We start from the raw sequence: 72,089 nt of genomic DNA on the forward strand, positions 1-72,089 counted from the left end.
GTAGGACTGAAAAGACTGCAGGGCTGGGAGAGATAGTTTGGAAATGCCAGCCTGGAAGGGTACTGAGGAGGTGTGAAAACTAACCCCATCTTCCATTCATCCAAGCAGAGCACCAGGATGAAGATGCAGGGTAAAACCCACCTTTCTGCTTGGTATTTATTTGGCTGCACTCAATACTTTGGAATGCAAAGCATCCTTTAAGGGAGAGAGTGGTTCCCTCATCTGTGAAGGAGGCTGTGGTATACCTTTTCTTCAAGAACACATTGCTGGACCCAATGGTCCCAGACAATTATTGTCCAGTCTCCAACCTTCCCTTTTTAGGGAAGGTGATAGAGAGGCTGGTCAGGCTTCGATTCCAGAGGACCCCAGAGGAAGTGAATTATTTGGACCCATTTCAGTCAGGTTTCAAGCTAGGGTTTAATATGGAGATGACATTGGTTGTGCTTGTTGGTGACCTGTGGCAGAATTGAGATTGGGTGGCATCTCAATACTTGTGCTTCTTGATCTCTCAGTGGGTTTCAATGCCATTGATTATAATACCTTTTTGGACTGACTTCAGGGGTTGGAGTGGAGCACCATTTTATGGTGGTTTTCCTCCTTTCTTGGGGCTGGATTCAACTTGTGTTGAAAAATGGGAGGAAATCATGCCCAAAGCCCACCTTATATCTCAGTTTGTTGCACCAAGAAGCCAAGTGGTTTCTGCCTTAAGCACACTGTCTGCTTCACTGGCCTTGTCTCTAGTCTCTTTGTCTGGTTAGAATTGGCTTGTCCAGGCAGAGCAGCAAAGAAAGCAGAAGCAGGTTTTGACAGAGCTTCAGCTAAAGGTTACTAAGCCTACTGGCATTCATGCCCAAAGATGGACCACAACCAAAATTGGTTTCTATTCTGGCTGGACAAGCTGGCAGCAAAGCTATAATTTTCTACAGTTGCTGCAATAAAGAGAAAATATTGATCCAAAACAAATGTGAAATGAGTAATGAAAGTGGCTTTATCAAAAATAAAACTCAAATTTCAGAAATTATGCAGAATTAAAAAAGCTCATCCTTCTCATAAAAAAAAAGGTTTGAAATGAAACATTTTCTTTATTAAAATTGTTTATTTTATAAAGTTGCATAGTTTAATATTATGTTATTTGATGTATAGTTTAAAATTTAATTATGAAGTATATATTTATTTCTTGCTGTCCCTGGGGAAAAGAGTTACCAAAGTCTATATTTTACTACTATATTTTATAAGGTCACCAAACTGTAAAGTTCGAGAACCCCTGTATTATGGATCAGCAATGTCACATCTCAGTAGGTTTTTCTGGAGACATGAAATGTGTCCTTGAGATTGACAAGATGAAAAAAATCCACAGGAACCTGACAAGTGCTTGCTGAAAGTACCTCCCTATGATGTAGAATCCGAACTGAGCTGAATCAAATCCGATTTGTCTGCAAAAGTAAGAGCTGCTGAACGCTATCCTTTCTTTACAGCCTACTCTGGGTGGCTATGCCATTTAGTGATGAAACAGATCTGAACATGATGAAAATGTTTCTTACATTTGAGCCAAGAGGTATGTGTGTCAATTTTTTATCTTTCTTCATAATCTGTATTTTGGAGTAGCTGTTGTAATGATCTGCAATTTTTATTTTTTAACTCAGGTTTCAAACACTAGTTTCAGACATGCTTGACGACATTTTAGGAGGACATAGAGAAAATCATTTTAAAGGTTCAGGACATAAAGTACCTAACTGGTTTACTTTAATCAGAAGGTATGATCTAGGTATACTGAGAGCCAGTTTGCTTTAGTGGTTAAGGCACCAGGCTAGAAAGCAGGAGACTGACTTCCTATCTTGCCTTAGGCATGAAAGCTGGCTGGGTGACTTTGGGCCAGTCACTCTCTCTCAGCCCAAGACATCAGAGTCAGGCAACAAGCCAGTCGGTTAATTCCTGTCACAGCCAATGGATCAACTATATGTTGATCCTATAAAAAGTGGACCCTGTGCACGTGGGAAAATGCTAGGAAGGAAAAAAAAAAAGTATGACCCAGGTATAAGCCATATTTATTCTCTGAAGCACTCTTTGTATTCTTTGTATTTATTTTGCTTCTGTCATCTCCTGAAATGTATGTATTTGTTAGTTTATAGCGTAGAAATTTTACTATCAAACAAAATACACAGCATCTCTCTCCCTTCCCACGCACAGCTATCTAAATTAAATCTCATTCCTTGCTTTTCCCTTTACCTCTCTCCATGCCCCTCCTACAACAAGGTTAGAGTTCTTCCATAATGCTGATTGTGCAGCAAGCTCCTAATGTCAAGTCAGATTTTTTTTTTTTTTTTTTTTTGCACAGGTTAAGACATAAGAATCCAGTATTTCAAGAGAAAAAAAGAATGGTAAAATAAGAACTTGGTATTAATGTCGGGGGGGGGGGGACTTCCACTTATTTCAAAAGTACTGTATAATGCATGCTACCTTATGTATATAATATCATGCCTCCATAATGGTATTATATACAGAGGCGGAATGACTTATGAAGTTATAGTAGACAAGTTGTTCTCCAGCACCGCTGTACCAGATTCAGTTGGAACATGTTACTTCTTCCAGATAAGTCTTATTGTGGTGGTTGTTGTTGTTGCTATTATCACTTTAATGAATTGCTTTGAGCCCAACCAAATTGATTATCCATGTCCAGCAGATGCTTCTGCAGATCCATTTTTGTTTTATTTTCTGCCTTGAAGTGTTTTCTGATTGTCTCTCATTCTTATGGTGCCTTTATATGTTAAGTGGGATGTGAAACAGCGGCACAGACTTCCAGTCTATCTGAGTGCTTCCTTGATCTGATTATAAACATGGCAGCTGAAATTCCCGTCAGGAGGCTAGACTATGTGCAGGAAAGAAAAGCAGAAGGATAAATGCTGAAGAAATCAATTGATCTTTAGGACTAGCCAATATATTAGTTTGTTTACCTGATCATTATCTGTAAAAATGTTTTCATTTGCTTTACTTTTTGGCCTCAAAGTGTCCTTCTAGGATAGCTTACAAGAGTCCCTAAAATCACATATACATACATTGATGTTTTGAAGCTTCAGAATGGTGGGGAGGCTCTTAAAATAAAATAAACAAATTGCTACATTTTAATAACCTTCACCAAGCTCTCCAGAAAAGGAAAATGTACTGTCTTCTAACCAGGGAATGAGTAGGTTGGAGTGCTTTTTTAATTTGCAATTAATTTGCAATTTTTTTTTTTTTTTGAGCTGAAGATGACTTTAAACTTTAAAGACTTTAAAGTGTTGCCACTGTTGCTGCAGCTGGTAACTGCTAGACATGGGGCAACATAAAAATATTGTTAATAAGTACATAATCCTGATAAACCTGGGATATGTTCATGTTTCTAACTCTATAAATAAATATGGTGACCAGTTTCTGATTCTTCACTACAGGATATTCTTTGTTCTGCCTGTCTAGCAGGATCTGGATTGATTTTAAAGTAATCAGGGACTTCTGGAAATTATGCAGTCAAGGTGAGATATAGGTGAGATATAGGATTATAAATTAGATACAAGTTTGACAGTAGCTTTGATATGAAAATATTGGACTTCTCAAGTCATTCGTGCTAACATTGTAAGGTTAGGCTTTCATTACATCCTTCTTCCCAATTCAGTATGATCAGGAGCCTCTTTTCCATTCCACAATTAGGTCAAACAACTAGCTGATGGATATAGTTGTTAAAATATGGAAATTGTGATTTCTTATCTTTCTTCTCAGCTGCATGAAGAAAATAACAAGCAGTATGTGCCAAGATTTGGAGGGCACGTGAATATATATGGTTGTTGTGTGTATTAAGGCTGTATGAATAATTGCTTTGGAGAACCATTTTATAAGTGATTTCATCAAATCTCCAAATTAAGCCTATTTCTGAATCACACTGCTGATTTATATCCAGTTATTGAATTAGATCAATTGCTTCCTATTTGATCTGCCAATTCAATGCCTCTTGCAAATGTTCACAATTATTTTTCTCAGAACTAATTCAATTTTCTGATCTGATTGAGATATCCAAATTAAATTGATTTGGAGTTCTGAATTAAACTATGCACACACAAACAAACATACTTTCCATGCTGTTCTGTTAAAGGAAAAAAACCCACATGCATTGAGAATCTACAAGTGTTACCCACTATGCGTGTCAACCAAGCAACAGCATCCATAGGAACATGATAGTTTCTTCAGAATAACTCAAGGGATATTGCATCTTGATGAAATAAGCTGTGCCCTTTTGGGGCATGTGAGTGATAAAATGCAAGTAGAAAAGGACAGGAAGGCTGAGACACTGCTGACCTCAGTCTAACCTCACTGCTCCCCCCCTCCATCTCCTCAGCCACCACTACAATCACTACAGGAAGATGAGATATAGCATTATTGTACCTTGTACCTAAATGTTTTGGTCTCTATTTCCAGTTTTGGTTCCTCACATCTTTAGGCTGCACAGGAAAGTGACAACCTCCCTTTGAGATGGATGAATCTGGCAGTTTTGTTTTCTCCCTTTTGTCCTTTTTTCAGTCTCTTTTTTCTGTCCTGTTTATGAAAAACTAGTTGTAAATGGTTAAGCTTGCTTGTTCCATTTGAGTAGATGTGTGCAGAGTCTACTGCAATGTTGCAATCCTACATGTACTATGATGAGAATAAGTTCCATAACTATATGCAAGTAGACTGACATCAGATATTTAAATCAAGCTGGCATCTTGATATCTCCAAGACTGCAGGCTTCAGCTGGAATCAGCCCAATTGACCCAGTCACTCTGGGATAGGTTCTTGGGATTACCCAGTCCTGTGAACGGAGGGGAACTGAGGCACAAAGGGGCTTTTCTGTGGCAGTACCTGCTCTTTGGAACAGACTCCTATTTGAGATCAGGGTGACCCCTCTGGGTTCATTTCAGAAGATGCTGAAGATGGAGCTCTTCTGAACAGCCTCTGAGGACTGAGTGGCTGCCGACTTTTTTTTTTGTATTGTGAATGGTTTTTGGGGTTGGGTTGAGGGATTGTTACTGATTGATACATTTATATTTATCATGAATATGCTAGGAATAGTGCCAGAAGACCTAGCAGATTAAATAAATAAACTGTAAACTAAATTTTGGGCATATATATAGGGTACTTTAATGTATATTACTCAGGATACCTCCATTCTTAATAGCAGTTTTCCACCTAAGGCTGTAACCCTGGGCATACTTTGGTGGGAGTAAACTCCTCTGAACTGACTGGGACTTATTGCAGATGGGAAATAGATAAGATTTACTATAAGAACTTTTATTTTTAGTCCAGTTTACTTCTTACAGGATAATGGGTCTGCTACACCCTGCACAGATTAATATTTTCCTTGTTTTATTTTAAAACTATCTTCAAAGTACATTTTTGGAAGACAAATAAATTATTGGCTGTGAAGCACAGGAGCCACAGGAGATACAACATCGTTTTCATGTAATCTCCAAAGCTTGAGTTAATAGGAAAAGGATGGGGGAAAAAAAAGGGGGGGGGAGAAACCATACCAGCATTTGGGATTATCCTGAAACAGTTTTGATTTAGTCTGATCACTATGAAAGCATGCTATAGAAGCCATGATCAAAACCAAAATTCAGATGGAACTCTGCTTTATCCTAATCTCACTTTTTAATTATCTTGCTTTTCTGGAAGCTGATAACAGACTGTTTTAGCAATCATTTTTCACTGTGATATACAATTATGTAAAATATATTGCCCAAAGAAATGTACAACTCGCTGTCTTGTTGTCTGATGGGAAGATATCTCTTTCATTTCTAAGAACCACTTAGAATTGAGAATTTTGACTGAATCTTTGTTTTCTGATATGTTTTTAAAATGTGCAGCTAGGAAAATAAATCCTTTGGAAGGTTCTACATGAAAGCCCTTTTCAGTCATGATAAAAGTAAGAAAACTGCAAGCAGTAGCTGAACACATTAGGGCTGTGCAGATTTTCAAGGGGATACTTTGCTTTGATGAAAGTTCAGACAAGGAACCTCAAAGCTCCTTCACAAATCAACACAGACTCTTGCTTCTAAGAGCAGAACGAAGTGGCCATGTTGCTTCACTTTGCTGCCTTATGCAGCCTCTCTACAACCACCTCTGGCACTTGAAATAGTTGGAAGAGGCTAATCATATTTTGCCTTTTCACCTCTAAGAGGCAAACTGCATCACCTTCATGGAACAAAGTACCTGATCAAGACAAATCAAAGCATCTTTCTACAGCAAAGAAAATATTTTGGAAGGGTGGATGAAACTCCTTAACACTCCCTACCCACCCCAAATAAACTATTTTTTTTTCTCCTCTGCCCATTCTGGAATTTCTGGACATGCTATGAAAAATCATATTTGGCCCTTGGAGCACAGGTTACATACACCTGCCTTAGAATGAAAATGCTTAGTTTTATTTCATATATATATAAAGGTAGCTTGTGTACCATCCTCAAATATTTCCAAAGCCTTGAGCAAGATTTGTTATTGCTACAGTGGAAATTAGAAGGGAGGAAGGAAGACAAGTCAGATTAATTCTCATTATCTATATAGATTTCAGCTGTTGTAGGACCCAATGGCAAGACAACTGGAGTTAGTGTTTGTTACCATGATTCACTTATTCTTAGTGGATTAATTAGGCAAAGCTGTGGATGGAAAATTACAGGGGAAATAATGCCCATCCATTTGAAGGATGTGCAGTGCTCATACCCATTCAAATGAAGATGTTGTTCTTGCATGACATTATCCTCGGTGCAATCCTTATATCTTCATCTTCATGAATAAGAAAACATAATTTCAGCTGGATTAGGATGGAGGTACTGTTCTCCAATGACAATGGGCAATGAAGCTACTAATAAAGTATAGCAAGATAGGCACTGGCCTAGGCAACAAAATGTATTACCTCTCTTTCTCCCATACAACAGATCAGGGATCAATAACTTTAAAAAATCACAGCATTCAACTGCATCCTCAGGAAAATAGGAAAGTTACCCAATAACTGTTTTCATTTGTTAGCTCTTAGAGATACAGAAAAAGGCCTTCTACCACTGTTTGTGTATAGATTCATCTCCCTTGTACCTTGTATGTCTTTCTATCAATATACAAATATATGTGTTTTCTGCTCTATGTGATGGGTAATGTATTAAGCCACAATATTTTGGCAATTTGTAGTGCAAGCCTTCTAATAGCTTCCTACTGGATAAAAAATGATCCAGTCAAATATATTCTACATTACTCAGTAGCTGACACATTCTCCTACAAAGTGATCCATTTATTATAAACTATATTCCATTTTCTTTACCCTTTGTTCATCTGTGTCCAAGTCTTACGTTTTCATGTCAGAATTATTGCTGCATGTCAATATGAAAGTCATCTATTAGAAACCGGCCTCTGTTAATGGAAGAGTGATATTAGTATCATAAAGTATTTATTTGTGTTCTGCCATTTAGTTAATCAAGAGATCACAAAGCTAAATTTCATCACATAGAACTATAATGTAATATTTTAGAAGTTTTATTAGTACTAGTATAATCCCTCTCTTCAGTGGAGAAAGACACCATTTTTGGAATATGTTAAATAAGACTTAGTCGAAAGGTAAAATGCCACAAAGCATACAAAATCCAGGACCAGACTGCATAACACTACTATTTTGGAAGAAAAAAATGGTGGAAAAAATTGTAAGCTAATCACAATTTAAACATAGGTTATAGGAAATGGAAAATAGGCAAAATTACAGTTTTTGTTCTACAGCAACGTACATACCAGGAACTTCCTCCTCGGTTTTTTGAAGGAGGAAAAAAGGCTCCAAAAGTCACAAAGATGAGTGATGATACATGTCCCCCAAATGAGCAGAACCACTTTTTTGGTGTTAACTTATGGAGATAGATGATAGCTAGATAGCTAGATAGAGATAGCTAGATAACTAGCTTTTGGAAGGCTCCAGACCCCTAAAACCATTCCAGCAGCCAGATCCCAGACTTAAAATATGGCCACTGCCCCTTTGCTGAACTTTCGATAACCTGAAGTTCACTAAACGTATGCTGTGGGGTATGGTCATGCTGTGCACCTTTGTTTAACATACTAAAGTTACCCTGAAAATTCAAGGATTAAATGAAGAGTTCCTCCCCTTCCCCAGAATGCTTATTGAGCTGCAGAGGGCCCAACTGAAGATGACTTTCAGAAGATAAACCAACAGAATATTTGAACAGAAAGCAGTTGCCTTTTGTCAGATTCAGCCAGCGCGGCACGGCTAGGGACTTGCCCAGCCGCGCTGAGTCAGTTTCACTGCCTAAGCGCAGCAAAGCAAAATGCGGAAGTGAAAACTGCAGACTGATTAATGGGCCAGCTGGGACTGCTTAACTGAAACCGTGGAGCGGATGTTTTGAATTGGCGCCCATTAGCCTCGAGCGCCGTGGACAAAGGGTTGAGCAGCGGCGAGCAGCAAAACGATCAGTGTGTGATTAGGAAAACCCCAGCTTTGCACGCAACAGAAAGAACTAACGAAGGCGCGGTCCCGGCAGCGGGGGAAAAAGCAATCAAGGACAAAAGAACTGAACTGAATCTGCCATTTCGGCGAAGGGGGGAATTACCACAGGTGATTTGTAACATAGCAACGGGGCAAAGCGCGGGAACAGGGGAACTATAAATTGTATTGTAAAATATGCCAAGCCAGTTCTGGCTTTGTCTGTAATTACGTACGTTACACTTGAGTAAACTTCTTTGTTGAACACACGTGTCACGAGAGTTTCTCTAGACGAACGGGGTAAACCTTACACCTTTTATGTACATTAATGTGACTTAAACTACATGGTTGTTTTTCTGAAAGAGCTAAATTCCATATTCTCATCAGATTGTGGCAGATGATGGAGTAGTTGATTTTAGTAAAGTTACAAGGGTTGATATATATCTCCTGGTCCTGTTTTCCTGCCCATTCATAATCCCAAACTTCAATTTGCGATTCTGGAAAAACAAGGAAGTAATCTTTTTTTTTTTAATAAGTAAATAAAATATTGAAATGTTGGGAGAGCTATAGCCAGGAAGAACTGTGAGGCTGGCTCATGGTTGTAGCAGACAAGGATAGTCCAAAACTGAAGCTGTGAGGTGTTCATCTCTCCCTTTTAGGAAAAGTGGGAGACCTTGCAGCAAAAGGAAACTAGCACTCCTTTGCCTCTCCAGAATTTCATACAATGGTATTTCCTGCATTGGCATATCAAGTCCATGTTTAAGAAGCTAATATCTACTTAATGGGGATTTTAATTCAGTTGTTGTGGGCTCATTACACTACTTAGGTTTAGGTTTGCAGTTAATAATCCACATGGAAGCATCTGACACTTCAGGGTTTTCACAATCTCATGTGTGAGAGTTTTTAGTTCCACAGAGGTGTTTGGGCCTGGTTGTTTTGTCTTTTGACATTACTGCTGTCTAAGCTTCAGTGTCTCCTGCATATACTAAATTTATAGCATGATTATTTTATCCTTATCCATGAAGTTCAGTGAAACCAATACATAAATGTAATAGTAACAATCAAAATGAGACCTGAAGCTCTTTAAAGACTAGTGATCTACTGTCATAGTAGACATAGAATACAAACTATTTGAGCTCAAACTCAATATCAAAATTCCTACAAGGAAACATATATGCAAATATTTTAATTGGAATTCCTGAAATCCAAATCTGATTTATCAGATTGATTTATGGTCAAGTTTTAATTATTAAATTTAATTCATACATCTTCTTCTTTCTTGAGCTTCATATGTAGCTACAAAAGGTGGGGAGAAGCAAAACCCTTCAACTGTTAGGAAGACGTCATGCCTGAAATATATACTTCAGAGCCAAAGCTGTGAATTACATTCTCTTGAAAGTCCAACACTTAGAAGTAGCAATGTTTCCCAAGATATAGGAGACAAATCCATTTCACTTTTAAGTTCATTTGTCTCCAGAGTGGTTTTAGAATTGATTCTATTCCTTCTCAAGGCTTTTCACAACTGATTTTTTTTTTAGTTTTTTTATTCCACTTTTGTTATTTTTATAAATAATTCAAGGTGGTAGACATGCCTAATACTCCTTCTTTCTCCTATTTTCCCCAAAACAACAACCCTGTGAAGTGAGCTGGGCTGAGAGAGAGTGACTGGCCCAAAGTTACCCAGTTGACTTTCATGCCTAAGGCAGGACTAGAACTCACAATCTCCTGCTTTCTAGCTTGGTGCCTTAACCACTAGACCAAACTGGCTCTCTTTTTCTCCATAACCTCTTAATTTGCAGTGACCCCTTACCTCCACTTGGCTGTCATTTCCCTTTCAGTGAATGTGATATGCCTGGCTCTTTTCCTTAAGTTAATTACCCTAGAAGGCATCTAGGAGCAACAAAATAATTTGAAAAACATCCCAGAAAATTCAAGGAACAGCTGCCATCTATAGCTCCCTCATTGTAAAGAAATTTAAATTTTACAGTTTAACAGTCAAGGCCAATAACAGTAAGTAGTATGGCCTTGATGCACATCTCCTGAGCATAAAATTATGTTTGACTGGTAGGAGGATGCTTGCAACTGGAGACAGCAACCAGATGGGTTCTGTCATAGTTGGATTTTGTAATCTGTAATTCACTTATGTACTCCTCCAGTAAAGCCCATGATGTCAAAATTATGTAAAGAAAACACTGATGTTTTGTGGGGGTAGATAGGTAGGTAGGTAGAACTATTATTTCCACATAGATTGCCACTTACCTCTTCCCTTCTATGGCTATTTGACAATCTATCTGTGAAAAGACACTTAAGGGAAGAATAGAGGCATTAGCATCCCCTTCCTCAAAAAGTGATCTCTTTATTTCTTACAGCTAATTGGCTAAATACAAACAGCATGACTAACTATTGACTGAAGAGCCCTCAGACTCTTTTTTTTTTTTTTTGCCTTTGTACAGCCTTCAGGCTCATTTGGCTTCTGACTCTCAACTCTCTCAAATTCTCTGCTTTCTGGGTGTCACATAAAGGGATGCAAAAAGAACAGAATTGGCACAAAAGGCCTCTCTCAAATGAATGCCATTCCACTGAATAGACTGAAAAATGCTAACTTGGAGAGCTTCATGGGAGCTTCCAAGGACTCCTACAGTCATTGAGAAGGTATGTTGAGAAGTCTATGGTTATTAGTGGAGAAAACACTTTTCATTATTACTATCTGGTTTAACCATTGACTTCTTTTGCCCCCAAGGCAAATCCTTTTTAAAGTCTTAAACCATATTGAATAAAATACCTGTTGCCATAAGCCTAAGAGGCTTGGATAAATGAAGAATAGAATTTAGAGCTCTGGGAGAGAATAGCATTAAGGTTTAAAAGAAATGTTGATGCCTGGGGCTTTCAGATGACAATTGGAGGGAGGAAGCAACCACCTTAAAATCATAAAATATTAGATGCTTCTTTCAAACCAAAAGAAGGCCTGTGTAAGTGAGGGTCAGTTAGTTATTCCTCATTGCTCATGCCCAAAGCTAGTTCAGTGTTTAAGTATAGATATAAAAATGTCTACTCTGGCTGGGAGAATTACAAAGTATATATTTAGTGTAGACATAATAAGATTTTTAAAAAAAAAATGTAGCTGTATAAGCAAAACCAGCTATGCACATTACAGTATCTCTAAAGTAAAATGAAATATTCACTAGATATAACCCATCCCTAGAAAACAGACGGAATGAGTTGACTTATGTCACACTTTTATTAAAACACAACATAGAAGTTCAGCATATTTAATAATTTATTTATCAGATTTATATAGCTGCCCATCTCACAGACATAACTCTGGGCAGTCAGTTAAAACAATTAAAGCAACAGTTAAAAACAATTAGACACAATTACAAATAAAAATAGAATAAAAATAAAAATAAAAGCATGGGAGAATGGACCAGCATCCTACCATACAATATAGCCATCTCATGGGCTCCCCAGTTATGGAACTGGGAAGAAATTGTTGAAAGCAGAAATCACTTTCACACTTTCTACTGCTTGTTTAATTAAGTGTATGTCTATTCTGTTGTCAGCCAAAATAGTCTACTTGTCTGCTTAAGGTGAACCAGACAAATTGAAGTTTTTCCTCTGATCATAGTTCTTAAAACTATAAGGACAAGCCTAAAATATTACTGTCCTTTGTCTCTGAATATTCATAAATGAATTCTGACTGAAACTGTATACTGTTATTACAAATTCAGTGAGTTTCATAGGTGTTATGCTAATTAATTCATCCTTTACTCTAGTGCAAAATTGGTGAAAAATGTGCAACTTTTGAGCTAAGCTCATCTTTATGATAACTAAATAGAGATGGAGACTTGGGGGGAAAAAAACCCCTTAAAAACTCATTATCTCCACAACATGATTAATGTAATGTGTTTTAAAATAAATATTGAAAAAGACATTCTATATCAATTTTTGATATAGAACTTTTAGATACCACCCATCTCACAAACTTTTTCATGAGATGGGCTGTATCTAAATTTGAAATATAAATAAATAAATAAAAATAAATTTTATGGATTATAAATCATGGATCTAAACTCTGGATCAAACATATTTACATGTAGTATTTTTGGAGATAGAACTTTCTCATCAAAATAAGAGACCCATATCCACTATTAGTTTGTGCTAGCCTTCTTGATCATTTCTGATTAATCAGATCAAATGAGTGATGAAATCCACAGAGGTTACAAATTACTTATTTCATTTAGAGATGAAATGCACAAGAACAAAGGAATTTTTCATAATAGATCTTGGAGTAATTATCATATTACAACTGAAATATGTTTCATTCTTCTTATGATTCATTCTAGTTGGTTTAGTAGCAAATAGGACTTTAAAAATATCATATACATCTTTAATCTTACCTCCCTTTTATGAACTGCGCAACTCGAGTAGAACTCTCCATGGTCCTGTTTTTTTTGTTTTTGTCTGAACATTGTTTTTCAATTCTTCTCATGGATTCTGCCTGCAGTACGAAAGGACTTGCGCTCAAGAGTTGTTGTTTTTTTTTAATCATTATAAACCCTTATAAACAATTGTTTCAGAATGGGAACAAATCAATCTATAATTTGTTTAAACATTTCTGCAGATATGAACATTAGCCCTATTTTTTTCTTTTAAATTTGGAATTCCATGCAACAGAAGTCTTGTTCAAACAATATTTTCACAAGTACATCTCAACAACTGAGGTGTGATGTGCAGGTCTTCTTTCTCTAAAATTTACACTGTAACATCAGTGATATTCATAAGTACAGACTATTAAGTACAGTAGTAAACCTTGATATACATACAAATGTAGCTACATGAGTTTTTTCCTCTAGGAATTTAATTGTTTTTCCACTGTACTATTGTCACCTTTGCTTCAGGAGTGTCAAAGATATTGTCATTTTTCAATGTTTTCTGATCTTAAATATAAATATCATTGCTAAAAATCTCAGTCAATGGTTACAACATTCATTGGTATACATAAATTCCTACTTTTTGTGCAATATTTAATCTCCTGACATTTTAGAGCATTTATGTATCTCTAACCTGGGTTTAAGCACATCACACCTAAGTTGTTGAGATGTACTTGTGAAAATATTGTCTGAACAAGACTTCTGTTGCATGGAATTCCAAATTTAAAAGGAAAAAAAAATAGGGCTAATGTTCATACTGAAACCTGAGATGGTAATATTAGAGAACCATTTTAGTTATCAAACCACCATGTGAAAATCACCAAATATATTAATTTCTGATTAAACACATAAAAGCTCTCTCTCTTGGTTTCTAACAATCAGCAGAAAATTGATATAGGATTCAGACAGATTGACAGTTTTAACTCATTTGTCTTAAACTTGGTTGATTGAATATAACACTATCAAAGAAATAATATTTTCCAACTCACAATGGCTAGGTGAATGTAACTAGCTAAGCTTTCCATCACATACACACACACACATGACATATAATGGTTTAGCATATTGTGTAAACCTTCATTCAAAGAAATATTTGGTTTACCCCTCCTCCCTTTCACCTTCAGATGCATTACCTAAGTCAAAAAGTTCCTATTTAGTCCTTCAGAAAAGTCCCTCCCCCACTCCCCAAGTTTAGTGACTTCATTGAAGGATTTGGGACACTAAGTGCTGAGTTACCACTGGCTTTTTTCAAGTGTGCTAAATAGATTAAATCTCTTTTAGAGGCAATTGTACAGTGAATTCTTCTTTATGATTGATGTTCCTAATAACAATAATAACCATTACATATAATAATGAAAATAATCAATACAGAAGATTGACATAATTATGGCTTAAGATAAATTACATTATTTCTAATAAACAGCAGTTTTAAGTGGTATTGTATTTGCTATTTTTATAGCCATTCCAGGGGTAAAAGAGGAGAAATTATAGTTTTGTCAATTATTTTAGTTTTACAATTAAATGTGTTATTCATCCATGTTACTTTTTAGAATTATCTGTACATTTGATTGTGTTTATTTTTAATACCACTGATTTTTTAATACCATTTTAAATAACTGATTAGTCAAGTTAAAGAGGAAAGACATCAATTAAGTGTGAGAATACGTATCCTAACTTATCTTTTGTGCATTTAAGGTTCTTGAATTATCTTTACAACAGCTGAGGCTTCATGCCACCCTGCTAAATCCCATACAAAGAAGGCACTACCAATTTCTAATTTTTAACTTGAAGGAAAATAGTAATTGGATTTAACATTAAGATTAACTGAATATAATGTTTTTTATTTAATCAAATTTTGTTCTGGCTCATTAGTGTACATTTCTCTGCATATCCAGTTTTGGTGTTCACTCTTCTGAATTGGCTAAGTGTGGCCCATAGCCTTAAAAAATTGTATTATGCTGTTTCTAAAATTTTCCAGTTACAGATATTTAATCAGTACAGATCTGCTGCAGCTTTTCTAGAGATAGAATGATGTAGTTGACCCTGAAAATGAAGGGCAAAATCTCTTTGCAGGATATAAGGACAGCTCACATCTTCACAATTTGCTGGATCTTGAAGGATTCTGCACCAGATTTTATGCTTTTCTGTGTTCAGATTACAGGGTATAAAAGACAAAATCAGTCATATAAATAAACAATTTTGAGTCATGTTAGATACAGGCAATGTAGGTTATTATGAAAAGAAATAGATGCTTTCCAAAGCAACTTAAAAGAACAACCCTGTGCTTCTCTGATCTTATGTAATGAGTGCATTTTAGGTCTCTTAAATTCATTTATATGGTGAATGAACAGTTACCAAGTTTTGTTTTGTGAGTATACGTGGTATTTTAACAAAATAAATCCTATGGATTTTTGGATCAGTACTATTACAAAAGTAAGATATCCAGGGCAGAAAAACAACTTCCTCTGATAAACAGTGATAAACTATATTAGCAAGCCAAGAACATCTTCATTGACTTTCTCTATCTCCCAGAACAAAAATCACTGCATATGTTAGCAAGCACACAGACACTTTTTTTAAAGTAAGAAATTGAATTGTAATTGTAATGCCACATTTTCCAGGGTGATTCTGTAAATTATAGAAAATGATAGTATGTGATGACAGCAGATGAAATTAATGAGCTTAAATTCTTAAGCAATAAACTTAAATAAAGACAAGACAGCATTTACATTCAATATCTCCACTTTAGATACTATGGCTGTCAGGTTGGCCTTGTTTTTAAAAATAATATGACTTCTTTTCCTTTAAGATTTCTCAGACAGATGGTAGCTCCAGAGATGTAGTATCAAACTGATTTTGGGTAGTAATTTTAAAGAAAGCTGTGCCCTCATACAATTCTATGTTATTGAAAGATAAATCAATTCTGGGGATGAATGAGGGCTGAAATGGAACAGAAGTAACAACTCCATCTCTCACACAAATAAAATCTATGCCCTACATGCTACTGTGACATTGCAGTTGAAGTAGTCAAGAACAAAGAACAAAGTTGGAGACTGCAAGTAAATGAAGGCTCAAAAAGAAAAAAAAATGTCTCTAGGAGATCATTTGTGAAACCATTCCAATGATGCCAATGAAATATGTTTTAGAAACTTCAACAAAACAGACTAGCCAGAGGTCAGTAAGATGTGAGGGACATCGCCCTTCCTTCCTTCCTTCCTTCCTTCCTTCCTTCTTGTGACACACAATGAAAACCTGTTTTTACTCTAAGCATAATCATGCTAGATCTCTGATCTGGAGACTACTTTTGGAAGCCAATACAATATGTCCACACTCCACCAGTTAGGAGCCATATGCTCTGTGTTGACAGATTCCTGTCTTCTTTTCCTTTCCTGTTGCTTTATTATGATCCACGAACAGGATATTTAGGGAGAGTGGGAATCGGGGGTAAACTGCAAGCTGCTTTAATCTTGAATTCACTAATCTGTCTTTACTGAAGTTATATACCTCCTCAGTGTCAATCTTCTCCAGATGTTAAGACCAGGAACTTGTTCACTTACTCATTTATTCAGTTCACTTCTAACTCCTAGACTGACACAATAAACTCTGAGATTTATTTAGTATGAAGTATTTGTAATGGATACAAAAGAAAAGGAGAAGAAGATTCCCAGTTTATGATACTCAGTTATCAGTTACTAGGCTGAATTTGCTATTGAAGGATTTAACAGAAACAACCTAGATCTCACTCCTGGGCCCAAGGCTTGGAACATTGGACATGTGGTCAGTCTGGTCATCCAACCTTATTATAATCAATTGCTTGTCTCTTGACTGATAATTCCTGCAGTCTCAACTACTTGACTGATAATACCTGCAGTCTCAAGTACTTGAATACCTCCTTTGGCTCACCAGCTCCTCTTTTATGGCAATGTAGCAGACTGACAGCAAAGAAACTCAGCATACGTTTAACCACACTTTACTGTAACAGCAGGCAAGCAATTTTGCATTAATACATTGCATTCATTCATAAAGCAAATACCAAAAATATGTATGGGTTGCAGGCTCATGTGAGTTGGCCAAACTGACTTGAGCCTGATAAAACAAGCCAAAAGGAGGCAAGATGCAGAAAAAATAGGGTACAGATAGGGTGATCAGATCCTTCTAGGGCAGTGCTTCTCAAACTTGGCAGCTTTAAGATGTGTGGTCTTCAGCTGGCTAGGCATCTTAAAGTTGCCAAGTTTGAGAAACTCTGCTCTAGACTCTTATGCAACAGCATAGTTCTTTTATCCTCTGAATATTCAAGCTGCTGGCCTCACCTCCCTGACTGAGGCTCTCTATTGGCTCTTTACTTTGTCTGGTTTTTGTATCTTCTCCCAGATTGGTTACCTTGCAGCTCTAGCCAATAATCTTATCTCAGGCTTGGTTGATGTACAGTATATTCTCTTACAAGTGTCTACCCCAGCAGTGGACCAATTTCCCAACACAAAAGTAACATTCGGAGGTCACCTCCTTCTGTGCAGTAACTTGCTATCTGTTCCCTTATATTCACCTTCTTTTGCAGATTTTATTGAATCTCCACTCCTTCTGGTTTAAGCTACATTCTATTATTTACTCTATTATTTACTTAGCTTTTGCAGTTTTAAGTTGACCTACTTTTGCTCTGAAATGTGTTCATAAATGCTATCAAGAAAAAGAATGGGAAAAATATACTTTTTCTAAAAATGGAATGGATGCATTTTTTAAACAACAGCAGAAGCAATAATAACAATAATAATCACAGTCATTGAGACAACAAAAATGTATGAGATTTTAAAATTCTGACTGATTGACACCTGGAACATAATACAACAGATATTACTATCATTAATATAGCCATTCCAAGAGACAGTAATGTTGAAGATACACTATTGGAAAAGGTCACAAAATACAAATAGAGATTGCAAATATTTGGAAGAAGTTGACAATAATACCAATTGTTATTGGGGCACTAAGTGCAATTTCATGAAGGCTTAGAAAGAATTTGGTTTATTGTAAGTTTTTGTCTCTTATAACATGTCTCTGAAATCATTTGTTATACACCTTCCTGGGATCTTTTTTTTCTTGGGTTTGGCTTCTTTTCTCTACTAGACAATTCCCACTGTATGTTCTGACATCCAGTTGGATTTCTTTGGTTACTTAGTCTTTGGCAGTCTCTTTTCACATTCATCCTTAACAACTTCTTTGATTTTATTCCACAGTACTAGTTCCCTATCAACTTCAAAAGGATTCATATTCTCTTTGAAAATAGTGGATATATGCTCAAAATCATATAATGAAACTACTTACTTGGCTTTGTTCTTCTGCTTTAGCTTGATTTGGAAACTGCACATGAGCAGTTTTTGATCTGTTCCACAGTTAGCTCCTGGCCATATCTTTGGTGTTATAATTAAGCTCTTCTATTTCCTTATACCAATAATATAATAAATTTGATTTCTGTGCACTCCGTCTGGCGATGTCCATATATATAGACATTGTTTTGACTGTTGGAAGAGTTTGTTAGCAATGAAGAATTGGTAGAAACTGATGAATCATTTTCCTGCTTCATTTCAGTTTCCTAGGCCATGCAGTCTAATTACATTTTCTTCCTTAATATCTCCAACTATGGCATTCCGGTCTCCAACTACAAGCAGCACATCTTGCTTGCAAGTTCTGTCAATTTCAGATTGAACTTGGCCATAAAAACTTGTCAACCTCCTTTTCTTCTACATCACTGGTTAGAACATAAACTTGGATAACTGTCATACAAAAGGATTGTCCATGACATCTAATTGATATTATGGTTATTGATTACATTGTACCCAGATGCTGTCTTTGCTATATCCTTCTTGACTATGAAATCAACTCCATTCCTTCTTAGGTCTTCCTCAGTAGCGTGCTGAGTGCCCTTTAACCTGACCCTTCACCCATATCAACAATCACTTTATATTGGCTGTACATGTGATTTTCTTTGTAAAATACAGGAGTGGTTTACCATTGCCTTTTTTTGCATGTGTGCAGTATGAAATGATGCCTTTGCTATTGTCACTAAAGTGATAAACTATCTCCTGCTTCTTCCTATATTCCTGTTGCCCAATATATTGTAGGTGCCTGCTTGCTTTAGCTAGGCACCTGGAATGATCTTCATAGCTGGGTGACCCTGGTGGCAATATATAACATACTGATTTCATATATGCCTGGTGTTTTTTGCTCATTCCTTTCACAAACACTCCCACCCCCAGCATAATGTAATGACATAGCAGGACTTAAGGGATGGGGGATACCAAAGTTTACGTAAGTGATATAGTCCATCTACCACAATCTTTCCTACTTCAGAATTATACCCCACATTCATGAAGAATTTTCCATTGACAAATTTAGTCTGAAACTAATGGTAATTGGTCATTGCTATATTTCCATATTTCTGGGCTATGTTACATTACAATATTACATCCATCTTTGTTTTCTAGGGATAATTTCAAAATGCACAGAGTGGGAGATTTTTTGACAATAGGTATCACAATCAGGCAGACAAAATGCAATGAAAACATAGATGTTTACTTTTCTTATTTGAACCCTGTTCTTATAGAACAAAGCATTTAAAAAGTTTCTCATTACTTTTATCACTTGCTTTCTTTTTCACATTTTACATCTGCATCCCAGGGCAAACGTATTTTGTAATCTCTGGATAACAGTCTTCTTTTCAGACAGTGACCTTAAATTCTATTAGAATATGTCATGTCAGCAGGAATTTCCCCTTGTGTTCCCAGAGGTGATGACTATGCTAGAGAGCCTAATATGCTTTCTTGATGGCTAATAAGTTACCTGAAGCAAATACAAGCCATCTTCATCTACTAACCTAGATTATGTGGTGACAGATATTAGCAATGGAGCAAACTAATGCTGGAAGAATACATTTAACATTCCTTGAAAATTCCTTCCTTCCTTCCTTCCTTCCTTCCTTCCTTCCTTCCTTCCTTCCTTCCTTCCTTCCTTCCTTCCTTCCTTCCTTCCTTCCTTCCTTCCTTCCTTCCTTCCTTCCCTAACAGGCACAGAAATATAATACTAATAAATGGTACCCTAGGATGGTTAGAGATACAGACACATATTCTACCAATTGCCTATCTCTAATTAAAGGTCCAGAAATCATTCACACATACGCATATACAGTATGTATGTGTGTGTGAGAGTGGGAGATATTGGAGAAAGATATTTTTAAAACTCTAATCAGGAACAGTCTGATAAGATAAGGCTGCGGATGCTTCTAAAATGAAGATATAATTCAGAACTTTCACAGGAATAAGCACAGTGCTTACGTGCTACTCATTAATGCATTTGTTCTTTTTTCAGGCTTTGTGATGGAATGGTTTGATGAAGGCCGTGCTTGGGGAGATAAGCATTCCCTTAGCCCCCAACAGGAGCGTGGGAAGGTTAAGAAGATGAGACTGGCACCTCCCTAAGGAATTCATGGTGTTGTGGCTAGCTGGCTTGGGAACTAAGGTTCAGTCTGGAGAGATTTCTCTCTTTGAGGTGGAAGTTAATAAATGCAACAGAACTGTATCTGTACTGTCTCGTGGAGTTCTTCGGGCTGAACCTGACATCAATCTCTGATGAAGGCGTGGCCTTCATCAAACCATTCCATCACAGGCTTCCATATAAATATGTGGTTGCTTTAAGAGTCACGCTGGGTTCAATGAACTAGCTTATTAAAACAGGCTTATGTAGGCAAAAGCAGTGGGATCATTTCTCAATGGGCACCTTCTTAGTCTGAGTCCTGAGTTTTAGTAAGCTTGAAACAATCTTACAGCAGAAGACATTTTCTGCCTTGGACTGTGATGCACCTTCTTCTTTCCACCAATTCCAACTTCCTGGGTCTAACTGAGCATTTGGTCCAAGATAAGGTCAACCAGGAGTGTCAAAATTTGTATAGCGCTCTTATCAAAGCTGCATGCCTTTGTATATATGTGCAGTGTCAATGCATGCACACAAAAGCTGGTGCATTGATCACAACAATGTATGCACCATCTTTCAGGTTTTGATCCCCTGCAGATGCTGCTGGACCAAGGAAGTATGGTAGGGAGAAGCTAACATCTCTGGGCGCTGGTGGAGAATTACTGTATGTAAAGGAGATCTTCATACTAATTTTGTGATAAAGAGAAAAGGAAACCCATTTGCTTCATGATGGATTGTCATTCAGTATCAGAGTACTATTTTGTACTAATAGTACATTGGAAGAAAAGTTCTTGGTGAAATTCCTTAGTTTCACTCTGAAAAAATTTGAAGCTAAATAGAATTCTGTTGTTATAGATAAAACAGGCTTTAAACGAATAGGAACTATTATTATCAAGTTCTGAGGTTTTAACAAAATTAAATTGACTTGCCAGTATGAACAAAAAAAGCCACAAGCAAGCCAAAAGCCAAAAGGTCATCTTAAATGATAATAGTAGATCACTTCACTGACCTTGGCTTTTAACTGCTTGACCCTAATTAGCAATTGGATTGTAGCTGAAGGCAGCTGCAAGATTCTCTAGACCAGGCACATTCTAAGCAGAGTTTTATAATTTGCAATTTGGTTACAGAACAGATATAATATATCTGTCTGAAAGGAAGAAAATGTAAATGTCCTTGAAGGGATATATACACATTTAGCTTTTTCACAAAAGATCTCTTAAATAGAGAAGGTGGGCTTCCCATAACTCAATAAAATGAAAAATCTATATGTAGTTTAAAAACCATTTATGTATTAACTTACATTAAAATGTGATATATTCTTAAGTGGGTGGTAGAAGTAACATTGTTAACAGCATTTTTAAATATTTCTTATCACCCATACCCCAATTAAAATCTATTGAGCTCTGCTGTTGCTTTTAGGGGGTGGGTGTATTTGAGTGGGGTTATTGCTTTATCCTTGGGTACCATGGGTTTTATTTTATTTATTTATTTATTTTATTCATTAATCAAATTTATATAGCTCATCTCATGAGAAGTGACTCTGGGTGGTGTTCAATAATCAAATTTTTAAAAACATATATAAAAAAACAATGAAAATATAAAAAGTCAACACTAAAAAAATAGAAATTAATTAAAACTTTATACACAGACACAAACCCCAGGTAGAGAGAGAATAAGTACATCCACCTCAATAGTGGAGCCATCTAGACAAATCTCTAGTTCCCTGGGACCCTCAAGCCTGGTGACATAACCAGGTCTTGATGGACTTCTGGAACATCAAAAGGGATAGAGTTAATCTAATATTGGGGGGGGGGGCGGAGAATGTTCATAAGGCAGGTGCCATGGCAGAGAAGGATCACCATCTGGGACCCACCAAAAATAGGTCCCTGGCAGATGGTATCTGTAGCATGCCCTCTCTGCTGGATCTAATGGGGCGGGCTGATATAATTGGGGAGAGGCAGTCTCTCAGATAATCCACTTTATGTTGTGGTTGTATGCTTGTAAATCACCCAGAGTCAGATAGACAGATAGACAGACAGACAGACAGACAGACAGACAGACAGACAGACAGACAGACAGACAGACAGACAGACAGACAGATAGATAGATAGATAGATAGATAGATAGATAGATAGATAGATAGATAGATCAAAAGCCCTGCCCTGGAGTCATGAAAGATTAGAGGGTTTTGGATCCAGTTGATCCAATGCTTCCTCTCTTTGCTCATTCCTGGAATATTTCATTTCAGTTTCTTATAACTGCAGGAGGAAAGGTACAAATATATTTATACTTGTATATATTTCTACAGGGTGACTGGATCTGTGGAGTAGATATGTCCATCTAACTGGAGTGCTCTTCTTCAGGGTAAACCTGATGCCTATTGACTAAGAGAAAATGTCCTATCATATCAACCACACTAATCCACCTAAGGCCTCATTTGTTAGTTTGTTACAGGTACCTTTATGCTGTTTCAGTTGAGCAAATCTAAGCAGTTTACCAGGAAAATAAAACATAACAAACAAACAAAAGAAAAAAAACCAGTAGGGTGTATTAAAAATCATTCAATTCATAAAAATATAACAATAGTATCATATATTTTCTAAGTGTTCAATTCATATATCCCTAATTCCCAAATACTGTTTTAAACAACCAGGTTTTAACTCAATTCTAAAGTTCGGTAATGCGGAAACAGCTTTTATTTCTAAGGGTACCTAGTTCCAGAGATGAGGAGCTCTGGAAGAGAATACTTGATGCCATTCTTTATTACACACATTTTCCTGATGTAAGTCTTCTTTTTCTGTACTTTTTAATGCAACTTTCAGAAACATCTCTATAGGCAGGTTTTAGATCAGGCAAAGATGGACACTAGTGCTATTGTCCATGCTGTGGTAAAATAGATTACTGCAAATTTTGCAAATCCACTCCACAGAAATCTGAGTCTCTTTTATATACTATTTGGAGCCACTATATATGAACACATCCTCATGTGTAAAAGAGAAAGGATGGCTTAACGGGAAGACAAATTTGTTCAGCTGCCTTCAGAATCAATTATGAATATGAGAGCAAGTTTGGTGTATTTAAAATGTTTCTAAATAAATAAACAGACATAAATGCTGACGTTCCCTGGTGCTGAAGAACACTTACCAATATTAAGGATTACATAGGAGAGGAGGAAAAAGGCAAGCGAACAATGGCGCATTTAACAAGAGAGTAATTTTGCCTGTTGGCAAGCATTTTCAGTCTGCTTCATGAAAAATTAGTTGTATAATTGTGTGACTGGGCTTGGGAGCTTTTATGTATAAATCATAGTATTGATTCAATCTGAATCTCAATACATTCAGGTGCACAACTGCATCTAGGCAGAATTAAACCAAGAGTGTGGAAATTGGAGAGAGAGAAAAAAAATACACATACCCCTGCTGCTTCTACAAGCCTTGCAACAATAATCAAACAGCTGGACTATATGCAGATTGTTGATTAAAACATGCTGGTACCGACTTTCTATAGCATTCTCATGAGGGCTTCCAAGCAGGAGATAGCTTGTATACAGAATCTTTTCATTCTTCTTTAGAATCCGGCTTTTTTATAAAGGGAAGAAAAGGAGCGTGTGTGTGCATGTGCATGCACACACACACACACACACAGAGTAAGAAAACTGAAAACTGAGAACAACAGTAGATTTCATTTTAAGTCAGATCTCAATAATAGCAGAGATTTTGCCAGATTTGCTGGCATTCTGTTTAACTATTAAACCGCTTGGATCACCAGGACGTTTTTCCTAATATTTATTCAGAAGACTCTAAACTTTCTTCCGACACTTTCAGACTTTCCATCAACTTTGTTCACTTCTACTTTTGTATGCCTAGTACTCTAAATACAGTCTAACAATCGTCTCTTGAGACTGAGACATCTTTTGATGCATTAGAATTGTATTAACCTTTATTACATTCCAGCTTTTGTGTTTTATAAACATTACATTCTAGCTCATGGCTGGCAAAATCTAATCTCTACTAAAATTTATTTTGCTAATTTGGTCGAGCTCTCCACTTTGTCAAGAATCTTTTGAATCTAGGTTCTAACACCTAAACTATTAGGTGTCCCTAATGTAGCGTCATGTACAAATTTAATCAGTATAGCCTCGATCATTCATCCAACATATTGTGGTTAAGATGTGTTTTGGGGATTAGATTTATAATAAACATTTACATTGCAGGTGTGGTGAAATTAGAGGAAGATTTGGGCTCACTGTTTTAAGGCTAAATTTAGAATCACTGTTATTGTAAAAGTCCATTTTAGTACTTACAGGTTAACACTGATTTATAATATGGCTGAGATTTTATTAAGAGGTACGGTTTACCTTATACAATTGTACTAAATGAACTGCATTAGGCTACAGTTAAGATTGTTGTTTTTTATGTGAGTGGTAGTCAGATATAGATGTTAACAGCTGAGATTTTCTGCTTGGGTTAGGTTTACAGTACATGTTTGCATCAGAAATACACTGACATTAGGATTAGAATTACAACTCCTGGATTCTGGTTAAAATTCATCTCAGTATGAGTATGTGGCTGGTTTTTCTATAGTTAGTGGTCAGCTTATATATCTTTTATTGTTTAGATTTTCTTCTGGGATCACATTTAAACTACATTTGTGATGAGGTATGGTGTAGTTATGATTAGAGTTCAGGTTCATTCAGGATTCTAGTTAAAAATCATGTCACAATGAATATTAACGTATTATTTTTATAGTTAGTAGTATATCTAGATGTATGTTATGCTTAAGAAGTTTTGGAGTTGGGCGTATGATACATTTTTGCATTGGAGTTAAATGATGACATTAGGATAGGTTAGGGCTCATTTAGGTTCCTCATTGAACAATAGTGCCAAGAAAATTACTAGGATGCATTTTTATGATGCCTCATAGCAGACTTGGCAGCTGGTGTGGTGAGGCTTGTGGCAAATTAGCACCAGGATGTAATGGTGATTTACTGGTTGCCTTGTTTGACAGGAAGTTTCCTTACACAGAGAGATGATGCCCCTGTGACTGTGGACACACAGAAACCACAGAACATGTGCTTCTCCAGTGCCTGTATTACAGAGACATTCATACTAGCCTCATCTCACAATTACTGCATAAATACCCAGGGCACAGAAGACAATTCTACACCTCCCTGCTGCTTTCAGATACCAACCCTGCTACAACATACAATGTTGCCAGGTTCTGCGCAGCAGTGCTTAAAATTGGTTGGATGATGATCTGTGTCATAAACTAGACTTAATGAGCATCTAGTTCACCATGCTAGAGAGCTTTGTAATTTGATATAGTCTTCTACATACTAACCTTTATGCTCCCCTACACCCATCTAATGCTCCTACCCCTCCTTTTAGATTCTTGGTTTTTATATATACTTTCTGTTGTAATATATTTTCCATATCTTCTAGCTTTTCATATTTTTTATTTTTTTTTTAGACTCTGATATATCTTCTATGCTTTTTCATTGACTGTACCCCACCCTCTGTATGCTGCTCTATGACTATAACAAAGATTTGATGATGATGTTGATGGCTGCCTTATTTAGGATCTGTGTGCCACTTGGGCGGCTACTTGGGCAACTCTCAGGGTGAAGCTGGTACCTGGTTCCTGCATTCACTACAGTACTTTTTGCCTTTTAGATGTGGGTTCTTGTTCCTGAGGACTCTTATTAAAATTAATTAGTATTTGGGTAAGTTTTTTATGATTAGTGGTACTCTAGCCATAAAACTCACCCAAATATTTATGCTGAGAATAACATTCTATAAAGTATCCTCTTCCACCAGTCCATGCTTCTTCTGATGAGCATTTCCTTCTTTCAAATCACTTTTAAAAAGGTTGGACAACATTAGGCCAAATATGTGAGTTCCCTACATTTTTTCTTCTTTCTAAATTGAAAGTACTAATAAGCATGCTTTGAATATTGTCAAACTATTTATAACTAAGCATGTATAATTCTACTTAACAGGATAGCATCTATTTCATATTTTATTAACTTGTAAACAAAATTATCACAGTAGAGTTTATTAAGATATATGCATATAGCATTCCCCTGGTCTACTAGGCTAGTAACATTATCAAAACAGGGGGTAAGATTAGTTGAGTAATAACAGGGTACTTCAAAATACTATGCTGAGTCTTTAATAATTCCAATAATGTTTTCTAAATGTTCAAAGACTGACTGTTAGTGATCTCTTCTAATTCCATTTAATACAATGGCTTAGTTAAACATGTGATAAAGCTTAAATCTCTTCCACTGTAATCAGTGATACTTGAAAGAACTTAAGTTTGTGTGATTGACTGTTTTAAAATTGGGTATTTTGTTTGTTGATTAAGTTTAGGGATCCTTGTCTTTAGTTGTAAAACCTAAACAGGGATTTTCTTTTATTTACATTCATACTGCAGTGTGTAAAACATTGTTCCTTTCTCAGGATTTGTTTTTTAAAAAGGATGTACTATTTTTAAGTAAGTTTTGCAATAATTAGCTATCATATGAAAAGTTGTGCTTTAATTCCACTATTGAGCTGAGATAAATTATTTTGTTTTAAATTGTTAGTTATATTATTTTGCATTTATTATTATTACTATTATTATTATTAGTAGTAGTAGTAGTAGTAGTAGTAGTAGTAGTAGTAGAATCAGATACTTATTAAAATCTATGCCTTAGAGAACTACATTTAGGATAAAACTTTTATTTTATTTTTAATAACAACGTTTAGCTTTATCAGTGTTATTGAAACCTCTTAAACAGCTCTTGGTGTCATCACTGTGCATCATTTCTGTGTCAACAGAAATGTTGTACAAGAAGGGTATGAATGCTAAAACTCCTGTTCTGAAAGCCAAAGCGATGGAAACAGATGTACAAAATGCTAATCCATGTTATGGACATACATCAGTTTCTTCATTTTCAATTCCTCATTTATCTCTCATTATTTTTCCACAGAGAATTTATACAATACCCCAGAAACTGACGAAAACTATTTGGTAACTCATTACGTAATAGAAACTTACAAGTCACAATCATGCCTTGGCAACATTTTTTTTCCTACCATGATATTGCCTTCAGTTTGTATCCAGCCCTTGAGTGAGAAAGTCTTAAATCATCCTTAACCATATAGGCACTTCTCTTCTTATCCCAGTATCATCTAAGCTCAGCCTCAAGGCCTATAAAAATATTAGGTTTACTCGCCCAATGGAGATAGTTGGTAATGAGATCAGCAGTGGAACAAGAAACATTATGCCAGTTAGTTTTTGGCCCACCCAAGAATGGCAGATAGGAGTCCAACTCAGTAACTGGGAAAGGCTTGATGAAAGTGACAGAAGTAGTAGAATAAAGATAGTTGGCTACAGGGAGATATAGCTCACATCTGGACACACTGCAATATTTCTTAAATGTCAGTTGCTTTGCAAAGAATTCCAAATCAGTCAATATCTATACACAGAAGGTCATTTTGACACAACTCTTTTCAATTCCATATCTGTGAAGAACAGAAGCATGTCAAGATAGCATCAATAGATTATTTTTCCATGTCAGAAAACATTTTTATTAGAACTATCTAATGCAGATTTAAGTAGACTTCAGTGAGTTATCAGTGGCTAATTCATAGCTCAGGCTGGTTATTCTAATCCCAATTTTTACATCTGATCTGTTTTAATTTCTGGCATTCAAGGAGCAAAGATATTCAAAAGGTTTGCTAGTTTAAGACCTAGAATATATGTAATTATACAGAAGTGATCAGCAACCAGTGGCATTCTAAAAACAAAGTAGCATGATTGTCCCAGGCTGGATTAATATAGACAAAGCTATGATGTCCAGGGATGGAAGAAGAAGTCAAAGACCCAAATGAAAAGAAGGTCACACAATGCTGGCTATCAAATGTGGGGGAAACACTCACCTTTATGGCTACCAGTTTAGTCATATTCCCAGTTGATGGAGTCTTGTTGGAATTCATCCTATTTTAACAAGACATAGAAATTACAAAACTTAAAAATATGTGTTTTTTTGTTTGTGCCTTCAAGTCAGTGTTGACACCTGATGACTGCATGGACAAGTGCCTGCAGCTCTCTTGGCAAGGTTTTTTGAAAGTGGTTTGCCATTGCCTGCTTCCTGAGGCTGAGAGAGCATGACAGGCCCAAGGTCGCCCAGCTGGCTTTGTGCCTAAGGTAGGTCTAGAACTCACAGTCTCCTAGTTTCTAGCCTGATGCCTTAACCATTACACCAAACAAACTCTCTGACAACATACATTACTCTTTAATGGATATATCAGACAGTATTTTCAGAATTACTTTATAATAAGTGAATTCCAGAAATGGAATATATATAGCAATGGTGTGGTACCTAGTATGTGTAGTACTGAATCTGGAGAGGAAGGGTAGGAGAGAACAGATTCCCTAGATTTTTTTTTTCTTAATTACTGGGCTAACTTTAACCAGTCCAGGATACCATGCATCTCCAAAAACAGTTACAGCAAATCCCAGTCACATAATTATGGGTTTATGTAAGGATATTTAAAGTTAAGTAATAATGAGGCTTCTTTTCAGGTTATTTCTGCTGTACTGAGTCCTTAATAATAAATATTAATTAAATGTTAAAGCTAACCTAATATAATTATATGGATTACTTCTTTTTGAACAGGACAAAGAATGGAGAGCTTGGCTATGGAGAACACACAAACACACCCAGAGAAACAAATATTAGTCACTCACCAGGATGCTGGATTGGCCAACACAGCTATTCTTGTGAGTTAGCTAGCTGGGTGATTTGCCTGCCCAGAACTTCCATAGTAACAACGCCCTTTAGTTGTAACAATGGCAGAAACCTTTAAACAATTAGCTGTTGCTCCTCTGCAGCTCTTGGAGCATTATTTATCTACTTGATAGCCTTTCAAGCCTCTGGTTCTACTGCTTTTATAGTCTTGAGCTAAAAAACTTGTTAGGGTTATGTCAGCCTAACACAAAATACATTTTGAGCTCCCCTATTACTGAAATTGGACCTGAAGAATTTTCCTCCTCCATAGACAGCTTAGACTTTCATTTTTAATCCTGATGCCGCAGCATTTCTTTCCACTTTCATAATTTTATTCCTATGTCCTTAGTTTATATTTGCATGATTAAAAAGTACAGTGATGGATAGCTACACAAATGCACATTTTGAACTTTAATTCATTTATGATCTCAGTCTTCATCCAAAATATTTAAATGATAATATCACATTGAAAGAAATAATAGCATGGTATGGATTTCATCAGAATGGAGTTGATTATCTAAACACTCTATGTCTCTTTTGGATAAAGTTAAGAATGATCACTGCCATGAAAGCAATTCATGCAGAATTTCACATTGTACAAAGGAAGGACTGATGTATGAGTAATCCACTTGCTGAAGACAACAAGCAACAGCCACCAAGTTTAGCCTGAAATTCATTTTTCCAACATCTAATTAGTAAAGCATAGTTCAGAAAATGCTATGTTGTTGCAAATGTCCTTGGTTTCAAGTGATCGGTAGAACTAGAATATTCTTTTGGGTGGGGAAGGGGGAGGGGGAGGGGGAGGGGGAGGGGGAGGGAAAGAAGGAAGGAAGGAAGGAAGGAAGGAAGGAAGGAAGGAAGGAAGGAAGGAAGGAAGGAAGGAAGGAAGGAAGGAAGGAAGGTCACTAAGTGCACATGATGGGATTCAAAATGATTCATGATTTTATTATTCAACCTATTATTGTCAGGTTCAACCCAAAGAACTCCAAGAGACGATGCAAATTCAGTTCCACTGTGTTTATTAGCTATAACTTCTAGACAGAAATCTCACCAGACTGAACCTTAGTTCCCAAGCCAGCCAGCCACAACACCATGAATTCCTTAGAGAGGTGCCAGCCTCATCTTCTTGAACTTCCCACACTCCTGCTGGGGGCTAAGGGAATGCTTATCTCCCTGAGCCTGGCCTTCATGAGTCCATTCCATCACAATTACACAGCTTATTCAGTGAGCACAAAGTGTAGGCTGTTATTTCACATTTGTAAAAGATGTCATTAGGACAGGGTAAGCAAACATTATATATTGATTTACAGTTTGAAATTTTAATAGCACTAGTGCAAAGTGGCAACATTGAGAAGGTTTGCCAGTTCCCATATGATACTATGATGGGCATGACATGTCACAAAACATCCATTTTCCAGAAGACAAACTGGTGAGATTGTCCTCTGCAATCCTTCTCCCACTTCTAAAGTGCTCTCTTCCATGCCAGGTTGAGATGTTGTGTGTGTGTGTTTGTGTGTGTGTGTTTCCTGAGCACACCCAAAGACTTAGGCTGCAGCCAACCACTATTTTCATTTTTATAAGAATGCCTATGAAGTCTAGGCGAGGCCATTCTTGTAAATGAAGATAAATTTAGAGGTGGCACTTTGCTTTAGAGCATGTCAGGTTTACATTTAAAATACTATTTTAAAAATTAAGGTCTGATAAGGTTAGGAGCATGGCAGCCATGAAGGGAGGTCATACGCCCTACCACTGAATTAACAGAATGGGCATGGAAAATGGAAGTGAAAGGTTGTAATGAGGAATGCTTAAGGTTTCCTTGGTTCATTCTTGGGCAACCCTTAACAATCAATGCTTTGCTGTAATGGTTTATAAAGAAATTGACAAACATGGCAACAGAATATGTAGCAATGATTTTTAGTTACTTGAATGACAAAAACTATGACCCGAACAATAAAGTTTAGTTGGATCTATGCACATCTTCCAACAATGTTCTGCATCACTTAACATATGTGACGTATCTCTTTTGCACAAACAGATTTCTATACATGGACCTATACATGGACCTATACATGGAGCCTATTACAGCCTGGAAGACTATGCATTAAGAAGGCAAGGATTATTAAAAAGACAATCCTCCTCCGGATTATGAACTACAGTGTTTATGTTCCTTGTTTTGTAAGTAGTTTTCAACAATTCATGAAGGGATATAGGAAACCAAAATTTCTCTGAAGTGAGGTGTGTCTGTGCAAACCTTTGAATGGGGTTTTGCTGACTGTCATTTTTGATTTTACAAGGTAGCTGAAATTTCCCTTCGCTTGCTCTATATTTTTAAAGCTAACCTTGCAATCATTCATAGTGACATTAAGTTCTTATCCTATAGCCACCTGGATCTTCATACCTCCTGGAGTGCCCATGGGAGGGTACGATGCAGTGTCATGAAGCACTGGTGCACAACAGCCATTTTGCACACAGATGTTTGGACCATAATGATTTTATATGATAAAGCTAACTATGTGTGACTATTGATTTTATACCACTAAATATACAATGAATGATTAAATCATCATTTATCTAGTGGCTTGATATTTGTTCAGGCAGAGCCAATTAAGAAGATTATGTGTGTTTATTTATTTATTTATTTATTTATTTATTTAAATTAATTGGCTGCCCACCTCCAGTGGATTCTGGGTGGCATACAAAACTAGAAAAATACATTAAAACAGCTAAAAACATGAAATCAAACAGAAAGCCCAGACTAAAAAAATAAATAACTTAAAAAAAAAGACACACTTCTCTCTTATGTCAGTCCCTCATGTGTATAACTGATATTCTTCATCAGCAAAATCTAATGTTGATTGTGATATGTTATACTAATATAAGAGATATCACTTTGAAGGAAGAGAAGAAAACATAGTGGCAATTGCTTGGATCCAAATTTTCCTATTAAATATAAATCAGGGTTCACATTCATAGAATGGGGGTTTCTGTTTCTCCTTACCTTTTACAACCCCTTGCTACTTTTGAGAGTAGGAAAATCCTAGAGGACAGCTAATAGTCATGGCTGTTTATAATTCAAAGGACAGGCTAAGCACCATTCTTTGATAATTTTTGGCTGTACCATCTCTTACACTGTTGTCCCCAGCCTATTGCCCTACAGCTTCACTGAATTATAGACTAAAGAAATATTCCAGTGGCAGATCCTAATGCTTAAGGGTGGCTTTTTCCACCATTATATTGAAAACTGGGAGTGCAGCCTCTGTTCTGAAGAACAAAAAACACACATAAATTAGAACTGCATGATTCTATGCCATACTTCCATCAGCCCTCTTCTGGGCTATCTCCATTAGAGATGCTGTGACACCGAAAGTCTGCTTGGTTGAGAAAAAGATATTTGGAAAATGGGATTTGCGTTCCTTGCCTTTAATGCTTTTAGCAATGGATCCACAACTTCTTTTTATGTGATTGACCCCCCACCTAAAAAAAAAAAAAAAAACCTTCCACAGAGGTAGAACATATTCAGTTTTAACTTTTCTAAAAATCTACATTTGGTTGATAAAATCTAAAAATCTACCTCTACTTGGTAATAGGAAATCTTATAAAGACTATGGCTTGGATCTTAACCCTTCCCTAGTTAAGTGAAACATGACATGAAAACTTTTTTCTTTTCTTTTCTTTTCTTTTCTTTTCTTTTCTTTTCTTTTCTTTTCTTTTCTTTTCTTTTCTTTTCTTTTCTGTCAAGGGAATATATTTCCCACAGGAAAAAATCTGTTGAGCACAACGTAGTGGTCAGGACTAAAGTAAGCAGTAGTTAGGACCAAAGCCCAAAATAAATAGGGATATATAGTATCTCCCTGACCATTTTTTTCTTACAGCATCTCATACTTTTTCTACTAAGCTATGGCAAGATTGACAAAGATCTGAACTGATTTCCTACAGAAGTCTTCTGAAATTAAAACAAAAGCATGTGATCCTGCTGTCTTATTCTGTCAAACATGAAATTTCACCAATTCTCTTTTTACTGCAACTTTTTCTCATATTGAATCCCAGATTATTCCAAAGGTTCCTCTAATGATTGAATGGTACCCAGGTTTTAAGTGAGAATGGTCAGTGGCTTTATGGCTGGGGAAGATTGGAGCCATAGTCTAGTCCCACTGGGTGAGCATTTGATTGGAAGAAAGTGCCTTAATGCTTTTCTTCTTTATGCTACCTGACTTTTATTTATTTTTTTCATTTATAAGTGGATCTCACCTAACAATAATAAACAACTGCTTTTGATTTCATTATGAAAAGTTTGGGAGATATTGCAGAAGGCCAGCTATTTTCAAAACATAATTAAGGAATTCCCCACAATTATTTCATGGAATTCCAGCAAAGCAAGCCGGGGGAATGTCATGTGAGTGGGTTGTAGAAGTGGTGAATTCTTCCTTGAGTGAGAGGTTGTTCCTTTACCTCTTAAGGAGGTCTTGGTTCGCCCCCTCCTCAAGAAGCCATCACTGGACCCCATGATACTGGAAAATTTCTGCCCAGTATCTAACCTCCCCTTTTTGGGGAAGGTGATTGAGAAGGTGGTTATGCAGCATCTTCAGAGGACCTTGGATGAAGCAGATTATCTGGATCCTTTTCAGTCAGGATTCAGACTGGGGTATGGGATGGAAACGGCATTGGTCATGCTTTTGGATGATCTCTGGTGTGGGCGGGATGGGAGTTATGTGTCCACCCTTTCCTTACTTGACCTGTCAGCAACTTTCGATACCATCAACCATGGTATCCTTCTGGATCGACTCAGAGGACTGAGGTGGGCAGCAAAATGTTGTGCTGATTCACCTCCTTTCTCCAGCGTCGATTCCAGTCGGTGGTGATTGGGGAGAAGAGATCCTGCCTTGGTCCTTCCTGTGTGGGGTACTGCAAGGGTTGGTGCTTTCTCCTCTCATATTTAACATCTACATGTGACCGCTGGGTGAGCTCATCTGTTGCCAAGGGGTGAGGTATCATCAATATGCTGATGATACCCAATTGTATATCTCTGCCCCTGGCAAATTAAGTGACGCTGTGGATGTCTTATCCTGTTGCCTGGAGGCTGTGAGGGTCTGGATGGGGAAGAACAGGGTCTGGAAAGACTGAGTGGTGTTGGGTTTTGCGGGCCTCCAGTTCTGGGATTCTGCCATCTTTGACACCACCCCAAATGGAACCCATACACAATCTGTACAGGTGGAAGTCATGGCTAAGAAGGCCTCCATACTACTTTGTACTGGGTGCCAGTTGTGCCCATTCCTATATTGAGGGGTCCTACTCAAATAACTCATGCCCTAGTGACCTCCCAGTTGGACTATTGTAATGTACCCTATGTGGGGGTGCCCTTGAAGAGTATCTGGAAACTTCAGCTTGTGCAAAATGCAGTCGTGTAGGCAGTTATGTGTGTTTCTTGTAGAACATACATTACACCTCTGCTCCACAAGCTGCCTTGGTTACCAGTCTGTTTCCAGGTCCAATTCAAGGTGCTGATTTTGACCTTTAAAGCCCTACATAACATGGGATCAGGTTATTTGAGGGACCACCTCTCCCATCACATCTGCCTATCCCACCAGATCTAGCAGAGAGGGCATGCTATGGGTTCTGTCATTTAGCGAGCTACATTTGGTGGATCCTAGGCAGCGGGCCTTCTCAGCTGTGGCGCCCATGTTGTGGAACATCCCCCCCCCCAAGGTGAGGCTGGCACTATTGCTCTTGATTTTCTGAAGGTCCCTCAACACCTGGTTGTGCCATCATGCCTGGGAACCCCAGAGAACTGGTGAACTAGTAAGGTGGCTCTGTTACTATTAACATCCCTTTGTCTATTATTATTTTTTAAGCTGTGTTTTGTGGTTTTTAACGCTTAATAATAATAATAATAATAATAATTTATTAACTATTGTTTTTTAGCTTTGTTGTATGCTGCCCAGAGTCACTTGTTTTGTGAGATTGGCAGCTATATAAATCTGAAAAATAAATAAATAAATAAATAATCAGCACTTTCTTAAGTATAAAGCTGAGCTGAACTCAGATTTCTGATTTTTTTTTCTTCTAATAGTTCATTCTTCACTTTACTGATTATTGTATCAAACCACAGCATAGATATACTTGTGGTGGTCCAGAAGGATAAGAGAAGAGGGGAAAATGTGACTGTATGTTAAAATTATATCTGTACCAGGTTCCATTGTAAGATGGAGTGAGGTGATTCCCTTCTATTCCAGTATGACCTGATACAGACATGGAGTGAGTGTCATCCATATCCCCCCACCTTTTTTTCCCCTCACTTCTAATCAGCTTGCCTTATAAAGAATCCTAGAAAATTTCAAAGCTTGCAACCCTTCTACAAATTTTCAATAAGTCTAATACATTGTTTTGGATTCCCCCACCCACCCCCCCACCCACCCCCACCCACCCCCACCCATGGCAATATGGTTGCTATCATCTCCCCACTGTAAGGTTTACCCCATTCAGCTCCAAAGAAACTCTCCTAACATGTGTGTTCAGCAAAGAAGTTTACTAAAGCTTAACGTAGGTAGGTACAGACAAAACCAGGGTTGGCTTGGCACATCTTACAATGTATTTTATAGTTTCCCTGTTCCCGCATTTTGCCCTGTTGCTTAGTTACAGATTACCCGCAGTAATCCCCCCTCACCCAAATGGCAGATTCAGTCTTTTGTCTTCTTTTGTCTTCTTGATTGCTGTCTATGGGTTGTGCTGTTGTTGCCTTTGTTGGGTTTTCCTGTTGCCAGGAGTTCTCAATCGCGCGCTGATTGCTCCGCTTCTGAGCCTCTCCGCTTTCCTTTATCTGCGGCGCTGGAGTGAAGCCACTGCTGATGCAAAGTATCCGCTTCCGGTAGGAGTTAAGTGCCGCCACCTGTCAGAAATCAGCTCCTGGTTTTGAACTTCCCCTTTCTGCTGTTAGCGCCTGGGGTGGTGAAGTTGACTAGGTGAAGCTGAGCAGCGCGCTCTCCATTGCCTGCTGGATCTGACACCCACCTCCACAACTGGATGAGCATGTGAACTTGATTTTCTTTACTGACTGCTATATGTTTGAGTTTAGGTGTGTGAGAGAGAAATTATCTTTTATGCTTCAAAGGAAATTCTATCATAAAGACAAATGTATTAAGGACTGTAAATGTGCTTATATTAATTAAATGCCATAGGATTACCAGACACCCAGATTGCAGTTTGATCTCTCTCTTTTTTCCCCTTGCAAATGGATCTGAACTCAATATCTGCCTTCCCTAAACACACTGGTATGTATGGAAAGAATGCAATTTAATCACAATAATAGATACTGCTGTTCTTTGGCATGAGCACAATATCTATACGGCTGTTCTGATGCCATTAATTTTTTGCAGCTCTAAATATGTCATGCTAAACCAAAGCTTAGCATTACTGCTTTTTACCTGGTGAATTGGATTACTATGGTAAATTAGATCCCTTTTCCTAGAAATAAATTGAGATTCTGGGAAGAGTACTAATGGGAAATTGCTTAATTCCTTATTCCTGATCATCATCCCAGACATCTGGAAGTTCCCCAGAAGATGAGGAATGCTACATGGGTTATGGGCTATGGAATCCTCTCCTCTCCTCTCCTCTCCTCTCCTCTCCTCTCCTCTCCTCTCCTCTCCTCTCCTCTCCTCTCCTCTCCTCTCCTCTCCTCTCCTCTCCTCCCTTCCCCTTCCCCTTCCCCTTCCCTTTCTCAATCTTATTTGTACTCTTTTTTTTTTTAGGTTGAGAGTAAAGAAGTTTGAATTATGCTAATATTTCCTACCAGGAAGCATTAGAAAAGGAGCAAAACAAAGGGAGGGCTAAGCACAGGATTATTGAATCATCATTTTAAGATCTTCTCCCCTCATCTCTTTCTACAAGAATTTAGTGCTTGAGTTTTCACACAGCCAGTTTTTAAGGTGCTGGATTAATCCAATCTTGGCCATGAAAACTTTCTCTCTTCCCACCCTACCTCACAGAACTATGGTTTGAACTGTCTTTTTAAAATAAATTTACATATAGTTTGATTTTAGATATTTTTATTAGAATATGCATTTTTTAAAGTTTTTTTCTTGGTTTTGTTCTTGAATTTTCCTTTGTAAAACAAAGTTATAAACAATTTTTAAAAATTATGTTTATAAACCTCTTTCAGATATGCCCCTTTTTCAGGTTTGTCCTTACTTTTTTCCCAAGAAAATATGGCCACCGTATCTATATCATACTATATTTTCTGAACTGTGCATCCAATTTTAATTTTTCTATTACTCATTTCAGTTTCTATTATGCATTTCAGTTCCTCATTCCACTATGTTGTTATCATGTCTTAAAACAAAGTCAACAGAAAGAAAAAGGTGTGCATGAAAAGAACCCCTAGGGCATATTGAGTCCTAGGAATTACTTTGTCCTATAAGGCCTGTCAAGGAGACATACAGTAGATCCCTAGAATTCAGAAGAAATCTTGGATCTATAACAACACTCGCCTAAGGAAACAAATTATGATTTCATAACATTAATTATGTTTCTGAAATGACTGTCAGTGTAATCCAATGAATACTAGATTTTCCCACTGGAACAGGTGATTCTCACAGTTATTTGGAACAAAATTCCAAGCTTCTTTGGGGAAGTTGTACTGGGTATGGGAGAGAAGGGAAGATTGGTGAGGTGCTATGAGAGGTAGCAATTAAGCAAACTTCAAGGAATGCTTTAAGTATAGTTCCAGCCTTCCACAAAAATTGATGCTGCCAGTGAAAAACATGATAGAATTCAAAGTTACCTTCAATTAAACTGACATTAGTACTGCTACTTCCCCCCCCCCCCCCACTCAAGGTAGCAGCTGAAAATAGAGAGGTGCATTGTAGAGCTTCTTTAAACATTGATCCATGAATTGGTAAAATGAGAAGCGCAAGTCCTCAGCAATGGCCAGCCATAGCCTTTTGGAATATTTTGGTGTAGAGACAAGACAGATTGTTGAGTTATGATCTTAATAAAAGTAGTACAGAAGATATCTTTGATGTTGAAACCTACAGAAGCATTTTCCAGTAGAAGGGGTCTCTTGATCCTAAGCAATCATTTTTAATGTGTTACTGTCAGCTGAGCTGACAGAGGAGAAAAGAACAGACAATTCCCAAACTGACTCATGGCAATGTTCTCTGTGAATATGTTTTAGCTGAAGATTGCAAAATGGATACCATTAGATATGATGTGTGGATCTGCAAGACCAGCTTGCCCCAGTGTAGGTACAGGCCACTAACCATTTCTCAAGAACAAGAATGCATGATGTCATAGCCCATCTTTTTCTGTTATACATCAAAAGTGATGTCTTCTGACTTGTGCTGGTTCAAACTGGGCTATCTAGTTTTCCTGTTTCTCATGTATCTTCTCTCTAACTGGCTACTATGTACTGTGGTAGAAAGTCATTAATTGCTGTTCTTTGCAACCAATTTCTTTTCTTTTCATTTTTTACAAGTTTACTGATGAAACAGTGAAACATGGAGAGAGGGAGAGGGAGAGAAATATTAAAATGACAACGGCTCTACTCCTTTCCCCTTCTAGCCCAAGTAACAAGAGTAAAGAAGAATGGTGGTGATTTCTTTTTCTTTTTTTAACCAGTCCAGGAGGGGTAAAGAACTAGGGGAATCCACTAATTTGGGGCAATGATAAATATGTCCAGACAAAGCTTCAAGAATCACTTTGGCCAAAGAATTTCTTAAGCCAGCTTCATTTCAAGTCAATTTATGCACAGGATGCAACCAGCAATGGCTGCTGTGTGGGAAAAACAGTAAAACTCTGTATACACAGACAGGAAGGAAGGAAGGAAGGAAGGAAGGAAGGAAGGAAGGAAGGAAGGAAGGAAGGAAGGAAGGAAGGAAGGAAGGAAGGAAGGAAGGAAGGAAGATTTAGTTCTGAGACATAGCTTCATATTCATTTTATAAGAAGACAAAGAAAGAATACTGGGAATCCTAATTTTAGGCATTTTTAGGACACTGGATATTTTCTTTCCTAGCAGGTCTTCCTTGAAAAGAACCAATAGAGTTTACTTTTTTTTTTTATCATTATTAGAAAAATAACCTTACACATTTGTGGCAAATTGCAAATTATCTTGCACTGATTCCTGGAAAGAGCTGACCAGGGGAAAAGATTAAAAATACTTTTAGTGAGTGCTCCCAGAACAGGATATTAATAATTTTTAAGAGCTAGGTATTTTTCCTTCTTCTCACTTTTCTTTTCCCATCTCTCTACATTTGCTTTCATAAATATAACTTAAGGCTATTTAATAAAGCTAAAATGTCTGATAATTTTTCAGAAGTGGCTGCCAATCCATTGAGACAATCTCAACATGCAGTTTTGTGCTTTATTTCTCCAGGCTAGATTTTTTTCCCCTTCACGTTTTAAAATTGGAACAGAATGAGTATTTTATTTTATTTATATGAAACATTTCTGAGCCACAAATCATTTGTAGCACAGAGTGCTTTAGAACTCTTTAGTTTGTCCATCTGTGCACATAAGAATATGACAATGTATATATTTTTTTAATATCGTGAGAAAGAGGGTGGTTTATGAAATCAATTTTCCCCTTAATCCAATCTTTTAAATTAGAGAAAATGTGTATCTCGCATTCAGAATCTCTCTTCATCCTTTTGTTCTTCACTAATTCTCTTGGTCTTTTTTCATAAACAATCAAATCAATCTTTCTGTTAGAATTAGTTTCCTTCCTTTGCCATGTGTTCATGTGAATAAACTTATCTTTAATCCAAATGTGTGAATTAAATACATCTTTTTCTAAGCAGATATAATTCTCATTTATTCTTATGATTTCAAATGGCCCAGTTGTTTTTGTGTACTCACCTGACTCATTCCCACTAATTCATTCATTTTATCTAGCAGAATATTATTTTTGTTTTGGATTGCATTCATTCAGAATATTTTACAGTTTCCCCAAAATTCATATCTGACTCTTATACAACTATCACTAAACTATGCACTTTTACTTTGCACACATTTACAACATTGTAGATGACATCAGTTCATAGTTTTCATGTTTCTCCTTCTACTCATAATTACATCTACATCTTTGCTTCCCTGCCTATAGTCATCAACTGTACTCCAATCAAACCACCTTCATTTATATCTATCAACCTTTCCCCTTTTTTTAGTTTCACAAACACACAACATATATTGCTTTGTTTCATTTCATTTCATTTCATTTCATTTCATTTCTGAATTCATATCCTTTATAATTTACTCACCTAACATTGCAAGTCACAATCTCCTATATGCCATTATTATCACAGATAGGCCCTTAGATATAGAGTTCTGCTGCTCATCATAACTTTAATCAGTTATGGCTTACATCAATTATGGCTCTCACATGATTGCCTTTTAGTAAGAGAAAGAAAGAGTAAACTAGGTTATTAGAATTGTCTATAGCCATTCCAGATATAGCATTTCAAGACTGTAATATTTCAGGCTGTATTTTCTTAATGTCTTATTGGCTTGAAACTCATGTATGGTCTGGTTTCTGCTGTACTGTAAGTCACCAAATTACTGATTTAACAATGTACCTGTTTGAATAGACACTCTATTCAGGTACTGGCCTGAATGCATGAAAGCTCAGGTGTAAAATAAATGGGAGAACACACATAATTCTGCCCTGCCCCTTCCTCTCCCTGCCTCCATGCATTCAAGCAAGGAGTATAAAAAGAAACTGTAATTATGCTAACTTGAATACAAGTATAACTACCAGCATGATCCAGCACCCAGTCTTATTTGGGTTCTGGATCATATGAAGTATTATGAAATTGTTCAAGCCTGTACAGGTACAACTCTCATTCAGACCTCAGACTTAAATATACTGAAGCTGGAGAGAGGTAGGAACAAAGTTGCATATGTGCTCCCATTCTCTTCCTAGTTTGATTGCTTTATGCATTCAAGCAAAAGTCTGAACAGGATTACTATCTATTTTTCTCAGCATTACAGAGCACAGAACTACTGTGAAGTTGTCTAGTTCATTTTCTGCTTTCTTATAAGGGTTCTGGCTTAGCTCTTACAGCTGATTTCTCCTGGTTCAGGGTTGGCTGTATTCAAAGCACATCCATAATATAAATGAACATACAGACTAGGCTTCATATAGGAGACAAGGTAGTTGAGAAGATGACAGTAAAAAAGGACATTGGGAAGAAATTAGAGGTTCACTTTGAGTGAAAAGAAACTTGGTATAAATATATCACATAGGTTTGATTCATATAAGGAACTGAATTAGAAAGCGTAAAAAGTTGTCTCATATAACTTATGTCAGTGTTGTCCAAACTTGGCCACTTTAAGATGAGTGGACTTCAACTCCCAGAATTCCCCAGCCAGCATGGCCGGCTGGGGAATTCTGGGAGTTGAAGTCCACTCATCTTAAAGTGGCCAGGTTTGGACAACACTGACTTATGTAGTTGCTATGAAGAAGGAGTTGACATAATTTCTCCTGCAGTATGTGGTTTGGCTTCCTAGCCTGAGGCATGTGAGATTGTTAATTTTACAAGCATCTTTCTCCATTGTACCCATTTCTCTGCTTGTGGCAAATGTTGATCTCTATTGTATGGATCGATCTAGGAAACTTCTGTCTGGCGGCTATAAGAATGAGGCAACAAATATTGTCTAACACAACTGTACTCCTCCCACATCTTTAAAGTTCACTTTAAACCCAGCCCTAACTTTATTTCCTTCCTTTCCCCCCCTTCTTGTTGTTGTTTTAATGAATTATGGGGAAATTTATGCATATTTTATAAATTTTATGTATTATACATAAAAGCCTGGTCCAAAACCATAATAAAGTTTATGTTATGCTGTGCTAACTTAATATAACTAATCCAGTATATAGGGTATTTTAATGCACATTACTCAATACTATGTACTTTTTGTACATAATTTTTCTGCAGTATGTGCTCTATTATAAAACACACTATTGTAAAGCATACTCAAGCTTTATTATAAAGTTCGAACATACTTTTCCTTAAATGATTTCCTTGAAAAGTTTATGCAACTTTCTAAAAATGGAGGGTTAGAATTTTTTCTAGCACAATGGATGGTAGTAGATGCTCTTCATTACTGTCCTTTTAGGTCACAGTGGAATCTGCTATGGTGGATATTAAAAAGAAATATTTGAGATCTCTCTCTCTCTCTCTCTCTCTCTCTCTCTCTCTCTTGCTCACTCGCTCACTTTATGTGTGTGTGTGTTATGTGTAATATTTATAACTCCCCGGTTTGGTTGACTCTTATAAGTCATGTTCTTATCTATCATCTCTGTGATTCCCAGTATATAGAAATGGAACATTTGTAGGTTACAAAAACATATTGAGAAATGGGTATAGTGGAAGTACTGCTGATCTGCAAGTTGGGGAACTCTTGACATTTATTTTTGCTTATTCAACCACACAGAAAGATTTTCTCAAAGACTAACCCACCTACCTATAAAGAAGACCTGATCCACGGGTGTTTTAAAGAGCTCATTTTTTGTTTGTTTTTTGGTTTTGAGGAAGAAAACAATCTGACAAATATGTTATTTTCATCTCTTTCTTCCATTGACACTTTCTGTAATATGTTCTCAATTCTCACTTCAGTAGATAGAAAGGGAAGGAAACAGTCATAGCCAAAATCAGCCACTGCCCACACTGGGGAGGACTGATGAACATCCCTGTCCCTTCCACAGAAATTATCATTTAAACCATGGCACATCTGCATTCTGTTTATTTGCTTTACAAGGGTGCTCAGTAGGGACCCAATTATTGATGTGAAGGTTTTATAAACATATTTCCTATGAGCTATGTTTTGGAACTTTATTTTAGCTGAAAGAAAGTATATTATTTATTCTTTGGGTTTTTGCCTCAAAAATCTATAATGTTGCAAGGGCTGACAGAGTGCACTTGAACAAGCAATACGCTATAAACATGTATATCAAGAAAGAAACACCTGTAAGTGTATCTGCGTGTTAGGGAGCTGCTATCTCCAGCTGATGTCTTTCGTTAAGAACCACAGTTTGCCACTCTCTTGAATCCCAGTATATGATCCAGTTGTTCCTACCCCATGCAAGGTTAGGTATTTTTACTCATTTAATCCATGTAGAAAGGGATGGCATGTTCACAACAGTTTTTCTCCTTCTAATCCTAGTAAAGACCAGGATGAGACTGAATGATGAAAGATTCAGAACAGAAAAAGGAAGTGCTATGCATTAAACATAATTAAACTATGGAATTTTCTGCTGCTGTAGAAATTAGACACATTCACAGAACATATAACACTTAATGGCTATGAATTGTAATGTCTATGAGCTACCTTCAGAATAAGAAGGTATGACTCTGAATACCAGTTGCTTGCAGGATTCCCTTTTAGTCTGATTTAGCCCAGTTCTAATTTTGAAAACTGCAAGGACTGTCCAAGCAGTCACTGCAGAGTCGGTAACGACTGAGCGCAGATAAAAAAAAAAAAAATATTACAAACTGTTACCAGATTTGAAAGAGAACTCTAAAAGCTGTACACATATGCATGGATGGATGTGGACTGGAATAGGAGCAGCCATTAAAATGCAACACTCTTTCCCAACTACATATTTATTTTATTTATTTATTTATACATCACATTTATATAGCCGCCCATCTCACACAAAGTGACTCTGGGCAGCGTATAACAATTAAAATAAAATAACAAGTGAATAAAAACAAACAATAAAATAAAGAAGTTATTATTAGAATAAAAATATTATCACACATTTTAAAAATACATTTTAAAATACACAAACCCCATGGAGAGAGCAGAATATCAATTACAGTGGAGCCATCTAAGAATGTCTTCAGTTCCCAAAGACCTCCAGGCCTGATGACGCAGCCAGGTCCTGAGGGACTTCCTAAATGACAGCAGGGAAGGGGTGAGCCTAACTTCAGGGGGGAGAATGTTCCACAAGGAGGGAGCCACGCAGAGAAGGCCTGCCTTCTGGGACCCACCAAATGCAAGTCCCTGGCCAATGGAATGCGTAGCATAACTTCCCTGCCAGATCTAATGGGATGGGCTGATGTGTTCAGGGAAAGGCATTCCCTCAGATAACTCGGCCCATTAGATCTGGCAGGGAAGATATCAGATATTTTGAATCTCTGGACTGAATGGTTTATATATGCCTGAGTAACAGCACTGAAGTAGGAAATACCCACTAAAATATATCAGCATTCCTGCTGTACCTCCAAGGAAATTTGTCAGGTTTCTTTATATGCTCCATATCGGATAAATGATTAATATTTCAGCCATCCATTGAAGTTTCAGAAGTGTGAACCAGATTGGGCATGAAGCGCTAAGCTTTAGAGTTTGAAGGCTAAAGCCACCAGTGCAAATGTGGTCCTCCCCACAATTCAAATTATTTATCAGAGTGTAAGTCAGAGAAACTCACATGGGTTTCACCCTGTATGCTAAAATAGTGTTGCATGGATTGTATGCCTCTGGGATGTGTATTGAACACATTTTTCCTTGATTTTGCTGTATAAGTGCCCTCACATGCATCTGGAACTGTGCTATGAATTTCTCATGGTGTAAGTAATTTGAAGTACTAATGCAGTGGATGTGACATATGTGCGCCCACCCACACACACATACATAGACACATAAACATATAGACGCAATTAGAGTTTCTCCAGCTGTTTTGCATAGTGGGATCTGAATCAGTGTGCCATTAGATAATCTTCCTTCCTTCCTTCCTGTATAGCATTTTGTAAAGAAGTTTGTTGTAAATGTACTTGAGTCTCTTGCTTGTTGTCTGTGAGTAGAGACTGAAACTGGATGTTGACTGAGTACCCAGATGTACTGACTATATGATATTTTATTGCAGAAGGCTTCCAATGACATAATGAAAGCCTCAACAGAATTTTAAATATTTGTTTATGTGTTTGTTTATAGATCACCCCAACGATCATGACTCTTGGAAGCTTACAAAAAGTACAGCAGCAACAAAAAGAGTCTGGGAAAATAATACCAACTAAAAACAATGCACCATACAAGATGTCCATCAACTATTCTGACCCAAGGCCTGGAAGAACAGCCAGGTTCTGAAGGTTCATTTAAATAATGTCAGGGTGGGGCCTATACAAATATCAAGGGGAATATTGTTCCAGAGAACAGGAACCATGATAGAGAAGGCCTGCTTCCTGGGTCTCACCATCAGATGACAATCTATGGAAGATGCCAATTCTGGGACAGGCAGAAATTACTAGAGATACGAGTCCTCAAATAACCAGGCCCTAGGCCATGAAGAACTTTATAGGTGATAACCAGCATCTTGAACTGCACCCAGAAGTCTACTGGTAACCAGTGCAGCTCACAGAGTAGAAGTATTAGATGTATCATGGCATGCCCAAAACTGCTGCATTCTGACCTGGCTGAGGTTTCTGAGTAATCTTAAAAGGCAGCCGTATATACAGTGCACTGCAATAGACTAACATGAGATGACCAAACTGTGGATAAGGGCCTCCCAGTCAAGATATGGGTGAAAATGGCCTGCCAGATGAACTTGTGCAATGGCCTTCGTGGCCACAGCTGCCACCTGCTATTCAAACAGGAGTTGTGAGTCCAAGAAGACCCTCAAACTGTGCACAAGCTCTGAATGGGGGATGAAACCAAGTCAGGGCTACTGATGGAACCAGTCCAGATGTTTGATCCAAATATCCACAGTCACTCAGTCTTGTCAGGACTGAGCCTCAGCTTCTTCCTCCTCATCCAAACCCAGAAAACCTTCGGATACTGCAACAAGATCTTGGTAGGATCAGTTTGGTTGGCTTGGGACTGAGAGGTATGGGTGTATATCATCAGTATATTGCTGATTATGGATTCTTCTTCCATCTTTATTTTTTTACCAAAACAATCCTGATAGGAAGATTAGACTGAGAAAGTATGAATATCTGAGGATCTGAGCTCACATTTTGCAAAGTTTTTGAAGCTTGAATATAAGATGTTGTGACCTTCAATGGGGATAAAAACTTATGAACATTGTAAATGCTAAACAGGGCTTCTGCAAAGGTGGAGTGTCAAAAAAGTCAAGTTGGCAGTTGCAAATGCCAAAATCCCTTCCCCACATGCAAAAAAGGGACAAGGCTTCAAATGTATGGTTGTGCTCCTCATCTTGACTTTTTTTTTTTTTTTTTACCCTCTCCCATGAATACCCCTGACATTTTGCTAATTATTTCTGACATTTTCTATGGAATATAGCCAATATGGTATGATCAGTTTCAATACTAGTTAAGCCTGTGGTCTGGATGGCAGATCAACTTGCCTGTGAAGATGCCAGCCACAGTTGCCTATGAAATGTCAGGAAATCTGTTGTCTGGACTATGGTCACTAAACCCTGAAACTCAACACTATGCAACAGATACCAGCTGCAAAAGCCTACACCAGTATATTGTAGCTGTAGTATTCCTCATCATACTTCATCTTTTTTCAGCATCTTAGTTTTAATAGTTTGGCTCAATTAAGCTTTCTATAGTTTGTATAAAGAGAGTGCTACAGTTGTTTCCTTTTTAGATGATGGATCAGATTTTTATGGGATGCAAAAGACCATTGGGCCTGATTCTGTGTAACATATCTTTGTTTTATAACTTGATTCCAATCTGCTAGGCAATAAACTATACCTAGGTATGTATTGTTCATATTTTTCAACTTATACAGTTACATCCCAGTCCTGCATCAGAAATGTTTTATCAGTTTACATCAGTGCAATTCAGTACACTCTTCCTAAATTTTCTGCCCTTCAAGATCATGCTTACTTCTACAGTATTCATGCACCACTTCATGCATTGTTTTTTTGTTCTTTATACATAGACACACACACAAACACTGACTGAACAGGGCTAGGTTGAGTCAGAAGTCTCTTGGAGTCATCAACTGACTCCAAAATAAGTTAGCAGAGGTGTTTCTCCCAAAACATAATGATATATCTGTAAAAATCTCCCCCCCCCCCAAGGATATAGCAAGGCTGGGAATAGAAGAGGAATTGTACCATATCCAGGCCCTAGATATGATTAAAATGAGCACAATTCAAGCAGAAACCTAAGGCTGAGGACAGTCCTAAGTAAATTTGAATCAACAGGACAGCAAAAACCATTGACTCTGACTTTTAGATCATATCAGGTTTATATTTAACATAGTTTCAGTCAGCCCAGCATCAACCTAGCCAGGCCTGAACCATTTTGACTATTTGGGACTGGGCAGTTAATTGTGAGGCATTTGATTTAATTCTGGGAACTTTTTTTACTACATCTTTACAAAGGCAGTTTTTGGATGATTTTCCCAGTTTGGCTCCATTCTGTTTTAAGATTGATAACTTAGTTACAATGAAAAATCACACCCTAGTTTCAGAGAAGTTGTATAAGTGACAGTTTTCCTAACACTCCTAAAATATTGTTGAAAAGCACCGTGTGCTTCTTTTTGTGTGAGAATCAACATAGCAGAAAGCACTTGCCTCCATTTCTCCTTTTGCAATGCAAAATGTCATGAAGATGTAATGATGCCTCCTGCTTTGACAGCTCTCTGAACCAACAACCAGTCTTTAGCCAAGTGACTCTTTGTCCATAGGAACACCGAAGGTAGCATCATTGACACTTACTGACCATTGTAGTTCAGCTATTGCAGATAATGCTCTTCAGATGTAATGTCTTACCCCTGTTTTAACATCCTGACACAAAATTGCCTCATTATACTAGTTCAGTCAAGCCATTAAGCAACTAAAGGTTTCCAGCAGGTGAATGAATAAGCAATAAAGGAAGCTATCTTGCCTAAAGTTTATTGAGGGTATCCCTTGCTCAGTTTTAAACATAATGTCTGTTTAAACACAGGTTACTTTATGCAATTTCCCAGCAGCCAAGCCATTTAAGCATGCTTCACTTGGGTGTACTATGCTTCCCACTGAACATTGTGAACCTGAACCTGGTCTATGCTTTAATATGATAAAAGTGAAGTGGAAACTCATTAAGGTAAGGCTTGTAGGAACAAAAGACCCTTTATTTTATTTTATTTTTTTCCCAAGATGGTATTTGGGAAGGATTAAATGTTAGCAAGGGCACAGAGCTAGGTTGTTTCCTGTGTTCTCAGGATTGATGGAGCTGAAAATGTTCACACAGCTTGTGGAAGATATATTAACGGTAGTGTTGGTGTGGATGAAAGTTCTAATGGAGAACACTGAATAGCTATAGAGCAGGAGTAGAGAATGGAGTGGAGTTACCTGCCTGAGGTGATGTCAGGAGATATTAAGAGATACCAACCAGCCAGGTCTGGCATATGTTTGGTGGCATCAGTAGAGAGAAGTTCAAATGGAGTTTTTCAGCCTGAGTAGTGGGCAATCTGGAGCTGGAGCAGCAAGAACCTTGGCATCTGAAGTATGCTGCCCTTCCAACAATGACAGTGAGGACAGCAGATATAGGGTCTGGCTAAGGGAAAGGATGGATGGATGGATGGATGGATGGATGGATGGATGGATGGATGGATATGGTCCAAGTCCTGTAGTTGCCTAGGCATAGATCTTCTGGGCCTACATCTAAGTCTCTGTCAAACAAAATCACTCCAGTGGATTTATGTTCATTTGCCGGCAGCTGAGATGCCTGCCTAACTATAAGACCTGGAGACCACCATGGACTAAACAGAGGCCTGGGGATTGTGAAGTAAAGATGGATTGTGCCAACTGCTGGCTTGGGGCTAGCAGTTGAAAATGGATTGTGTGTGGTTGTAAGATATGTGATTGTACAAGCCATAATTGGCAGCCATGACAAGTGCTGCTGAGTGCTCAAGAGCAAGAATAATTATGGGGGTGCTGTTGGAGGTAGAGTGGATGTGTTAAGTTAGATGGGCCTTATGACTTGAAAGGGGGAGGGCAAGATTCTAGGAATGGAGAGGGAAGGGAGTCAGTTATGATGGGCAAAGAGAGAGATGATGGAAATCTGAGGGTGGGCCACAGGTGGGGAAAGCGGTGTCAGTATTTGCATCCAATTCTGCCTTCTGGTCTTCAGTAATCATCCCCAATGCTAGGCCACCATATCCTCAGTGGCTTTCGATTGTTGTACTAAATGCCTGGATGCTATGTAATAAAGCTGCCCTCATTCATGATTTGATTCAATGATACACTGATAGGCAGCCAACCTAGCATGTATAACCAAGATCTGGGTGTACCTGGGGTATGTATGTGTGCCCCTTTCTGAAATATGCCCATTTCAAAGCTGATAATAGCTGTAACTCTAGGGTAGGGGGGTGAGGTGGCAGTTGTCAGCCAGGAAGTCTTAATGGCTTACAGAGGCCCTGTGCCACAGATAACCATATATGAAGCCCTATGGTTGAAGTTGGGCTATAGGGAGCAGTTGGTTTTGTTGCTGCTGTACCTCTTTCTCTGTCACACAGCAATATCTCTGCTTTAGCACAGGGAGAATACAGACTGCTCTTCTGTGGCATTAAGTCAGAGGTGCCTGAGGAGTTCATGTCCAATATGGCAACCATGGATCTCTCCCAGATCATCCATATAGGTCGTTACATGCTAGATCTTGGTTTTGTCTCAAGGCAGTTGCAATGTGATCTGTAAAAGGAAGCTATTTTACTTGGTCCTTTGTCATGGTCAGCTTACTCTCTGGCTGCTTTTTGTCTTGCTGATACTTCCCACCCAACACAGGAAGGTTGTACATATTAACAGTCTACCAGGCAACTAATGAGCTTGATTCTGTTACTCCCAAGAAAGTAGGCAGGATCCTTAGGACTTTTAACCTGTTAGTTAGGTTCTTGTTCTTCCTGATTAGTGAAGACTTCTCAGGAGATGATGTGGTTAGGTCCATATAATCATGACTTCCCCTTTGAAGGAGGGAAAGGTGAACCCCCTCTTCAAGACTCCATCACTGCACCTAGCAGATCTGGACAACTTTCATCCAGTCTTACTGAAATCTGATCGGATGGGACAATGCCAAGTTTAACTCAAGATGGGGTTGAGCTCCCTTAGAAAGAGAACATACACAACCTGAAGTTGCTCCTGGACTCTCTGCTCTTTCTGTCCAAGAGAGCCTTTGTTCAGCTTTGGCTGGTATACCAGTTCCTGGAGTAGAAGACGTTGACTACCATCCCTGATGACTTTTCACCTCATGAGTAGACTACTGTAATGTGTTCAACATGGAACTACCCTTGAAGACCACCCAGAAACTACAACTAGTACAAAATGCAATAGTCTACATATTAAATGGGACTACCTAGCACCATCATATAACAACATTGCATACTGTTTCCTGATCTTCTTCTACGTCATCTATCAGCTTGGGGTTAAGTATCGTCAGTATGTAGATGATATACAGTTACAAATCTCTATCCTGGGCCAATCAAGTGATACCATCATAGTTCCTTCCCAGTGTCTGGATGCTGTGGAGATCTGAATGGGAATGAACAGGCTTCAGTTAAAATGGTTCCCTATTGGTTTTAGGGAACTCTTAGTAAGGAGACTTTCCATTTTTAGTTCTGGATGGGATTGCACTCCCCCAGGCAGAACTGCTGCACAATTTGAGAGTTCTCTTGGACTCACAATTCTTGCTTAAAGAGCAGATGGCAGCCATGGCCAAGAGAGTCTTCACACAACTGCCATTTTTCTCTGTTCTTGGATCTGGAGGCCCACTGTCACAATCTCTTCTACCTTGGTCACCACCTGCTTGGACGATTGCAATGCGCTCTACATGGGCTTGCCCTTGAAGACCATACAAAAGCTATAATTGGTCCAGAATGTATTGGCATAGGTAGTTAGGGGTGCACCACAATACACTGCTACTTTATGAGCTGCTCTGGTTTTCTATAGGCTTCCAAGTGAAATTCAAGGTGCTAGTTATCACCTATAAAGCTCCTCATGGCCCAGGACTGGCATATTTGTGAGACTGCATATCTCTGATTGTGTCTACTCATCCCATAAAATTTGATAGAAGAGATATGCTTTGGGCTCTCTTAATATAACAGTATTATCTAATGGGACCCAGGGGGTATACATTCTCTGTCATGGTGCCGCCTGCTCTTTGGAATAGCATACCCTGAAAGATTTGGATGGCCCCACTCCTATCGGCCTTCTATAGGCTTTAAAAATTGGTTTTCCTCTGGGCACTGGGACAAATTGAGGCTTTGTAGTAAATGATTTTGCTTGTTAAACGTGCTGGATTTGACCTTGGTCTGTGCTGTTTTATGTTTTGTTTTTGCAAATTTTATGTTCATTGGTTATCTTTTTATGTTTTTAATCCTATGTAAGCCTCTCAAAATCACAGTTTCAGAGTTAGGCAGCCATATAAATTGCATACCTAAATACAAAAGGAGATAAGTTCAAGAATGAACGGATGATGAATGAAAGGGGATTTTATACAAAAGTGACTGATCAGTGAAAAAGAAGCACATTGTGGTTTTTTGGTTATATAGAGAGAATGAACAATGATTACATTACAGAATAAATCTATGAAGAAAGAGGGAGTGAGTCAAGATGAAGGGGAAGACTAAAAAATCAATGGCTGGATACACTTGATAAGATCCTCAAAAAAGAGAGGCAAGAATTTTTAGTTCCAAGGCAATGTATGAAGCCGTGTCAGGACACTGTGGAAACAGATGATTTGTATGGATAGAAAAGTATAGAGAAATATACCTTTGCTCAGCTCACTTTTCCTGCTTTCATATTCTGTGCAGACTATTCTGCACTCTTTTTCTGAATTTTGCATAACTTGCATAACTATCCCAGAAGGAAATGGCATGATGAGGATGCTTGTATGTACAATATATCTTATGGATGCTTTTCTGGCACTGAAGCTTATTGAGGAAAATAGGATACATTTTTAAATTAGCATTAATATATTTGTGTTATAAGAGATGGAGTTTCCATAAAGAACATTTCTACAGTAGGACTACGATTTCTTGGAAGTGATAATATGGACCATCTTTATTTTTTTAATATAATTTTTTAATGAGAAGTTTTACAAAGCACGTTAAAACAAATTAATAAAGAGTAGAAACAGGAAAGAAGAAAGGAAAGACAAGAGAGAATAGGCAAAAGTGCAGCAAAAAAAAGTAAAAAAGAAAAAAAATAGAAGTTTCCGATTTCCTTTGCAGCACATATAAGTACAGTTGCAAAATTATCTCTTACTCTATGGTTACAAAAAAAAAAAACCAAACACCTCACTTTTTTTCTATTATCCATTTTTTCTAATAATCAAAACCACAAATCAGTGGTCTGTAAGAGGTTTCCAGTCAACCATAAATGTAAATATTGTTTTTTCTCTGATCAAAGAGGTTAATTTAGCCATCTCTGCAAGTTTCATCATCTTCACCAACCATTCCTCCATTGTGGGTAGTGTCAAACCTTTCCACTTTTGAGCATATAATAGTCTGTGGAGTCCTTGGGGTTCTCTGAGCTTAGCTGTTTTCTTCCAAACGTTTCATTACCTGGCTAGGTAACATCTTCAGTGCAGTGTTACCTAGCCAGGTAATGAAATGTTTGCAAGAAAACAACCAAGCTCAGAGAGCCCCAAGGACTCCACAGTTCAACCCTGAGCTACACGTATTTGCTTCTATTGATATAATAGTCTTGGTGCAGTTGTCATATATAAAAGTTTCATGACTTTTTTCTAATTGCTTGTCCATTAGCCCCAAAAGAAAAGTCTCTGGTTTTAGTTGTACTTTAACCTTTAAAATCTTCTGAATTAATGCATGTATTTGTATCCTTTTGTGTATTTTTTTGGCTTTTTACACATCCACCAAACATGATAAAATGTCCCTTCATGTTCTTCATATTTCCAGCAAGCATTAGAACATAGACCATCTTTAGATGGCAGTAAAGAGATAATTTCTTGTATGCCTTTGTTGCACCAAGATTTTATTCAGTCTAGATATGGGAGCCCTATTCCATAGCAAAGATTAAAAAATCAAGTTTGCTAAAGCAGATGCATTGCAACTGTTGGCAAATATAATTTACCCTTTATCCTTTTAATATATTTATCTGCTGTTTGGACTTCAGCATAAATAGTAAGTTTGAAGAAATGGGTAGAGGGCCAAAGTAATTCTGGGAAGTGAAAATATGGTGAAATAAGAAAATGGCTACAGACTGCATGCTACAGTAATTATTTCTTTATATAAGAAAACAGAAACACACTGATATGTCTAAAATAAAAGTTCATGTTGGTTTTTTAGTTGCAGTGATTAAAAAATCATCTGTAAAATGAAATATTCACAAAATCCCTTAAATCTTTTTTTTTTTCTTTGTCACATGATATTTATATAACATAGACACTGGTAAAATTCTTGCACTGCATAGGCCTGCTGTCATCCCATGCTGATGACAATGGGAAAGCATGACACTTTAGGATGGCATCTGCTATATGCTACTCTCTGCTCAGCATTATTGTGATTGAAGTCTAAAATCTGTGGTTGACTTGATTCCCAGTCCTGGCTAAAGTAAGCAACTGTGTGCAAGCACCCAACCACAACCACTCTTATTCCCCCCCCCCCCAATAGTGCCATTAACTTCAACAACCTCTGTAAATGGTGGAGTAATAGATCTTCTTATGCACCAGACGAGAAATAGCAACTGCAAATGTTCATCACTTCAAACAGGCCACTTCATAAGGTATGATTCTGCAAAGAGGAGGCTACAATATCACTGGAAATGGCTACTGCACTTTCCCACACAGCCATGGAACCAATATCCCTGAAACATGCTTACAAACAGTAGAAACATGCATACTATCTCCTCATACTGATTGATTGTGCTCAGGATACAGTGGGACCATCGGCAGTGACAAGACCCAACATAAAGGGTGGTGTGTTGGCCACTTTTTAAGTCAACCACAATGTCATTAAGAAAAAAAAAAAACACAATGCCAATAAAATAAATAAGAAAAAGGATACTCATATAGGAAGCAAAATATTGAAGTTCTTTCGGTGTTTTTTTTTTTTCTTTCATTTATATTCCAGCATATCTGCTAAGCCAAGAATAAGCTAGCTGGCATCTTTAGGCAGGAAAGTCTATCATCATGTTCATTAATGAAAAAAGAAAAGTCTCTGCGAGAACTGGACAACCAATGACCCTTACGATCAAAAGAGGACTGAGCAGTGGGAGAAGAGGTCAAGGACTGGATGGAAAGCAGTGATCCTACTCACACAAAATGGTGACAGAATCAATTGGAGTCAAATATTGTTTGACATAGAACATGTCACTTCATGCAACATCCCCCATGTGATCAATGTATTCTACATTGACTGCACACAGAGTCCTGAATTGAGACAATAAGGAAACTACTACTTTTATAGTGGAGCACCAGAAGCTTCAGGTTGATCCCAACTATGGGCTGACCTCAAGATACAAGTAGAGGCATAGGACAAGGCAAAGGACAAAAGACCACTGGATAGAGGGCGCGACAATCTGTGTATGATCCGGCATCTGATTAAACTTTGGACATGAAGTAATTAAATATGTAAATTATTATTTGCAATAGTTATGTTCCATATGTTAACTAATCATAAATGCTCTTCTCTGATAAAAGGCCAAGTTAGACATAAATGTATATAAGTTATTATTTTTCTAAAAATTGTCCATTCTTGTCCCCTATGTATATCAGAGCCATATGACCCTGTAGATTATAGTTTAATATTCATCTAATTGCCATGGTCCCCTTCATGGATCACTGCCTTGTCATGGCGAAGGGGCTTGCGTAACTCAGTGAAGCCATGAGTTATACTGTGCAGGGCCACCCAAGATGGACAGGTCATGATACAGAGTTCTGACAAAATGCGGTCCACTGGAGAAGGAAATGGCAACCCACTCCAGTATCCTTGCCAACAAAACCCCATGGAAAATGTTAAAAGGCTAAAAGATATGATGCCAGAAGATGAGCCCCTCAGGTCGGAAGGTGTCCAATATGCTACTGGGGAAGTGTGGAGGGCAATTGCAAGTAGCTCCAGAAAGAGTGAAGCGGCTGGGCCAAAGCCGAAAGGACGTTCAGCTGTGGATGTATCTGGAAGCAAAAAGAAGGTCCGATGCTGTAAAGAACAATATTGTATAGGTACCTGGAATGTAAGATCTATGAACCAAGGCAAGCTGGATGTGGTCAAACATGAAATGACAAGATTGAACATCGACATCTTGGGAATCAGCAAATTGAAATGGACGGGAATGGGTGAATTTAATTCAGGTGACCATTATATCTACTACTGTGGGCAAGAAACCCTTAGAAGAAATGGAGTAGAACTCAAAGTCAATAAGAGAGTGGGAAAGGCAGTAATGGGGTACAACCTCAAAAACGACAGAATGATCTCAGTGAGAATCCAAGGCAAACCATTCAACATCACAGTAATCCACGTCTATGCCCCAACCACCAATGCCGAAGAAGCTGAAGTTGACCGGTTCTATGAAGACCTACAAAACCACCTAGAACTAGCACCAAAAAAAGATGTCCTCTTCATCATAGGGGATTGGAATGCTAAGATAGGAAGTCAAGGAGTAATCGGAATAACAGGCAAATTTGGCCTCGGAGTACAAAATGAAGCAGAGCAAAGTCTAATAGAGTTCTGTCAAGAGAACAAGCTAGTCATAGCAAACACTCTTTCCAGCAACACAAGAGACGACTCTACACATGGACATCACCAGATGGTCAATACCGAAACCAGATTGATTATGTACTTTGCAGCCAAAGATGGAGAAGCTCTATACAGACAGCAAAAACAAGACTAGGAGCTGACTGTGGCTCAGATCATGAGCTTCTTACTGCAAAATTTAGGCTTCAATTGAAGAATGTAGGGAAAACTACTAGACCACTCGGGTATGATTTAGATCATATTCCTTGCGACTACACAGTGAGGGTAATGAATAGATTTAGGGGATTAGATTTGGTAGACAGAGTGCCTGAAGAACTATGGATGGAGTCCACAATATTGTACAGGCGGCAGCAAGTAAAACCATCCCAAAGAAAAAGAAATGCAAGAAAGCAAAATGGCTGTTTGATGAGGCTTTACAAATAGCTGTGGAAAGAAGGAATGCGAAAAGCAAGGGTGAAAGGGAAAGATATAAGCAACTGAATGCAGATTTCCAGAGAATAGCAAGGAGAGATAAGAAGGCCTTCTTAAATGAACAATGCAAAGAAATCGAGGAAAACAGTAGAATGGGGAAGACTAGAGATCTCTTCAAGAAAATTGGAGGTATCAAAGGAATGTTTAGTGCAAAGATGGGCATGATAAAGGACAAAAAAGGCAGGGACCTAACAGAAGCAGAAGAGATTAAGAAGAGGTGGCAAGAATACACAGAAGAACTATATAAGAAAGATCTTAATGTCCCTGATGTCCATGTTGGTGTGGTCACTGACCTTGAGCCAGACATGCTAGAGAGTGAAGTCAAGTGGGCCTTAGGAAGCATTACTAACAACAAAGCTAGTGGAGATGACAGTATTCCAGCTGAGTTATTTAAAATACTAAAAGATGATGCTGTTAAAGTGCTGCACTCAATATGCCAGCAAGTTTGGAAAACGCAACAGTGGCCACAAGATTGGAAAAGATCAGTTTACGTTCCAATTCCAAAGAAGGGCAATGCCAAAGAATGCTTAAATTATTGCACAATTGCACTCATTTCACATGCTAGCAAGGTTATGCTCAAAATCCTACAAGCTAAGCTTCAGTAGTACGTGAACCAAGAACTACCGGATGTACAAGCTGGGTTTCAAAGAGGCAGAGGAACTAGAGATCAAATTGCCAACATTCGCTGGATCATGGAGAAAGCACGAGACTTTCAGAAAAATATCTACTTCTGCTTCATTGACTATGCAAAAGCCTTTGATTGTGTGGATCACAACAAACTGGGGCAAATTCTTAAAGAGATGGGGGTACCAGACCATCTTACCTGTCTCCTGAGAAATCGGTATGCGGGCCAAGAAGCAACAGTTAGAACCAGTCATGGAACAACCGATTGGTTCAAAACAGGGAAAGGAGTACGACAAGGCTGTATACTGTCGACCTGCTTACTTAACCTATATGCAGCATACATCATGAGAAATGCCAGGCTGGAAGAATCACAAGCCGAAATTAAGATTGCAGGGAGACACATCAACAACCTCAGATATGCAGATGATACCACCCTAATGGCAGAAAGTGAAGAAGAACTAAAGAGCTTCTTGATGAGGGTGAAAGAGGAGAGTGCGAAAGCTGGCTTGAAACTCAACATTAAAAAACTAAGATCAGGGCATCTGGACCCATCAATTCCTGGCAAATAGAAGGGGTAGAAATGGAAGCAGTAACAGACTTCATTTATTTGGGCTCCAAGATCACCGCAGACGGAGACTGCAGCCATGAAATTAAAAGACGCTTGCTCCTTGGGAGGAAAGCTATGACAAGCCTAGATAGCATATTAAAAAGCAGAGACATCACCTTGCCAACAAAGATCCGCATAGTCAAAGCTATGGTTTTTCCAGTAGTAATGTATGGCTGTGAGAGCTGGACCATAAACAAGGCTGAGCGCCAAAGAATTGATGCCTTTGAACTGTGGTGCTGGAGAAGACTCTTGAGAGTCCCCTGGACTGCTAGGAGGTCAAACCAGTCAATCTTAAAGGAAATCAACCCTGACTGCTCATTGGAAGGATTGATAATGAAGCTCAAGCTCAGATACTTTGGTCACTTAATGCGAAGAGAGGACTCTTTGGAAGGGACCCTGATGCTGGGAAAGATTGAAGGCAAAAGGAGAAGAGGACGGCAGAGGATGAGATGGTTAGATAGCATCACTGAAGCAATGAGCATGAAACTGAGCCAACTCAGGGAGGCAGTGAAGGACAGGAAGGCCTGGTGCGATATGGGTCATGGGATCACGAAGAGTCGGACACGACTTAACAACAAAAAATTGCCATTGTGTGCCATGCTAGTGCTCCTCATAAAAAAGGAAGTAAGATAAAATATTAGAGGCATCTGCTGCACGGACTGCCCTGCCATGTTTGAAAAGACCACCCAGAAGAAAAACAACATTTCTGTTGCTCCTCAATGTTCTGCCACTGTATAAATTGAAACTGACAGAATTACCATTGATACAAATTAAAAACAAATAAAAAAGGTACACAGAACTGATTCTTTGAGTTCAAATTCCATTACAGACTGATTTACTGTGCAGTGACCTGCCATTGTCTGCACTGAGAAAGTGCTCCATACAGATCCTATCAGCCTCATGGACACGTCTCATCCCAGTCAATAAGCTATTTAACTTAATGGGAAACCGTATTGATGGGACTCAGAATACAGCTTTAAGAGGGGTGGGGAGAGAAAGAAAGATGCAGCTGCAAAACACAGATAAAGTCCTCAACTTGAAGGTGGGGGTAGAATTGCTCATTAGATGTTTCCCTTTCATTATCTCATTAATTAAAGTCCAGAGAAAGCCTTGCTGGATTTAGAAGAGTCAAAGTACTTGTAGAAAGGACCTGGAGAGATGATTATTTCAGAGCATTTGTAAAGAATCGTGGTTGGGTGGTTGGTTTGTTTATGAGATTTATAAGGCTACCCAGCTCAAACAATGTGACTGTGCAGCATATAACATAAAAAAGAACTCACCCAAAAAAACCCACCAAAAAACAAAACAAAACAAAAAACAAAGCCCACCATATACATTAAACATATACAATATATAAATACAAAACTTAAAATATAAATAGTACTGTTGCAATACAAAATACAACTGACTTTCCTTTTTAATGAGTGAGTGCAAACCAAATCAAACCTTTATAATGGTCTTTGGGCCAGAAAACACAACAATAAAATACACGGAGCTGTAATTATTAATAAAACTTTAAAAAATGCAATGTAGTTTGCTGCCAATAAAATGTTAAATGAGTGAATGTACATAGGAAAAACATCACATCAGTCAATCTTTTTTTCATATTTCCATTTTTGTATGTTAATATCAGAAATGTCAGGTGTAACCTGAAACCATCAAAATACCTAGTTGACTTTTTATTTTTCACAAGCCCACTAAGCACAGGTATCCACAATGGGTTGGGGGAGGCAGAGGGGGCAAAGGATGAAATAGGCATCATGATGCAAGCCATGATTTAGGTACTTGCATCCCATATCAGAATGCGCATATAAAAGGACAAGATCTGCCTTGTGACATGCAATGCATGTTTGACAATATTTTCCTCATCATTGTTGGTATTGCATGCCTCTGCCACTAAAGCCATAATGTGGTTTGTTTAGTGTTGGCTTAGAAAGTTATGTGAATCCAGCCATTCTGAGATGCAAAACATGGTTTATGATTTGGTGCAGTATGTGAAGTCAATTATTGTAGTTTATTCAACAAGCAAGGTTATAACAAATTATAGTGCTGTGAGATCTGTAAATTCAGCCATGTTCACTGAAGGCAGCATCTTCTAAACACATATGGTTACTTCTCTATCTTATACCTCATTTTGTCTTATCATATTCTTACCCTACTAGTTTAAAAGGAGTAAGATTTATTCCATCATGTCCTTGGTCCTGCAAACATACATCACTAGATATATTTCTTAGATGCAAGCTGTGGATTAGAACTCCAAATACACAAATGGACAGTTTATCAAAGAAAATGCAGTGGAAATGTTTGCAAGGCTTTGAGTTCTCTGCTACTATTTGTCACCAAAAAGCATGGGATGAGAGCAGGATTGAAGGAGCCAGCTATTTTATTCTATTATTTTTATTTATGGTATTTCTATTCCACCTACTTCTGAAGACCCAGGGCAGTTGTGCACGAAGTCTATGTGGTTGTGCTCTTCAGAATTAGAGACAGCAGGATGAATTAAATAGACATCCAGCGATAGTGCAGGTACTTGATCATATGGAGCTTTCTAGGACAAACAACAGTAGTTTACTACATCTACCTTGATTTCTGAAAGCATAAAAACTGGTGTAATTCAGATCTGTCTTGCCTTGGGAGAATCACACAGGTTCATGAACAAAGTCAGAAAATAATGTTAAATGATGCACTACACAAAAATCAGTTGAAGCCAGATAGCATGGCATGATCTAACAGTGAGGCTGGAGCCCTCAACATGCAAAGGCCCACTCGAAGTATCAGAAATGCATCCTTCTTTGATGGTAGATCTTAGATGGAATCTCACTTCTCTGTGTTCCATATACAGGCTTTTGTTTTCTTTTTCCCCTAAGACAAGTCAAGGACTACTGTTGGGCTTTGAGAGGTTGCCAGGGGCTGCCTTTCAAAAAGAAGTGGACATGGAAGTCAGGAAAAATTGAATTTGATTTCATTTATATTTAAGTAAGATTGAAATTAAAATATACACTTACTATCTTCTAATCCTATATTTAATCATTTTCTTTTTTGTCATATTCCACATAACTTGATAAGAACTTGTTACTGCACTCAAGGCTTTCAGGAACATCATGTGGCTGGACACTCTAAACTGTATTTCAGCCAAGTAGAGTACCAGGAATATACCATATAGCTGAGAACCAAATTAAAACAGGAAGATATTTTTATCAATACAGTATTCTACCAAAGAAATCAAGGAAAGGAGAATATTTTTGACTTGTTATTTTTTAACATAGCTTGGAAGGGATTGAAAATAAGTGTGTCAGGCATCCATGCTGTTTGTCCTATGGTTCTGCTTTCCTTGCTCTTGCTAGAGATAAGTAAGGCAATGCCTTTGCTACTTACCAGATAACCAGCATCTGTTTCTTGGGAAAGATTTTCCTTCCCTTCCTTTCCCTTTCCTTCCACTGCTAATTCTTTTCAGAGTTGCCACATCGTCTTCAGATTAAGACCAATAAAAAGGGCATCGCTTGATTGGATGGACTTAGTTTTCTTATTGTGATATTGTTCATTAACCAAAGCATATATAGTAAGATGTTACACAGCATAATGACTATAACACTAATATAATCACCACATGACCTTTGACAGGCTAATATAGTATAGTAAAAGAAATGCCCAAAGGGAAATGGTGGCTATATGATATTCTACATATATAGAACCACAAATTGCCCTACATACAGTACTTACATAAAAAAAGAGCAGACATATACTAATGTACCTGATCTAGTGGATTTCATTTGAAATTGTGTATCTATGCATATGTTTTACATACATACACAAACACAATTTCAGTAGTCCTATGAACTGTTACATTATTTCTTGGCCACAGATAATTTTAAATAGTCAGATAGTTCATTAGTATGCTTGTTCCCTAATGCTTTTCTTATTCCTGCTATTTTAAAGTTAATTTATGGTGCTAGTATCTATCACTTTCTGAGGGTTTTGTTTCGTACTGTAGCTGTTGTGTTTAGATGACCCTTTTTCTAGATCTGTAAAGTTGCCCCTTTCCTCTCTGTGTGTGACTTGAACCTGGCAAGTTATTCTCCTAAAGTAAATGGTACAGAGCTTGGTAAACATCAAGCAACAAGGTCTTGGAGCATTTAAAATCCCAAAGGGCATGAGTAAACAATTCAGAGATTCTTTCTGCTTCAATTTCTATGGCAACAGCATGAGTTAGAGATGAAAGTTGCATTCAGAATGTCATATGCATCTTACAAATGTAAGAAGAAAGAGCTCCTTATGGTGACACAGCACTGTAGGTTAGCCATGTATGTATGTATGTATGTATGTATGTATGTATGTATGTGTGAATGAATGAATGAATGAATGAATGAATGAATGAATGAATGAATGAATGAATGAATGAATGATAGAGAATTTCATGTGACAGATTACAAACTAAAATTAAAAGCAGATCCTTGTGAAGCAGAATCAGCATTAGAATAATAGGAGCAAGCTGGTGTTGATGCCTCCACTGTGCTTGTTTGCAGTTTTTTAGATCTGTCAGTCACACTAGTCATGTGTTCATTTCCAAGTATCCATCAAACAAACATGGCAACATCATCAGGACTGCCCACCTCCCCCCAAAAAGATCTACATCTCAGGTATGTAAAATCTGTTAAGCTGTGTCATCCATTAACATGGACAGAATCAGGAGACTGGGAATGAGTGGGAACTAAGGCAATAGAAGGAGAGTAGGAATAAGCATTGGAGGCAAAGAAGTTTATGCTGGTGTGGTTTCCTGATATGATTGGCAGATAGCACTTTAACTCAGTATTAGGAAAGGCCCACTGTTTTTTACACTTTTTTTCCCATTAATCAGACAAATAGTATGTGCTGACCAAGATTTTTGAGATTTTCCTGAATAAGCAGGAACTGTTCCTCAAAGCTAGCTTACCCATACCTGTGTTTCATCCAGAACTTCATCTCTTTCATCCCAGCTGTTTTTTTGGGGGGGGGAGGGGAGAAAGAGAGAGAGAGAGAGGACAACATATTCATCGGCTTATTTGATAAGTATGCAACTATATATGGAATTCATATGCAAATCTTTTAACTGAAGTCCAGAAAATACTGATTTTTGGATGCTGAATTTATGTGGTCATCTACAACGTATGCTCAATATCAAGAAGATTTAAAAAATAAAACGGCCAGGAAGGGAAAAAGAGGAAGGGAGAGTGCTCTGATTTTACCATTAGTTTCTCAGTTGGTGGCTACATTTTGTAAGAAATGATTCCATCTCATCAATCAGCAGGAGCTACCATCCTGAATAAGAGCAGATTATGGGCCATTGGGCCTAGTGGGTTTTTTTTTTTTTTTTTAGTTTAATCATTTTGACCAGGACACATTTGAAATGTATTTACCTGTCTGTCTTCTACCTTTTATATTTCCTTCTGAAAATCTGAATATATCTTTCAAACACATGTGATCAGCAAACATTACTTGATGACATATCAGGTATTGATATGGGAACAGCAATGAGATGTTGCAAAAGATAATCTTCACACTATGTCTACTTACCTGTTGGTCTACCAATCTACTGTCAGACAGTGCTAGTAGACTGAAGAAGACAGAGTAGCATACACAAAATCTTAGTAGCCCGGTTAGCCTCACTATTTAAGTTTTATTTCTCTTGTAATATTCTTCTCGTACTTATGTGTAATCTGTGCATTCCCACATGCAGGGGCCCTATGCCACCAATCACCAACAAATGTAGGTCTTAGTTATCTGATGTTGCAGTTAACATCCATGGAAAATCTGAGGAAACATATTTTCCAGCACAGTAATTCAAGGTTGCACTTATTCTGAGCTTTCTGAAACAAAACCTGGTAGGAATACAGTGATATGAGGCACAAACGTGAACAAATATTTTTCTCCTTTCTTTCATGCAAGTGTTAATTTTAAATGTAATTTTGTTCATTGATATGCTGCCCCCTTAAAAAAAGTTTTTGGAGATATCTTATTTTCAGAACTGATAAGTAAAACATTGAATCCAGTTGCACCTAAAGATTAGCTGCAAAGGGTAATGTAAACTGTCAGCAATGAATTTGCATATAACCTACACTCTGGAATAGTCACAGGATTTACAAGTCATGTAAAGCATTCATGTTTGCTGATTAGAAATTAAAGGGTTAAGGAAGAAAGACTTGAAATAACTCAAGAATACAGGTTGGCCATCGCTGAGAAGATAAATAATTTGAATGCTACCACTAAAACAATGTTTCTCTCTAGTAGCTGCACACTTTGCTTACTAGAGAATTAGGAAGGACCTTAGAAATTCTTCAGGTTCAATCCAGATTGATGTCTATGAGAAGAGGTAATCCCTTAAAGTAGGATGTGACGTTACTGTACACCCAAACACCTCCTGCCCATAAGGCTTCTTGATTTGAAAAAACAATGGCCTCCTGGAAGCTAGTGAAAGTTGAACAGTCCTGGAGGGCTTTTAGGATATGATGATTGCTGGCAGTTTGGCTGAGATATATGGTATAATTACTTTGTAAATATCTTCAGGGTCATGATTTGTTGGAGAAATCTTTACTTTCCTCACTAGGACTGTGCACACTTTAAAAACCATTGGGAAAAAGTGTTTAGGATCTTGGGCAAGGACAAGTACCATAAATCCCTGCTATTAAAATAGTGTGATCTTTTTCAGATTTCATGAGTCTGAAAAAAGATGCTGCTGCTTTAAGGGATAAATTCATTAAGTAGTTAATGCTACTTAAAATGATCACACTCTTTTTTTCTTGAAGCTCATGTGAATGGATGAAAAAAGTGGGGCAACTTTGAGGAATAGTACAGAAGTACTGTGCTTGTACTTGAACAAGGTCCAAAGAACTTCTTCTCTATCTGTTCCTAAATGTTGAATTTCAATGTGCTGAAATTCCAAACAGCTAAAACTACACATTTTCTGAAGTGTTAAAAATCATACAGCAAATCATTGTGAAAACAAAATAAAACCCAATCCCTTTCAGTTTATATTTTGGTTCTCACTGATTATGTTTGACCTTCTTAAAACTGGTAATAAGCAAATCTGTTTATGTAGCATAACAAGGCCACATTATCATCTATCTATCATCTATCTATCTATCTATCTATCTATCTATCTATCTATCTATCTATCTATCCATCCATCCATCCATCCATCCATCCATCCATCCATCCATCCATCCATCCTAGTGTATCATTCACATGATTTATAAAGATATATGCTGGTATAGCCATATAGTTTAATTCTATGCTAGGCTATCCATATGTTAGTTAATTGTTATCTTATAATAACTCTGTATATGGAATTGTTTCAGGAAATTTAATAATACTTAAGTTCTTTTGATTACTAAGCTGAAGCTAGTGACTATTCAATAATTCCAAATCAAGCTTATCTTCATTTGCTCCAGTACCAATTCCATCATTCATTTGAGGTTGCTGAAATGATCTTCTGTTAATGTAAATGGTACTTTAGATTTATCAGAATGAGCAAGTAATTCTATAGGACCAAGAGCTATCAAGCATACCAAGGAATTTAATAGATTTTTCTGATCATTATTATCCCATAGCAAACAATCATGGGTCACCAAACTGTAAATCAGAAGCTAATGGATTTTCAACAACATGCTTTAGCCCTTGCAGATTTTTAATTTGCTTTTAATTTGTATTGATTTTCTGTGCTCTGTTTTGGTCTCACCAGTGTCAGCAGATTTGAAATTACTCTGAAGTGAGTGAAAGTCTATGAAATAGCAGGAAAATGAAAAGCAAACATGTTCCCATGTGGATGCAGATTAAAAAAAAAAAATCGAGTAGAAGAGACTGACATGAGCTATTTTAGGAGATCACATTAATTAAACCTATGAATGTAGGAAGGTTTGCTATGACATGTGTTTCAGAAATTATGCTGTACATAATTCAAGACACCACACTGTCTCAGTGAATGATGTGTTTGTCTCTGTATTTAATCCACAGAGGGCTCATCATGGAAAACCTCTTAGATTGATCATCAGGGTTGTTTAAATAATAACAAAAAAATCATGAAGAATTAGTCCAGGCAGTTTGCTTATATCTATTGATTTGAAAATATTTATATTCTACTTTTTCTTTAGAAAAGATCAAAGATGTCGATAAAATAAAATGCAGGCGTTCTGTGAAATGCAAACCATTAGATAGTCTAGCAAATTAGCATCATATGTGAGCAGTTTCCCATTTTGATTCTGCACCCTAGGGTAAGAGAAGGACTTTTATTCAGTTATTAGTTCTTTGACCCTGTCAGGCATCCCATGTGAGTTCTGTTACATTCATACATGTGTGTAGGTATGTATGTACAGTATACTAGAGCATTAATAATTTGCTTTGAGCAATTAGATTTCTCAATCAATTGCCACAAATGCCCTTTGAACTATTTTTACTTAGTATAATTTGTTCATGGCAGTCCAGTGTCCCCCACTTTCTCTAGTTTTGTTACTATATACACAGAAGCACTAAACTTTTCCCCACACTCCATATTATGAATTGTAAATACCTCTAACAATTTCTCTCAGGATTCACCGCAAATACAAATATTTGTCCCCACCTCTTTAGTTGTCCTCACACACATTTCCCTACCAAGGGGATGCCGAGCTGTGTTGTCAGAAAAAAGCATTGTGCATTGTATTCTACCAGATGCTTCTTGCAGATAGCTTGGCATAGCTTTTATTTATTTATTTATTCTTTAAAAATGGTCCTCTCTCACTTTCTACTGCATGTGCACATTTACCACTATGCTGTTAAAGTGCCAGGAAATGACATTCCATGCTGTGGAAGTTATTCTCCCTCAGTGGCTTCCTTAGTGAATTTACTCAATAAGTCAAGACGAAGCTTTTCTTTCCATGTGACCGTGTGCGTCCCTTTAAAATGAATGGAAGTTGCACGCAGCCCTGGAGACTGAAATGCTTTATTAATCCAAAGAAGAAATACAGCAAGGGGACAGGAAAGGGCAGCCCTTCCCTCAATTTGCTCCATTTCATTCAGCAAGTTCACTTATTTTCTCATCTCTTCTTTCTGTTCTACAAAATAACCAATATTCTGCTCTCTATGCTTTCTGTCCTTATTACACAGTAGCTTTATTGGAGCAGGATGACATGATTTATAGAAATTTCAACCACAGAAAAGTAGGGTGGGTTTTACATGCAGAACAGGAGTTCAACTCTTTCTTATATTAATAGTGATGCAAATATTAATGCAACATTAAACATTATTATTAATAATACAGTGTTAATTATACAATGAATTGCAAGTGAATGGCGGTATGAACTTCTGTACCTTTTTAGCAGTGGAAGTGATTATCTCAAGCTCAGCTACTTAAAATGGAATTCTTTCCAAGTTAGTACACTTTATTTTATTCAAGGGCTGCTCTTCAAGACCACCCAGAAACTTCAACAGGTCCTGAATGTAGCAGTGTACGTAGTGAGGGCCGTGCCTGGCTGCCAATTTGCTTTCTGGTGTGAATTACGGTGCTGGTCACTACCTATAAAGCCCTAGATGGCATAGTGCTTAGTTATTTGAGGGACCACCTATCTTCCAGAGTACCTACCCATTTGATCTGCCAGGCCTGGTTACCATCAGGCCCCAGAAGTGTACCTTCTCTGTCAGAACGTCTGCCACTCTGGGATGAGATTCCACCCTACTGGAATGTTGGAGGGCCTTGGAGACCTGGCTCTTGAAGCCCCTTCTGAGTAGTATGTGTATGTTTTTAGCTGTTGTCTAGTTTTGCCATCTTTTTGCTCCTTTGTCTTTATTGTTATACTGTTTTATTGTTATTGTTTCTGTGTTTTTATTTTGTGAACCACCCAGAGTCACTGGGAGTCAGGCAATGTACAAATGTTAATTATTATCACTGGTTGCAGAGTCAGCCAGATGTTTAGAATGGATTTGGCATTTTATCCACTTATCGAGTCCTTCCCAAGGTCCTGGATAGGCAGATGTTGTTTGATGGTGTTAATGGCATTGTCGCAAGATATAAGCTGTTCCAAGTAAAGCTGCCCTTTGCAATTGACTGATGGTGATTTTGTCAAGCCGATGGTGTTCTCCAGACATTTCTGAATTGCAACTAAGGTGCCTATTACTATTGGTACTATCTTTGGTTTCTTTTGCAACAGACTTTCTATTTGCAGGTCTTTATATTTTGTGATTTTCTCCAGTTCTTTCTGTTCTTTCTGCTGTCTCCTGGTATCCTTTTGGGTTGGCTGCAGGAGTTGGGGCTAGGTAGCACAGTTCTGTGCTGGTTCAGCTCCTTTCTCCAAGGCCAAACCCAATTGGTGTTGATAGGGAGCAAGAGGTCCTACCCATGGCCCCTACTTTGTAGGGTGCTTCAGGGTTCAATGCTTCTATTTAACATCTACATGAAACTGTTGGGTGAGATCATCCGGCACCATGAGATGAGGTATCATCAGTATGCTGATGATATTCAATTGTATATCTCCATCCTGGGTGACCTAAGTGATGCTGTGGCTACCCTTTCACGGTGCCTGGAGGCTGTAGGGGCCTGAATGGGGGACAACAGGCTTCAACTAAACCCTGGTAAGACAGAGTGGCTGTGGGTACGGGGAGCTTCAAGATCTAGGAGTTTATCATCTTTGGTTCTTGAGGGGGTCGCACTACCCCAGACAGACCCGGTGTGTAATCTGGGGGTCGTCCTGGACTCAGGACTCCTGTTTGAAGAGCAGGTGGCAGTCGTGGTGTGGAGGGCCTTGGTGCAACTTCATGTTGTGCATCAGTTATCCCCCTTACTCAATCAGGAGGCTTTTGCATGGTCACTCATACCCTGGTCACCTCCCAGTTGGATTACTGCAATGTGCTGTACATGAAGCTACCCTTGAAGAGTATCTGGAAGCTACAGCTGGTGCTGAATGCAGCAGCGTGGACAGTTCTGAATGCTCCTGGGGGGCCCATGTAACACCGCTGTTACGTGAGATACATTGGTTGCCGGTTTGCTTCCGGGTCCAATTCAAGGTGTTGGTTATCACCTTTAAAGCCCTTCATGGCACAGAACCAGGTTATCTGAGGAGCCATCTCACCCGTTATATCAGCCCTCCCCACTCGGTCTGGCAGAAGGGGCATAGTGCAGACCCCATCAGTCAAGGAATTTCTACTGGTGGGATCTAGAAAGAGGGCTTTTTCAGCCATGGCCCCAGCTCTGTGGAACAACCTACCACCCGAGGTGTGCTGTGTCCCCACTCTCCCAGCCTTCAGGAAGAGTGTGAAATCCTGGCTATGCCAGATGGCCTGGGGGCTGGATGGGGGCTTGCACCAGTGGAAGTGGTTCATGGGGGTAATTGATTTTATTCCCCCATCATCTTGAATGTTTTTAGTTTTTATGTAAAGGGTTTGTTTTGATAGTTTGACTTTTTAATTAATCAATTGATTTTAATTAATTAATGTGGTTATTTGTTTTTTTTATTGTTTGTGGGTTTTACTTTAATTGTGAGCCACCCAGATTCACCCATTGGGGGAGATGGGCAGCATACAAATTTAATAAATACATACATACATACATACATACATACATACATACATACATACATACTAAATATTGCAACGTCCACTATCCAGACTTTTTTTGTCTTTCTTATCAATAGCCATGGTTGCTCAGCCAACAGTCCTGAATCCTGTAGCTCACTTGTCACCAGATGTCAGATGTATTCTAGGAACTAGAATACCTAGTATGGACCTTGTTGACCTAGGTGATGACCATTCCGGTATGGGTTTCTGTAAATTATGTCCCACCATATTGTTTATGGGAGAGACACTCTTTGTCCTGCTCCTCTGATTAGACCTGTCCAGTATGGTTGAACCTCTGGCATAGCTCTCATCCTCCTCAGAGCATGCAAGCCCCATAACCATGTCAAGGTATTATCTCACTGGGGGATGATGATGATGATGATGATGATGATGATGATGATGATGATGATTTGTTTTATTCATTTATTAAACTTGTATGCTGCCTCTGTCACAAGATAAGGTGGCTTAGCTTACATATTAATTAAAAAAATCAGTGCAAAAGCCATGGCATAATAACATTAGAATCTCTCTAATAACATTAGGTAATAACAATGAATCAGAGAAAAGCAAAATGCAACACCCAATAAAAGGTGAGGCAAGACTCCAATCTAATATCATTAATATCACCAGGGTTTGCTGGAAGGGCCAGGTTTTAAAATATTTGTGAAAACACAGCAGAGTTTCATAGGTCAGGCTTGTCTTCTAGGTCCTGCAAGGTGACATTGTTTCACAGATGGGATATGGAGTGAGCCAACTCTGCCAGGTTTTACTGGTAGGGCAGAAGTAGTAGGAGAAAGGCAGTCCTATGGATATCCTGATTCTAAGCCATGAAAGGCTTTACAGATGACAGCTAGCACTTTGAATTGAACCAGAAGCCTATGGATAGGTAACCAGCACAGCTCATGAAGATAGGAGTTACATGGACAAAATGAGAAACACCAATCACTGTGCTGCCACATTCTGAATTAGCTACAGCTTCTGAGGTTTCTTCATGGGTAGCACACATGTAGGACATATTGCTGTTATCCAAGGAGAAGTAGACTAAGATGTTGGTGCCAGTAGGAATTGCCTCCTGATCTAGAGAAGCTTACAATTGGCACACAAGATGTAATTGTGCAAATGTCCTCCTGGCCCTGGCTGTCACCTGCTATTTGATCAGAAGACTGTCCAAGAGCATCCCCAACTTATGCATATATTCCACTTGAGGGAATACAAACCCACTTCAAACTTAATATGGTAGATCCTTCAAAGTGGAAAGTCTTTGAATTCAAAGCTACTTGGTCTTGCTAGGGTTGAGTCTAAGTCTTTTCCTCTCCATCCAGATACTCACAGCATCTGGGCATTGGGAACTGACTTATCTGTTCAGCTTGGTGTCAAAATGTAAAGCTGGGTATTCATTCATATATTGATAAAATCTGATCCTTTGTTGACAGATGACCTCACCCAGAAAACTCATCTAGATATTAAATAGGAATGGTAAGAAGGTTGAGCCCACAGAGTAAGGATCTCAATCTCTATGTCCATACCATAGGAAGGAAGAAGACAGCTGTAACACAGTGCCTCCCATTCCCCACCTCCAGAGTGGAAATAGTATTTATAGCTGTTCTTCTCTGGTGCTGGTGGATAAGAAGAAAATTAATATGTGAATAACTGCTTATATACACTGGAGAAACCAATCAGGCGGTATTGGCACAGTGCCCAACTGTTATTGCTAAGATTTCAATTCATCTGACTTTATCCTTCCCCATTTTACCCCATCTTCCTTAAGTCAAATAGTCTGAGGGGAGTGCCTTGGGCAGACCTAAACATCTGACATTGATTACATGGGCAAATTTACTAAGCAGAGGATTCTGATTACGTCATTCATAGACAAGGAATAAAAGGAATGTCTTCAGTGAAGGCTTTCTGCCTCTGAAAGGATTTCATTCTACAGGATTGTGGTTATTGCAGCCATTATCTCACTTTATAGAAGTCAGTTTGGTTTTTCAAAGTGTATTTTTTTTAATAGTTATCTTGTTCTATTTAAATCTAAATAATCAGAAGGAGGGGAAATACTGTAGATACCTTGGAGTTGCCCATCAGCCACTGAAGCCTAGGCAATAGATTCATAACCATTTTCTGTTTAATGTTAAGTAAATAGCTATCCTACTAATCATTCTGTGGGGATGAGTTCCATGGATTGATAATAGCTATGCAAGGAAGTGCTTTCTTTGTATCTTTTAAACGTTCCTCCAAACAGCATCACTGAACGATTCCTGGTCCTAAGTGTTTTGCAAGTGAAGAAAAAAAATCCATTTACTTTGTCCATGTCATGCATGATTTTACATACCTCAGTCATGCTCATTTTTCATAGCAGCTACACATTGAGTTGACCTCTTCAATGACCTGCCCATAAAGATCTTTTTCCTGTTTGGTTGCAGGCAACTCAAATCTATCTCTGTATATATGAAGTTACGTTTTTTGCTCCAATGTGTGTCACTGTACACTTCCTTTTGCAACCCAGAAGGTTACAATAGAGCTGAGAAGTAATTAAAGACATTTTGGTGGAAACTGGCAGGAGTTATCAGGAGTAGTAAGGCAGATAACCTGAGTCTGGTTACACATGTCTATACCTGGCAGAAGCCAGAAACAGGAAAGAGGGAAAAGCCCCTTGCTTTTCTCCCTGCAGCTTGTTGCCCAGCTGGAATTCCATTCCCTGAAGCTGACAAGCGGAGAGGACAGCTTAATGAGTGCAAAGTCTTTGGGAGCGTCAGTTGACAGAGGCTGGCTAGCTCCACCAGTAAGAAAACCTTCCAGTGGATCATCTGGCAAGGCTTGATGTGTGAAGGGTCACTAGGAGTGATGCAACCCAGGAGAAGGAATCAAGCAGAAAAGAGTGAGAGGAAACCAGCTAGGTTAGAATTTTTCAAGGATAGCTGTTGCTGTGGTGGGCCTTTTGCAAGGAAGGGAACAGAATTGGTTTAAACATATGCTGTGCTTTCAAAATATATTGCACCTTTAAAGAGACTGCTCAGTCTGTGATATATATGAATTGCTAGTTCTGAACAACCTTCTCAGCAAGATACAAGGAGATTCATCCCATTGAGTTCAATAGCTCAGGTT

This window comes from Python bivittatus, unplaced genomic scaffold (genome assembly GCF_059951505.1).
Source record: "Python bivittatus isolate LINGU-HERP-01145 unplaced genomic scaffold, Pbiv_v1 ctg000700_np1212, whole genome shotgun sequence".
In the NCBI taxonomy this organism is placed as follows: Eukaryota; Metazoa; Chordata; class Lepidosauria; order Squamata; family Pythonidae; genus Python; species Python bivittatus.